The 72,089-nt window shown below is 43.3% G+C and overlaps 2 protein-coding genes across 4 annotated transcripts in view; one reads left to right on the top strand and one right to left on the bottom strand.

Annotated features, from left to right (window-relative positions):
- NBAS (NBAS subunit of NRZ tethering complex) overlaps positions 1-19,279 on the bottom strand; it is a 655,156-nt gene extending 635,877 nt beyond the window's left edge. For both annotated transcript variants that reach the window (XM_075861089.1, XM_075861091.1), the window contains exons 1-5: positions 19,176-19,279; positions 14,994-15,048; positions 10,420-10,456; positions 1,490-1,567; positions 261-308 (exon numbers count right to left, since the gene is read on the bottom strand). In XM_075861089.1, coding sequence (XP_075717204.1) covers positions 261-308; positions 1,490-1,567; positions 10,420-10,456; positions 14,994-15,048; positions 19,176-19,277 — 320 coding nt within the window. In that variant the 5' untranslated portion in view covers positions 19,278-19,279. The remainder of the gene's footprint in view (positions 1-260; positions 309-1,489; positions 1,568-10,419; positions 10,457-14,993; positions 15,049-19,175) is intronic.
- Positions 19,280-34,657: 15,378 nt separating this feature from the next.
- Positions 34,658-66,934, top strand: DDX1 (DEAD-box helicase 1). 2 transcript variants are annotated; one of them, XM_075861088.1, is made up of 26 exons: positions 34,658-34,798; positions 38,185-38,236; positions 41,025-41,088; positions 41,333-41,362; positions 42,035-42,131; positions 42,704-42,751; positions 43,728-43,811; positions 46,189-46,272; positions 47,371-47,447; positions 49,053-49,125; positions 49,224-49,300; positions 49,511-49,625; positions 52,600-52,738; positions 52,829-52,889; positions 54,424-54,522; positions 55,564-55,653; positions 55,842-56,030; positions 56,839-56,890; positions 56,975-57,121; positions 59,908-59,999; positions 60,539-60,611; positions 60,695-60,767; positions 61,603-61,645; positions 62,891-62,986; positions 65,480-65,600; positions 66,564-66,934. In XM_075861088.1, the coding sequence occupies exons 2-26, from the start codon at positions 38,187-38,189 to the stop codon at positions 66,692-66,694; spliced, it is 2,205 nt and encodes a 734-aa protein (XP_075717203.1). In that variant the 5' UTR covers positions 34,658-34,798; positions 38,185-38,186; the 3' UTR covers positions 66,695-66,934. The 2 variants fall into 2 exon arrangements, with proteins under 2 accessions (XP_075717203.1, XP_075717202.1); XM_075861087.1 differs by lacking the exon at positions 34,658-34,798 and adding an exon at positions 35,372-35,488.
- Positions 66,935-72,089: the final 5,155 nt, after the last annotated feature.

The following is a 72,089-nucleotide window of genomic DNA, read 5'->3' as shown; positions in this document are numbered from 1 at the left end:
CGAGTAACGGCTGCAGGCCACAAGATTGCATGCGACTCAATGTATTCATTTGGTCTGCAGCGGTCACTCAACAGTTAAAATCAGAAGCTCTACAAAAAAAGTCTAGGTGCAGTCCCGGCCTTAATCCTTAAAGCAGTTTGTTCAAATCCAGCCCCTCCAGGCCTTATGGCCATCTAAACCCCCCCCCCCCCCCCTCTCTATGCCCCGGTCAGAAACGTGTGAAGGGCTCGACCTGCCCATAAATCCAATTAGTAACTCACCGAATTTCAATGCATTGGTCCTGAACTGCTGCTAAAAGCTTGCCGTTACTGGGAGAAAAACGAGAAGAGGAACATGGAAATGATTATAGTGCTACTAAGTTATGAGCTGCTGCAATTATGGAAATGTATTCTGTCTAGTGGCACTTCATCTCCCCAACATTACTCATCACCCTGATCACCGAATAGGTTTCAATACACTCATCATCATCATCATCATCATCTGCAGGGTCTCTTAAAATAACCTCAAAGGTCCCATTCATTGTTTACATAGGCACAGCGGATGTCCCAGGTCAGTCCCATTCAAGTTGGGGGTCTGACCCCCACCGATGAAATATGGATGACCCGTCCTTTGAATAGACCATTAATATTTAAGTCACCAAAAACCACTTTAAAAAAAAAAAAAAAAAAAAAACTGCAATTGGCCCCAAAAAAATCTAATCGTAATCTCAGTTCTATTTCTCCTCCTTTACATTTTCAGTAAACCCAAAACAGGACCAGCTGAAAACAATCTAATGCTTATGGGCATGTTCACACAGAGTTTTTTGCAGGCAGAAAATTCTGCCTGGAAAAATCAGCTCCAGGTTTGTTTTTTTTTAAGTGGTTTTGCACCACGCACGTTTTTTGGCATAATATTTGATGCAGGTTTTTTTAGGCTTTTTTTTTTTTACCTATCTCTTCAACAGAAAGATAGAATAACCGCGAGCGTATTTTGACGTTTTATTTCCGTCTCCCATTGATTTCAATGAGGTTTTTGAGGCGGAAAACAGCTCAAGATAGGACATGTCGCTTATTTTTCCCCGCGAGCGTTTTGTCAATTTCGGCTATTTTTTGCGGCAAAAAAACCTCATTGTGAACAGGGCCTTACACATCAACCTTGACAGACCCAGAATTGTAATCTGATGAGATCTGATCTATGAAATCTAGAAATACCAAGCCGAGTGTGCAGAAGGACAGACTCGGATGCTCTGAAACGCCTACAACAGTTGAAGCCTATTGAAATGCAATGTGACCATATGTTACCCTCCACCCACTGAGGGGCCTCCGTCCATGGGTCAAACCAGACGTGAGACATGAGACCACAAATTGCACAACATTTAATCAGTTCAGTGTTTCTTATATCTGTACCTGCACAAGAATCGCTCAATGCAAAAAACTAAGCAGCTACATCTCATTTATGGCATATCCAAAGAATATGCCATAAAGGGTGAAGAACCCCGCTCAGTCCTTACCTTGTCAGTACCAATTGCCAGTTGATTTGCTTGTTGACCAAGCGGACAAGACCGGGTGGAAGACCGAATTTAGCTGGACTGTGAATGGGGGGAAAAAAAACTATAAATTTCACGCTATTTGACTCAAAACACAAAACATAAATATAAAATATAAATTAAGAACAAAAGTCATGAAAACTACAGTAGACGACTTGCATCACATATTTATCAGGAGCTGACAGGTTTTCTATCAAGAGGTTCTCCCCTAAATTGTAATTTATTAATGCTGCAATCTGAGATGGGGGATGGCCTGGCGAGATTGGTGCCCCCTACTCTGCTGTCAGCACAGACATAAGGCGGAGTTCATACGTCACAGATTTTGTTTCGGATTTGACTCAATCTCACTTTTTTATATTGCAAAGGGAAAATCTGCAAGGTGTGAACACAGCCTAAGGCCTAGTTCACACGGAGTATTTTGCAGGCAGAGAAAATCTGCCTCAAAAAAATTGACCCGATGTTGACATGCCTGTGCTTTTTTGGCGCAGTGTTGCTCGCCCGTGGCAATCGATGACCGCAGTCACAAAACAGAGCGAAAAATACTTATTCTGCCTCCCATTGATTTAAAAAGGGAGGCCGCAGTCAGAGCCACGGCTAAAAGCCACCGGGTAAAGAAACTCCAAAATCAGCGCCAAAAAACTGAGCGTGAACTTGGCCTAACAGTTGAGTGATGCTTGACAGTCTAACAACGAACACAAACGACAGGAGATTATTATTTTGCCTTATTTTAGCGATTTAAAAAAAAGTTGCAGAGGAGAACATGCCGTTTTGTAAAAATAATCTTTGTTGGCTTAAAGAGGCTCTGTCATCACATAAGTTCCCTACGTTCTACATAATGTGATTGGCGCTGTAATGCAGGTAACAGCAAGCAGTGTTTTTTTATTTTCATAAACAATCAATTTTGAGCAAGTTATGAGCAATTTTAGATTTATGCTGATTAATTTCTTAATAGACAACTGGGCGTGTTTTTACTTTTGACCAAGTAGGCGTTGTGGACAGAAGTGTATGACGCTGACCAATCAGTGACCAATCAGCGTCATACACTTCTCTCCATTTGTACTCAGCACAGCGTGATCTCGCGAGATCGCGCTTTACTGTCACATACTCACACATTAACTTTACTGAAGTGTCTTGAGAGTGAATATACATCACCTCCAGCCAGGACGCCATGTCTATTCACACTCCTGACACTTCGGTAAAGTTTCTGTGGGACTTACTCACAGAACAGCGTGATCTCGCTGTTCTGTCATGCATAGCGTGATCTCGCGAGTTCACGGTGTGCAGCTATTAAGTCCCACACAAACTTTACCGAAGTGTCGGGAGTGTGAATAGACATCGCGTCCTGACTGGAGTATGTGACAGCACAGTGTGATCTCGCTAGATCACACTGTGTGGAGTACAAATGGACATGAATGGAGAGAAGTGTATGACACTGATTGGTCAGCGTCATACACTCCTCTGTACACCGCCCACTTGGTCAATAGTCAAAAAACGTCCAGTTGGTCATTAAGAAATTAGCATAAATCTAAAATTGCTCATAACTTGGTCAAAAATGATCGTTTTTCAAAATAAAAACCACTGCTGTAATCTACATTATAGCGCCGATCAGATTAGGTAGGAGATAGGGCACTTATAATCTGGTGACAGAGTCTCTTTAAAGACAGCCATTGCTGTAAGGGTGGGTTCGGAACTGAAATCCGAATGAATGTTTATGCTGTAAATTTTCACCAATTTTCACAATTCCACCACGTCTAAACTCACCAAGGCCAGATTCTCACATCCGAGTTGCCCCCGTGCGTGCCACGTTTTCACGGATCCCCATAGACTTGAGTCTATGGAGGGATCTGTGAAAACGGAAGAAAATAGGACGTTTTCTTTTTTAACAGACCCTTCACACGGTCCGTTGAAACAATGGCCGAGTGAACGGCCCCATTGAAATACATGCGTCCGTGTGACGGCTGTTTGAACGGCCGTCACATGGACTTATACAACGGTCGTCTGAATTCGGCCTGAGTTTGCACTCGTTCGTGTGAATCTGGCCTAATGTGTTCTAGTGACCCATCATTGCCTCTTCAGAGTAAAGCCCGGAGAGGCTGAAGGTGCAGCCCTATGAAAGTCTGTCTAATCCTTGTGTTTTCAAGATATGCAGTATAATATAGGTGTCTGGAGATTACTTATCCTTACCCCTCCCACGAAAACGACTTGCTTGTAGATGAGTGGGAGGGGGGTAGCTGTCAGATTTGTCATGTTTATGGCCAGCTTTGGGCTTGTTTGAATCACCTTCTACCTTTTAAACAGGGTTAAGTATTTTTAACCCCCTCATTAAAAGGGGTTTTCGCACAACGATCATTAACGTCTGAACGATGGGGGTCCGACCGCTTCCGAAAATGAGGGTCCCGGAGAGTCCTGTGAATGGAGCAGGACTGCACATGCTCAGCTACCACTCCATTCATTTTTATGGGTTGGACGAAGATAGTGCTCGGCAGCCAAACAGAAATGAATGGACCTGTTGCTGAGAATGCGCTGTACCGCTCCATTCATATGGGGCTCACAGGGGCGACAAGGTAAGGCCGTTCTCTGGATCAGCGGGGGGTCCCAGTGGTCAGACCCCTACGGATCAGATATTTATCACCTATCCACAGGATAGGTGATAAATATTGATCATGGTAAAAATAATATATATTTCCTAAGTGATCAATATCCGTCCTAGAGAGAGATGACCTTTAAACATAATTTGCTATAATGCAAATCCAAGAGGAAAAAAAAAAACACAAAAATTCTCCTAATAAATGTTGCACCCTACTGAAACATTGATCCTTTTTCCATGAAAATGTTAATATCTGAAGCCAAAGAAAGGACGTGGTGAATGCCGGCCGCTTAATCCGAGGCTAAAAGCCTTCACCGTTGTGTCTGGGACACCTCATTCACGGCTCCATAATGGACATGATGAATCTAGCCGACATCTTTATGCTGAGATTGAGAGTTTTGTGTTCATAGATAATAGGACAATAAAAAGTTTCACAAAGAGGACATTTTAATATTTCAATGCTGCAATTGTTTTTTAAACAGCTTTTATATTACACTTGGTGTTTATCTCGTAAAGGCGAAGACTGGGTCGTCTTGCATCAATTATTACTGAAACAGATCTGGCTGGTGGTAAAAGAGCGAGCACATCTAGAGCGTCTGCGGAAGGCGTAAAGTCCGAATGGGTGCCCTAAAATAATACCATGCAATAAACGTCTTCTATTTCCCATTTCTCGTGCTGATCGGCGGCCGCAGTCACAGCCGTGTTCGTGCACAGCTGCATCATTATACGTTCAGTTATTAAAAAATACAAATGATGTGATCCACAGTACAGACATTGCAACGGAAAAGCAAAAACAATCTTGCAGCACTGATGTTGTAAGCTCAAATCTGAAGCAGGGCAGCAGTCGCATTAAAGAGGGTGTACACTTTGGACAATCTTTTTTTGTTAAAAGGGACCCACGATGATGAGTCGATGACCCGGTGTGCTGCTGTAAGCGTCAATCTGTCGGGGAACTTGGCAGGAATGAGCATGCGCACGCCGCTCCATTCACTGCCTATGAGAATGACGGAGACAACCGAGCGCTGTACTCTGCTGTTTCAGTCACTCTCAGACAGTGAATGGAGTGTCAGAGCACGTTGCCCGACCACTGCGCCATTCAATGTCCTCCTCACTGCGGTTGAGCGGTAAGGCGGAACAGGGGGTTCGTGACAGCCATTTTCACAATCGGTGGGGAGCCCGAAGGGTGGGGCCCCCAGCTATCAGAAATGTAATACATATTCTGTGGATAGGTGATCATTTTTATATTCTGCTATTAGGCCTTTAAAGGAAAGAGTGCTGTTGTCCATTCGGTGGAAATACTAGGCCATACATTTTAAAGAACTGGAAAACCCTTTTAACAACAGGCAATATGGGCCTAAGGCGGTCTGTCCATTCATAGCATGTCTGGTGATTGCCGTTAGAGTTGGCGTATGGCTATAAATGACGGCCTTATGAGCAAGCGGCAGCACTAGCGTCACAACGCACAGCCCCTCCTCTCACAGCCAGGCAAAACCTAATCAGCTTTCTATAAATGTGGCCTAAAGATACTGTCTCACCAAGTTTCTAGTCCATTTTGGCTGCTGTGGTCATTTAGGCTCTGTTCACACCACGTTCTTGCATTCTGTTGCAAGGTATGGTTATATTTTTTGGTTAACTTTTTCATTATAAGAAGATGCAACAGGGACACAAAAATGATGCAGGTTCCTGTCACATCCAGTTTTAAAGGGTAACTAAATGTTCAAACAACTTCTGACATGTCAGAAGTTTTGGTTGATGGTGGTCCGAGCACTGAGACCCCCACCAATCGCTAAAACGAAGTGACAGAAGCGCTCGTGTGAGTGCTGAGCCGCTTCGCGTCTTTTCGGCTTTTTCCAGAAATCAATGTATCGGAGGACGGGCTCAATAGAAAGTCTATGAGCCCGTACTCGGATACATCGGCTTTCCGGAAAAAGCCGAACAAAAACAAAGCGGCTCAGCACTCACACGAGGGCTTCTGTCACTTCGTTTTAGCCATTGGTGGGGGTCTCAGTGCTCGGACCACCATCAACCAAAACTTCTGATATGTCACTATGACACTTTAGAAGCTTGTTGAACATTTAGTTACCCTTTAAAAGGTATATTTTATTGCAATCCTGAAGAAAAAAAAAAAACAGTGCCCTCCAACAGGATGCAGAAAGGTGGTGTGAATCAATGATTTTCTTTTTTTATCTATTGCAGTTTTATCATGGATTTGCCAAGCTTTTTAACCACTGGCTTAAACGGGGAATACTTCATGTGCATTGTGATGCAGTGCTTTGTTACTAAATGTGGGGACACTGATAGGAGGCTCCATTCCTGCTTTTAGCTACAAAAACATTGGAAAAAAAAAGGGTGAACTACATGCAGTGTCCCAATACATTTTCCGTTACATCCTCTGCTTCTGCTGTCTGCCGTGTATGCGCAGGTTCTGCGCGACCCAGCATAGAAGCTGGTTTGTAGGGGGAAAGCCGGCGCCATCTTGATGAAGACCGGCCACACTGCAGGTAAGGGGTGTTTGTGTGCGTGTTTGTGTGTGGGGGGGGGGGGGGGTTGTATGTGGCACGGTTGCAAGTTTGGGGGGCTGTGTGTGGGGGGCACTTGACGGAGCAGCAGTGCTCGCCGCTGTTCGTTCAAAACAGCTGATTGGTGGCTATGAAGAATCAGCGGCGAGCACCGTCGTTTCTTGCTCCTACTGTGAATCGCCCTTTAGCGATGGTTCACAGTACTACAGCCTTACAGGGGGTTGTGTGGTAGTATGTGGCGGTGTGTGGGGGGGTGCAGGGTGCTTGTGGGGGTTGCGTGCAGGGTGCTTGTTTTGGACTTTTTTTTTTTTGTTTGTTCTTAAATAAAATATAGTTAAAGAGGCTCTGTCACCAGATTATAAGTTTTTATTTTGAAAAACGATAATTTTTGAGCACGTTATGAGATGTTTAGATTTATTCTAATGAGTTTTTCAATGGACAACTGGGCGTGTTTTTACTTTTTACCACCTGGGTGTTGTACAGAGGAGTGTATGACGCTGACCAATCAGTGACCAATCAGTGACTAATCAGCCTCATACACTTCTCATTGTTCCAGCCCAGCATGATCCACAGTACAGTGTGATTGTGCAGTGAAAGAAGTAAACACGCCCAGATGTTACAAACACAATACACGCCCAGTTGGAAATAAGAGAAAACACGCCCAGTTGTCCATTAGAATGGTTAATTTGCATAAATATAAAATTGCTCATAACTTGGCCAAAAATGATCGTTTTTCAAAAAAAAACAAAAACAAAACGTTACTGTAATCTACATTGCAGCGCCGATCACATGCAATAGGAGATAGGGGTTTGATAATCTGGTGACAGAGCCTCTTTAATGTGTCTAGTGAGGGAGTTTTTATTTAGATAAAAATATTTTCTTATGGCTGTGTTTTTTTATACTTTATTAGCACCCTAGTAATGGCAGTTGTCTGTTTGACGATATCCATTACCAAGGCGGGTCTTCGTGTTAGACAGTAAAAAGCTGCAACTAGCCCCCCCATTATTACCCAGACACCCACCGCCACCAGGGGTGCTGGGAAGAGCCGGGTATTATCCAGTACCCAACCATCTGTAGCGATGGTCAGGTACCGGGGCAGCCGCAAGCTGGTATTATTAGGCTGGAAAGGGCCAAAAACCGTGGCCCTTCCCACCCTGGTAATGCTAGGCTACTGCTGCTACGTTATATCTGGCTGGTTATAAAAACAGGGGTGGGGGGGGGCACACGTCGTTTTTTTTTTTAAATAAAAAAAATGACATGTGGTCCCCCGCATTTTCATAACCAGCCAGATACAATAAAACAGCTGCAGCCTAACATTACCAGGGTGGGAAGGTCCTTCCCAGCCTAATAATACCAGCCTGCGCCGCCCCAGTACCCGCCCATCACTACAGATGGTCAGGTACTGGATCGTACCTGGCTCTTCCCGATACTCCTGGTGGCGGAGGGTACCGGGATAAGAACAGGGGTCAGAGATAGTTTTTTTTTACTGGCTAACACTAAGCCCTGCCTTAAAGAGGCTCTGTCACCAGATTCTCAAACCCCTATCTCCTATTACATGTGATCGGCGCTGCAATGTAGATAACCGTAACGTGTTTTTTTTTGTTTTTTTTAAACGTTCATTTTTGGCCAAGTTATGAGCAATTTTATATATATGCAAATGAGCCTTTCTAATGGACAACTGGGCGTGTCTTTTTTCGTATGTCCAAATGGGCGTGTATTGTGTTTTTAACTGGGCGTTGTGAATAGAAGTGTATGATGCTGACGAATCAGTGACCAATCAGCATCATGCACTCCATTCATTTACACAGCAGCATTGCGTTCTTACTAGAACCAGCGCCGATCACATAGGAGATAGGGATTTGAGAATCTGGTGACAGAGCCTCTTTAATATTATGGACGTCGTCAAACAGAGAGCGGCCATTACTAGGGCGCTAATAAAGTATTAAAAAAACAGACATAAGAAAATATTTCTATTGAAATAAAAACTCCCCCTGAAGACCCTCGATAACCATTTTATTTAAAAAAAAAAAAAAAAGTAGATCACAGTAGTCCACCAAATCTACGACGTAGTCAAATAGGTCCAGCGGAACCTGCAAAAAAATAAAGTTCGGCCTCAAGCACACTTCAGTGGAATGCTTCAGGGTGCGATCTGTTTAACGGATAGCACAAGGATCCATTCATTTCTATGGGGCCATGCACACTTCGGTTTGTTTTTTTTGCGGTTTTTGTGTGCGCTTTTTGCAAGTACTGGGGTGCATAGTTAGGACTCCCACTGACTCTAGGAACACTTGGTGCATTTTATGCACCAAAGAATTGATCCAACTCTTGTTTTTTACGCAACACGTTTTTTAAAATTGCGTAAAAAACTAACAGCTCGCTTTCCCATTGATGTAAATGGGAAGCTCAATCAAGCGTTTGAAGCTTTTGTTACACATTTTGTATGAGCTTTTTGCACGTTTTTTGTGCCTAATTAGGACTCCCAATGACTATTGGAACATTTGGCGTGTTTTAGGTGCAAAAGAATTGGCTCCTTTATTTACACAACGTGTTTTTTAAAACCGCATGTGTGTAAAAAAGCGCGTTGTATGTACAAACAGTGCGCCTTCTCATTTATGTAAATGAAAAAGTACAATTAAGCGGTTTTTAATGTGGTTTTCGGCACATAAAATGCACAAAAAAAATGTGTCAAATACACGCCGTGTGAACCTATCAACTGAAAAGTCATTCACCACAGGGCCTGCCTTTTGACCGTCATCATTCCTGGGGCTTGTCCACACGTAGCTGAATTGCTGCGTATTTTCCGTCCGGAATAGTGGACGGAAAATGCGCAGCAGACTACAGTAGCAGCAAAGTGGGTGAGATTAAACAAATCTCATCCACATGCTGCGTAAAAATTCCGAGCAGCATTTGACCTGCGGTGCCCAATTTTCGGACCGCAGTATGTGAATTCCTGCTGCGGAAATGTCACCACCTCCCAGCATTGTGAAAAACGCCGCAAAATACGCTCCATTTTCTGCAGTAAAAAAAAAAACGCTGGAAATGGTACGTTTTTTCCTCAGCTGAATTTCTGCTACTTTCAACGGAATTGCTGCAGAAATTTTCTGCAGCAATTCCGTTACGTGCGGACAAGCGCTTAACCTTTTGGCGTGTCCTATAGCTTCTACCCGTTACCATTTGTACAATTCTCTTCAAAAATGGGAGCTGGACAATGCTTAGCAATTTGAAGACACCTTTTCCTGGCTTGTAGCCAAAAATAGGGAGAGGGGGTGAGTCTCCCTCCCACATCTACAGCAGCTGAGAGTCAGGCTGCTTTGCCTGATTCACCTTGCTGTAATTCTGGGAAGTGCTCCCTCTGGTGGCCAACATAGGAAAACAGGTCAAATTATTATTTAATTTTTAATACTTCCCACTTGTGGAAGAAAAATGAAAAAAAATACACCAAAAAAAAAAAAAAAAAAAAAAAGAAAAAAACATAATACAAATAAGTAACTTACTTTAAAAAATTAAATTCACGACACATTCCCTTTAAGCAGAGAATGTTAATCCAAATAGCTTGTAGGCCAAGATCACACACATAGATTTGATGCAGTTTTTGGCTCAGCTTTTTGGAGCTAAAACCAGAAGTGGATTAAAAAGACAGAAAAAAAAAAAAAAGGATGCTTCAGTGTTTGGCTCAAATTTTTTTGCCTAAAACTGCACCAAAATCATGTGTGATCCTGGCCTAAAGATTATAGAAAAACACAATACGAAACACTGCATTACTTTTATGGTATTGGAAGACTACATACCTGTACCAGAGGAGCTGCTGGAAGTAATATGCCGGAGCTGGAATCAATAGATGACATTTTATTAAACCAGTGCAATGTAAAGGATTAAATATATGTCATATGAGCCAGGATATGCAAGAAAGAGACAGTAATCATCACATATTAAAAAAATAAAACGTCACATTATACGGTAATTGATGTAGGAGGATTATATAAAGACAATTATTAGAACTTATGTATTTTCGGTACCTGGATAAACATCTGTAACAGCAGTTCGGCCTCATGCACACCTCCGCTGGCCGTCGCAGGGCCGCTAACGACAAGTCCGTGAAGAACGTACCGCACGCAGATGGCTTTGGCTTCCGTGCACGGTCCGTTGTTTCAACAGAGCAAATTAACGAAATGGCCGAGACTGGTCCGTGAAAAACGTCCTGGAGTAAGACCTGTCCTATTTTTGACGGAACTGCCACACGGTTCCGTTAAAACAACGGATGTGTGCGTGGTCCCATACAAATGGATGGGTCAGGGTGCTATACGCTTAAAAAAAAAAAAAAAAAGGATAGCACAATGAAGAAAACAACTGTAGTGGGCCTGAGGCCTTAATGCAATGTTAGGATCAGCTGCGTGGTGGAATTTGAAAAAAACGGATTCCTCCAGTGTTATTTGGAATCCATTGTTACGTCGTTCGTGATGCGGTAAAAACAACATGTCGACTTTATTCTGCGGGTCAATAGGATTATGGCAATACCAGATTCATATAGGTGTTTTTCTACAGTGCCCACCAAAAGTTCCGGTACACACGCCTAACTCTTGAACGGCTCGAGGTAGAGGGTTAAAATTTGGTGAGATTTAATGGGGTCATAAAATCTACCAGGTAACGCCCGAAAAAATAAAACACCCCCATCCCCTTGGGGGCATCAAAATCTTAAATGGAACGGGGGGGGGGGGGGTCACTTGAAAGCTCTTTTCAATACAAAAACGATGCCGCAAACTATTTTGAGATAGGATTTTTTTGCGCTGAGATATTTAAACTTTAAAGTGATCATCTTCATTATCGGCTACTGCTGGTGTTAGAATTACCCAGAATGTACCGCACGGGTAAAAACATAAATGTGTGTGGACGCGTGTGCGTGAGCTTGGGAATGTCGCATCAAGGTGACTTTAAATTACGTATTATTACAATTGGCCTCGGCGATACAAAATAGACCTGGTCTACGATTGTCACATGATTTCATGCGTACACATTTCGGTAGTCGCTTGTGAATTTCAGAGAGCGCTAATTCGGAGAGTAATTTTACATTTTTGTACATTTCTATTGTCATATCACAAAATGCATTTGACCGAAACGGAAATGGTAGTTGTTATTGGTACCATTTTGGGGTACATGAGACTTTATCCCTTTTTACTCTATTTTTTGGGATAAGCGATGTGACCAAAACACAGCAATTCTGAGATAGTGATTTTTTTTATTTTTCATACAGCGTATATCCGGCCTGCTAAATAATGGTATATTGTAATAGTTTGGACCTTCACGGACACGGAGATAGCAATTATGTTTATTTATTTTTTACATTATGTTTGTAGTGAAAATGGGTAAAGTTTTTATTTTATTTTAATATTTTACATTCTTTCTACATTATTAAAAATTGTATTAAACTATCTTTTAATATATTTTTTTAGTCCCCACTTAGGGACTTGAACAAACGATCATTTGTTTGCTGGTACAATACACTACAATATCTGTGTATTGCAGTGCATTGTGATATTAAAGAGGCTCTGTCACCAGATTTTGCAACCCCTATCTGCTATTGCAGTAGATAGGCGCTGCAATGTAGATTACAGTAACATTTTTATTTTTTAAAAACGAGCATTTTTGGCCAAGTTATGACCATTTTTGTATTTATGCAAATGAGGCTTGCAAAAGTCCAAGTGGGCGTGTATTATGTGCGTACATCGGGGCGTGTTTACTACTTTTACTAGCTGGGCGTTCTGACGAGAAGTATCATCCACTTCTCTTCAGAACGCCCAGCTTCTGGCAGTGCAGACACAGCGTGTTCTCGAGAGATCACGCTGTGTCGTCACTCACAGGTCCTGCATCGTGTCAGACGAGCGAGGACACATCGGCACCAGAGGCTACAGTTGATTCTGCAGCAGCATCAGCGTTTGCAGGTAAGTAGCTACATCGACTTACCTGCAAACGCCGATGCTGCTGCAGAATCAACTGTAGCCTCTGGTGCCGATGTGTCCTCGCTCGTCCGACACGATGCAGGACCTGGGGCAGGAAGTGAGTGACGACACAGCGTGATCTCTCGAGCACGCTGTGTCTGCACTGCCAGAAGCTGGGCGTTGTGTAGAGAAGTGGATGATACTTCTCGTCAGAACGCCCAGCTAGTAAAAGAAGTAAACACGCCCCGATGTACGCACATAATACACGCCCAGTTGTACTTTTGCAAGCCTCATTTGCATAAATACAAAAATGGTCATAACTTGGCCAAAAATGCTCGTTTTTTAAAAATAAAAACGTTACTGTAATCTACATTGCAGCGCCGATCTGCTGCAATAGCAGATAGGGGTTGCAAAATCTGGTGACAGAGCCTCTTTAAGGGTCAGTTCACAAGTTGCGTAAATACTGCGGATAAAACAAATCTCATCCACACGCTGCATAAATACAGAGCGGGAAAAACGCTCAGAAATTGACCTGCGGTGCAGAATTTTATTCCGCAGCATGTCAATTTTATTTGTGTGAACGCTGCTTATTTGTTGCGGGTTTGTCCCATTTAATTCAATGGGGAGGTAAAACCCGCAACAAATAGCAGTTGTTGCGTTTTTTTGTGGCGGGTTTGCAGCGTTTCCGCTGCAAAAAACGCAACTCAGAAAAAAAAAAAGTTATACTTACCCAGGAGTCTGTGTTTCTTCCTCAAGGCCGGCCTCCTGGGATGACGTTTCATCTCATGTGCCCGCCGCTGCAGCCAATCTCCTGGGATGAAACGTCAGCTAGCAGGCCGGCTGAATGCTGCAGTTTTCTACAGCAACATAGCGGACAAAAAAGTACTGCGGCGCACAGGGCGGATACGCAGCATATCCACGCTGTGTGAACTCAGCCTTACCGGCTTCTTTTGAACCCTGCATCTGGCAGGGCTTAATAGGAGAAGAAAGATAGAAGACCTGAGGGTCTTCATAAGGCCTCATGGGGGCCATGAAAACTATTAGGACCCCGTGATCGAGTCGTGGGGAGGGGTATGACAGGCTGATGAAGGGGATGGCCCTCTTTCTAACAGCTTAGATGCTGCAGTCACTATAAACCGAGGCATCTAATTGGTTAAATGGCCGGAATAGACCTGATCTCTGATCCAGCCATTGCAGTGAGGTTTTGGCTGTAACTTACAACCGACACCCGCTGAGTATGGATTGGGCTTAGCCCGTGAACCTGCTCCATACTCCCCCTTGGAGTTATGGGTATATTCATACGTTGCGGTCATCTCGTGGTTTTTTTCCCACTAAAATCTGGGCGAAACAGTGGTCCACCACTAGACTCAGTGGTAACGCGATTTACAAACTGGCATCCCCACTACAGCAGTAATGCATCACCGCTGCAGTGACATAACAGGGACTGGTGGTGGACCACTGGACTATCAGCAGTGGAGCAGCTGGGGATTAAAACGCCAAGTGTGGACTTGTTATTTTAGCCCATATGCCAGTAAGGCCTTATTCACACGAGCGTATCTCACGTCCGTGTTGCGCGAGTTAAAACAACGGATGTCGCATCGACCTGTCCTATTCTTGTGCATCACGCACCCATTGCAGTCAATGGGTGCGTGAAAATCACGGACAGCACGCGGACGCACATCCGTGTGCTGTCCGTGATTCACGCAACAGTTGCTGAAGAAATGATAAAAAGAAAAACACCTCCTTCAGTTTTTTTTGCCGACGTAAAAAACGTGTGAAATACGGTTGACATACGCGCGGAAAACCACAGACGCGTGCCGTACACGGATGTCACACGGAGCTACAAGGCAGGAAAAACGCTGCATTTTTTACGCGCGCAAAACGGACACATTCGTGTGAATAAGGCCTTAGGCTCTGTTCACATTTGCATTCCATCAAATTTGACTGGAAAAAGCCCTCCGTGCAGCACGATTTTTCCCGTCCAAATGTCAGACACCCCTCCGATCCTATGGTAAGTCAGTGGGGTCCCTCGGGTGCCTGGTCTACACGTCATACGACGGATCCAAGCGATTGTTGCCTCTTTTGTTATGAACGGAAGACATAACGCAAGCGAGAAGTTATCATTAGTTATCAGCAGCCCCCAAGACCTGAAAGCTGCACTGGTTGTGGGTTTACAGCCTCGAAGGATAGAGGGCGAGGATAATAGAATACATCATCCTAAATAATGAGCTGAGGAGTTACAACTCTCATCATCCCGATCCCACTGCTCAGTAATATTAGGACAGCGGAACAAGAAGTGCGGAGACTGGTGTAGACATGTATCGTGGTCTTCTGCCGTGGTGAGACTATAAGAGTATATAGCGCAGCGGCAGTATACACGAGGGATGGTGGCCTGCTCCATGGCTAGATAATGTAACAGCCCCGGATACCTGTAATAGCCTTCGTGAGGACAAACGATGCTCCATGTTCACGACCACCTCGAGGCTGCAAATAAAAAGCAGGACAATTACACAGCAGGAAGCGACGCCGGGTCACAAATCTTTCATGTAATACTGGAAGCGCCAGCTACATCGCCAAGTGCGGAGCTCGGCTACGAGTCCTGGTAATAGGTTTGCCTTCATAAGCCGCTCACAATTTGACATTACGCTCAGTGGTTTTATACACTGCACAGAATTTTTAAAGGATTATATTTTCAGCACTGGAATTTTCAGTTTTGTCAGTCGTACCCCAATTGTACAGCGCTGGGGAATATGTTGGCTCTACAGTAAAACAAAATGCTGCAATCTCTGCGGCAGTATTGGGACAGGAATCAAATTAGAAAGTTGACGCCCAACCAAATTGCAGCCCGCTATAGATCCCATAGATCGGCCAGGGCTACACAGACCTTTTGTAGTGCAACTAATCGACACTATCGAGTGCAGTCCACAAGATTTCATGCAACTCCTTGTATTCTTGTGGACTGCAGCGGTCACTCAGTAGTTACATTCAATCAGTAGCGCTACAAGAAGTCTCTGGTAGACCAGGTCTCAGGCCGAGGATACACCTAGACTTTTTTTTAGCGCTAATGATTGATTTTAACTATGAGCTACAGCTGCAGTCCAAACAAATACATTGAGTTGCGTGCAATCTTGTGGACTGCAGCTGTCACTCAAGAGCTAAAATCAATCAGTAGAGCTACAAAAAGTCTCTGTGTAGCTCTGGGCTTAATCTAAAACATTCAAATTTTCTCCTCATCAAGGCAACCCTGCAATCAGCTGATCAGCCCGTCAGGCACAGAAACCCCCATTGGGCACAGCAGGAGAGATATAGTTCAACATGCCAAGCCGTTCAAACAAATGGCCGATCATTTAACACATAGACAGGCCTGGTGTTTGTTAGTGGCTCTCCGCTCTGGCTGATAGAGGGTAGCCCTGAGCTGGGGACCCTCTATGGGGTATATAGAAAGGGGTTGTCTACATCAGTGACCCCCAAGCACCGGCCCGTGGACCAATACCGGGCTGCGGATCATTTGGTACCGGGACGCGGTATCTGCCCCGATTGCCACAGGGAATTTCGGGCTGACGGACATTTATATACAGCCGGGAAACGGTTAATACGTTTTCTGCCACGAATCGTGTTAAAACGACATCATTTTGCCGCAATTTTACCAAAATACAAAAAGGAATTTTAACCATGATGTGAAATCCCAGTCTTAGGCCTCATGCACACGAACGTAAAAACGCCCGTAATTACGGGCCCATGGACTTCTATTGGCCACGGGTACCTTCCTGTATGCTTACGGGAAGGTGCCAGTGCCGTTGAAAAATATGGAACATGTCCTATTTCAGGCCATAACAACAGCACGGGCAGGCCCATAGAAGTCAATGGGGCTCCTGTAATTATGGGTGGCTACGTGTGTGCACCCGTAATTACGGGAGCGTTGCTAGGCGTCGTCAGGGGATAGTCACTGTCCAGGGTGCTGAGTTAACTGATCGGCAGTAACTCTTTCAGCACCCGGGACAGTGACTAACGCTGGACTTAATAGTATTAAAAGTTAACTTACCTGCTTCTTCCTCCAGTCCGGCCTCCCAAGATGACGTTTCATCCCATGTGACCGCTGCAGCCAATCACAGGCCAATCACAGGCTGCAGCGGTCACATGGGCTGCCACATCATCCAGGGAGGTCGGACTGGATGTCAAAAGAGGGACGCGTCACCAAGACAACGGTACGTATGAACTTTTTACTTTCAATGGCTGCGGAAACTCTGCCCAAAAGGGCTGCCCCTTCTCTCTTTCCAGCACTGATAGAGAGAAGGGGCTGACGATTATTGCAGAGAAAGTGGGGACGTAAATACGGGTCGAATCCGTGTGACAAAGGACCCGTATTTACGGGAGGAAAAAAATACGTTTGTGTGCATGAGGCCTTAGAGCATATGGATGTAGTAAAAGGGGGCACCTCGCTAGACTCCACTCTATTAGCCTGATATAACGAGTAGATAGATGGCCCCTTTGATAAAAATTGTACGCCATGTAACACTTTCTATCGCAGCAGGGGAAACTTTAATACAAATATCAGTTTTGGGCTGGAGTCTACAGCCAACCTATGAGCAAGCAATAATTCACTAAATTCAGCCGAAACGTCAACTCTCTATTCCAGGTCATACAGATCTGGATTACAGTCATTTACACAGAGCGGCTCGCTGCCGAAACTGCTGAACTATGTTATTCCCGCAAGATATAGCTATCACCCCAGGGCGACGATACATTTCTATCACATGGTTTGGCAAATATCATCTCATGAGTAGCAGGACACGAGGATCCTTAATTATGGACTTCCAGGGAAATAATACCTGTTGTGGTCATGTGTATATGTAGATTATAAAAATCATTAAACAAAAATTAACCTTTACCCTGTTGCGTGTATTTGACGTGTATTTTGGCATGTTTTACGCAGTGAAATATGCGTCAAAAAAACGGCTTCATTAAGCTTCCCATTCAAATCGATGGAAAAGTGAACAGTTGGCGCATGTAATGAGTTTTTACAAAAAACACGGCATGTAAAAAAGCAGCGTCAGGTCAATTCTTTGATGCGTAAAACGCGTCGCTCTGGCCGGGGGCTACGGCCCTAGGCTAACTCTCTGATGTAACTATGACAAATGCAATATAGTAGCATCCGTCACCCATAAGCTCTCATTTTAAAAAAAAAGTATACTACGCAATATACGTTTTTATGCGGGATTCCTCAGGATGGAATAACGTAATCTACAACATTATTCCCTCCTTCAAAAAAGTACGCAGTTCAAAAATGTGATTTTCCCACCATTACAAATACTGATTTAAAGGGGTTTCCCCAGAATCATTAATCATCAACTATCCGCAGTATAGAAGATCATTTTCTAATCGCTGGGGGCCACCAACGCTGCGACCCCCACCGATTGCGAGAAGGGGGTCCCAAACCCCCCGTTTCTTCTCAAGGCTTGACTGCAATGATAAGAACATTAACTGGAGCGGCGGGAGAACATGCATGCGATCAATGTCCATAAGAATGATGGAAATAGCCAAGAGCAGCGCTCAGCTGTTTTCGTTATTTTCATAGACAGTGAATAGAGTGGCAGGAGGACGCTCGACCGCTGCTCCATCCAGGCTCCTCCTCACAACGGACGAGCTGTGAGAAGGGTCTTGGGTTTGGGACCCCCCCGTTCTCACAATTGGTTGGGGTCCCAGCGATCAAAAATTATCAGCAATCCTGTGCATAGGTGATAAATTTATGATTCTGGTATAACCCCTTTAAAAAGTGCACTTCTACATTAAAGCGAAACTCCAGTAAATTCAGAGCGGGGAAGCCTCGCTGTGCTCCGATATCCAACAAGAAACAAGTATTATTGATTTCTGCATGCTGGAACTTCGACCTGCCGGCCTGATGAAGACGCTAGTTCAGCATTGAAACGCGTAGCCTCAATACATTACTAATATAAGACTATTATATGCAACACTTCTACCTCAATTTTTCCCCAACTACATCAGCAGCGCCTCTCCAAGGTCCAATTTTTCAACCCAAATATTGCGTTATCGTCACTGCGGTAACTGCTTGTGTTCGCGGCTGGGACCTGGCTGCGGCAGATTTTCTGGAGGGGCGTTCGCCGGCAGGCACGGTACGTGGAGGGGCGTGCTCTGACTCCAAGTGCGCAGATGTGACTAAGATGTACGTAATGGGCGGGCTTAAGAGCAAAAAGTTTGCGACCTACATTTAAAATTTCCAAAAAGTTGACCACTATGGTTCTGAACGACACAAGCTGCAACATTGTGCCCAGCAGCAGGTGTGCCAGTCACAGTACACCCTGGGCACAGCAATACTCTCCTATAGACTCCAGCACTGCAGAATGCCACAGTGCACAGGTAGGAGAATTGAGGTTATCCTGCTGTGGAACTACAACTCCCAGCTAGCAATGATTTTACTGATAAGTCTATTAGTAATAATCCCTATAATCTGACTAACAAGCAGGTACATTGTAACGCCAGCCTCCCCTCTCGTCAGCAATCCTCCCCCAGCAGCAGTGTTACGTGTCCTGTGAATACTATCACCCCAGGAACAGCTGCTTATTTCTAATAACCCTCCGCTGACAGCCCCTCACCTGGACATCGGGCTCCGGCGGCCACTCAGTGTTTATTAACAGATCATACAGAATGTTTTCTTCACTATTCCGGCTGACAGACGTGTCTATAGGCGCCGCCATCTTTACTACTGGAAAAAGAGCAGGTACGTACGGCGGCCCGGGAGGGACAAAGAGCGCGCTGCGCGTTCCTGATATAAGAGGCGTGCTGTGTATGATGAGGGCGGATGACTTGGCTTCTTCGCTGTTTACAAGAAAGGCTTCTTTGTGGCAATGACGTCACTGCTTTATAATGATTATTTGGTTATTTACTATTCAGTAGAAACATTGTAAAAATTGTTAGATAAAAATAAAAAACATTTTCTTTTCATTGATATGGAATGTAATGGATTTCTGTCCCTCTAATCCCTTCCCTCCGCAGCCATTTTTCGGTTTTTAATTCTGTTTTTCCTCCCCCATCTTCCAAATACTGTAACGTTATTATTTTTCCGTCGATACAGCCGTATGAGGGTTAGTTTATTGCGGGACGGGTTTTCATTGCACCAATTATTGTACCATATACTGAGGAACTGGAAAAAAAATCTTTGTGGGCTGGAATAGGAAAAAAACTGCGATTTCTCCATTGTTTATTGGGTTTCGTTTTTACGGCGTACACCGTGTGGTAAAAACGAAATGTTAACTTTATTCTGTGGGTCAATAAGAATACGACGATACAAAATTTCTATAGTTATTTTATGTTTTACTACTTTTACATGATAAAAAATATTTATTAAAAATAACATTTGTTTTGCGCTGTCATTCTGAGAGTCATAACGTTTTTATTTTTCCGTTGATTGAGCAGTATGAGGGCTTATTTTTTGCGGGACGAGCTGTAGTTTTTACTGCTTTCGTTTTGGACTAGATGTGACTTTTTGATCACTTTTTATTCCATGTTTTGTAGAAGATGAAGTGACCAAAAAACAGCGATTCTGTCGGTTTACTTTTTTTTTTTTACTGCGTTCACCATGCGGGTTGTAATGATATAATATAATAGTTTGGACTTTTGCGGATGTGGCAATAGCAGTTATGTGTAAAAAAAAAAATGACATAGCTTTTTGGGGAAAATGTAAAAAAAGTATTTTTTTTAACTTTTTATATTTGGATTTTTTTTATATTTTTTAAAACTTTAACTGTGTTTTACTTTGTTTTTTTTCGGTCTTACTAGGGGGCTTGAACCAGCGATTGTTGGATCGCTTGCACCAAATGCTGAATTTTTGTGGCGGAATCGCTGCGATCCGCTGCAGAAGTCGCAACACTTGGCTGTTTGTTGCGGGTTTTGCATCTCCTCAGCGCAATGCACACAGTGGTAGGTATAGAATAGTTCTTACATTGCACGGTACCTTCTCAGGTCTCAGTCGCTATTTTCATTACGGTAATCCTCTCCAGCCAATCAGTTGTAGCTACCACCTTGCGACTCCCGTTTAGGATCGGAGCATTCAGCACCGTCTGTCTGTCTCTCAGGTCAAGCGGCTGTAACGTTTATGGCCGAGGGCCAGCATTCAGACTTACCCTCTGACGACCCCGGCCATGGACGTCTGTGTTCTCGGCGGCATCTTCCTCCTGGGAGATGCTGGCACTCACTTCCGGGTTCTGAGACTGTTTCCCGCAGGGCACACGCGCCCTTAAAGGTCAGTTGTCTTTAATCAGTAATTAGCCCAGAATGCTGCTGGACTATATAAAGGGCTCTGCCCTCTTGATCCTTGCCTGAGCGTTGTTGTCTACCTAAAGTTTGTCTTGCAAATGGTCTCCGAGTGTTTTCCAGTTCCCAGTGTTATCCGTTCCTGCTGCCTGTACCCTGTATCCCGTGCTACCGTGCCTCTGTGCCATCTTCAGTGAAAGTCAAGTTGTGTCTTCCGCTGCATCTTCTGTGCCATCTACAGTAAAGTCTAGTCGTGTCTTCCGCTGCGTCTACTGTGCCATCTACAGTAAAGTCTAGTCATGTCTTCCGCTGCATCTTCTGTGCCATCTACAGTGAAAGTCAAGTTGTGTCTCCGCTACTGTCTACATTGCCTCAAGTACCCTTTCTGGACTATAAACTTTATTTTGTACCTAGTTGGCCAGCTGCTATCCCGCTACGCGGTATGGCCCAGTGGGGTCCCAAGTGTCTCGACCGCTGTCTGGTGCATGTCCATCCGCCTCAGTCTCCTCCGCATCAGTCATTGGCAGGGTTGCCTCCTTGTTACTCTCTGTTCTCAGATGTCTTCAAAAAGAAGGAAGCAGAGACATTTCCACCACATCAAGCGTATGATTGCCCTATCGACTTGGTTCCTGATTCATCCCCTCCTCACGGTAGAGTATACCCTCTCTCCTTGCCTGAGACCCAGTCTATGTCAGGCGTAATCCTACATAAATCCTCATCCCCGGCAGGAGCCGGGTATTTTTTTGTCAAGAAGAAAGATGGATCCCTCTGACCCTGCATTGACTACCGAGGCCTCAACCAGATCACGGTGAAGAACAGGTACCCATTGCCTTTGATTTCGGAACTGTTTGATCGCATACGGGGGGGCAAAAAAATTTCTAAGCTAGACCTGCGAGGGGTTTACAATCGAATCCAGATTCATCAGGGTGACGGGTGGAAAACTGCATTTAATACATGTGATGGACACTACGAATATCTCGTCATGCCCTTCGGCCTGTGTAACGCCCCTGCAGTGTTTCAAGAATTTGTCAATGACATTTTTCGTGATCTCCTCTATATCTGTGTTGTGGTGTATCACGATGACATTTAGATTTTTCCCCCAGATCTTGTGATTCATCAGGGCCATGTCCGCCAGGTGTTGCTTCGATTAAGGGAGAATCATCTTTATGCCAAGCTGGAGAAGTGCGTGTCTGAAAATTAGTCTCTTCCCTTCCTGTGCTATATCATCTCCGATCAGGGTCTCAAAATGGACCCTGAGAAGGTAAAGGCTGTCCTGGAGTTGCCACGCCCCCAAGGCTTGAGGGCCATACAACGCTTACTGGGATTTGCCAACTTCTACGAGCTGTTCATTCCCAACTTCTCTTCATTGACAGCTCCCATCTCCACCCTCACTAAAAAGTGCATGAATGCCAAGGTGTGGACTCCAGAAGCAGAAGTCGCATTTAAAACCTTAAAAAAGGCCTTCACGTCAGCCTCTATTCTTCACCACCCTGATGTATCCCTACAGTTTTCATTAGAGGTGGGTGCTTCTTCTGTTGGTGCTGGTGCAGTGCACTTTTGTTCCAGAGGGGTTCGAAAGGCAAGACTGTGGTATGTGGCTACTATTCTAAGCTGTTTTCTCCCGCAGATCGCAACTACTCGATTGGGGATCGGGAGTTACTGGCCATCAAACTGGCCCTGCAGGAGTGGAGACACCTACTGGAAGGCATAGCTCATCCTATCCTGGTCTTCACGGACCACAAGAACCTGACCTATCTACAGACGGCTCAACGGCTGAATCCTCGTCAAGCCAGAGGGTCGTTGTTCTTTGCTCGGTTCCAGTTCGAACTCCACTACCGACCTGCCGACAAGAATGTGAGGGCCGATGCCTTGTCTAGGTCGTTTGAAACAGAGGACACTGTGGAGTCCCCATAGAATATTATCGACCCTTCCTGCATCTATTTTGTTAACCCTCTGCAAGTTAGAGACCTTCCGCCGGGAAGGACTTTTGTACGTCTGGCAGACAGAGGAAGAATCCTTCGCTGGGGTCACAGTTCCAAACTGGCAGGTCATGCGGGTGCCCGTAAGACCCAAGACCTAATTGCCCATCAGTTCTGGTGGCCCACGCTGCCCAAAGATGTGATAGACTTTGTCTCCTCCTGTACGGTGTGCGCAGCAAATTTGCCCACTCCAGACCAGCTGGTCTGCTCCAACCACTGCCTGTGCCTGACGCCCCCTGGCGGCATGTTGCTATGGACTTTGTCACAGATCTGCCTCTTTCTGCTGGATGCAGTGTGATATGGGTGGTGGTGGATTGATTTTCTAAAATAGCTCACTCTGTTCCCCTGACTGGCTTGCCTTCTGCTGCTTGACTGGCCGACCTCTTCGTTCAACACATCTTCTGCCTGCACGGCTTGCCTCTGCATATTGTCTCGGATGGAGGGGTCCAGTTCACCTTGAGGTTCTGGAGAGCACTCTGCGCCCTCCTCGGTGTAAAGTTGGACTTCTCCTCAGCTTATCATCCTCAGTCCAATAGACAAGTCGAAAGGGTTATCCAGATTATGGAGCACGATCTGCGTTCCCAGTGTTACCTGTTCCTGCTGCCTGTACCCGTGCTATCGTGCCTCCTACAGTAAAAGTCAGGTCGTGTCTTCCGCTGCATCTACTGTGCCTACAGTAAAGTCAAGTTGTGTCTTCCGCTGCATCTACTGTGCCAACTACAGTAAAGTCTAGTCGTGTCTTCCGCTGCATCTTCCCGTGCCATCTACAGTGAAAGTCAAGTCGTGTTTTCCGCTGCATGTACTGTACCATCTACAGTGAAAGTCAAGTTGTGTCTCCGCTACTGTCTACAGTGCCTCAGGTACCCTTCCTGGACTATAGACATTGTTTTGTACCTAGTTGGCCAGCTGCTATCCCGCTACGCAGAACAGCCCTTTGGGTCCACACCCCGCGTCGTGACAGCGGCACTCCTTACACAACCGCTCAGACTCGTTCACGTCACAATGCCTCTGGCCCACTCTTGGCCTGCTCCGCTTTACTGCTTCAACACTTGCGAATCTGTAACTGACAGGTACCATATTCCCTCTCAATCATACGGCTAACGGCATTTGGCACCAAAGGCACTAACTTTAGTAAACTCTTGTTGACTCCACCTCTTGAACGTACATGCGTGGCGATCCCATGCCTCCAGGTTCCATAAACTGCAAAGTTCAACTTCAAGGGACCTGCCACCTTAGTACTGGTGTTCAGGGCCACACCTCCACATCACCAAGGGAGAACTACCACAGCTTGTCAACAATATCTTCAGTATAACACTAACATGAGAACCTCACATCCTGGTCATGTGACCACAGGTCCTATCTATATAACCCACAACAGCACAATGATAATACCATTGTAGTTTGGCCACTAGGTGGTAACAACGCACAAAAGAACAGAACTGCTACTAGGACCAACATTTACAGAAATGAAATAAATAAATCACATTTGGTACCCTGGGCACACCATACATCTCTTCCCGTGTTAAACTGATGCCATCCTCAGCATCATACTTGAACCGAAAACAAAAACATTTGTTACTTGGTAACATGGTAGATGACTAGTCACTTATTTATTTATTTTTTAAATGTATGCATTATCACAATAAAAATAAATTAGTTGCAAAGGTAAGCACACCCTTTACATATATTAACTGAAATATCTTTACTGCTGGTTCCCCTTTCCACGAAGTCTCTATGAAATGAGTATTTATAGAGTATATGTTTAACCCCTTAAGGACGCAGCCTAGTTTTGGCCTTAAGGCTCAGAGCCCATTTTTCAAATCTGACATATTTCACTTTATGTGGTAATAACGTCGGAATGCTTAAACCTATCCAAGCGATTCTGAGATTGTTTTCTCGTGACACATTGGGCTTCATGTTCGTGGTAAAATTTGGTCGATATATTCAGTGTTTATTGGTGAAAAATTGCAAAATTTAGTGAAAATTTGGAAAAAATAGCATTTTTCAGAATTTTAATGCATCTGCTTGTAAAACAGACGGTTATACCACCCAAAATAGTTACTATTTCACACTTCCCATATGTCTACTTTAGATTGGCATCGTTTTTTGAACATTCTTTTATTTTTCTTGGACGTTACAAGGCTTAGAACCTAAACAGCAATTTCTCATATTTTTTAGAAAATGTCAAAATCCTTTTTTTTAAGGTACCTCTTGAGTTCTGAAGAGGATTTGAGGGGCCTATGTATTAGAAACCCTGATAAAACACCCCATTTTAAAAACTAGACCCCTTAAAGTATTCAAAACAGCATTTAGAAAGTTTTTTAACCCTTCAGGCATTTCACAGGAATTAAAGCAAAGTGGAGGTGAAATTTGCAAATTTCATTTTTCTTGCTGAATTTCAATTTTATTAATTTTTTTCTGTAACACAGAAGGTTTTACCAGAGAAACACTACTAAATATGTATTGTCCAGATTCTGCAGTTTTTAGAAATGTCCCACATGTGGTTCTACTGCGCTCGTGGACTAAAACACAAGCCCTAGAAGCAAAGAAGCACCTAGTGCATTTTGAGTCCTCTTTTTTTATTAGAATATATTTTAGGCAGCATGCCAGGTTTGAAGAGGTGTTGAGGTGCCAAAACATGTTGCATTTGCAGAGCCCCAGAGGTATCAAAGCAATGGAAACCCACAGAAGTGACCCCATTTTGGAAACTACACCCCTCAAGGAATTCAAATATGGTTGTTGTTACAATTTTGTCCGCACAATTTTTTCACAGCACCTATTTGAATTGGGCTGTGAAATGAAAAAAATTAAATTTTTTCCAATAAGATGTCATTTTTTATCAAAATTTCTTATTTTCACAGGGAACAAAATACCCCATTTTGTTGCCCAATTTCTCCTGAGTGCAGCAATACCCCATTTGTGGCGATAAACTGCAGTTTGGGCCCATGGGAGGCCTCAGAAGTGAAGTAGCGCTGTGTGTTCTTTGGAGTGCAGATTTTGCTGGTTTGGTTTTCGGGTGCCATCTCGCATTTGCAGAGCCCCAGAGGTATCAAAGCAATGGAAACCCACTATAACTGACCCCATTTTGGAAACTACACCCCTCAAGGAATTCATTTATGGGTGTTGTGACCATTTAGACCCCATAGTTTCTTCACAGAACTTATTTGAATTGGGCTGGGAATTAAAAAAAATTATATTTTTTCCAATAATATGTCGTTTTAGCTCAAAAATTCTTATTGTCTCCATAAATAAAATACTACATTTTGTTGCCCAATTTGTCCTGAGTGCGGCAATACCCCATTTGTGACGATAAACTGCTGTTTGGGCCCATGGGAGGGCTCAGAAGGAAAGGAGCGCTATGTGTTTGTTGGAGTACAGATTTTGCTGGTTTGGTTTTCGGGTGCCATGTCGCATTTGCAGAGCCCCATAGGTATCAAAGCAATGGAAACCCACCAGAAGTGACCCCATTTTGGAAACTACACCCCTCAAGGAATTCATTTATGGGTGTTGTGACCATTTTGACCCCATAGTTTTTTCACAGAACTTATTTGAATTGGGCTTGGAATTAAAACAAAATTAATTTTTTCCAATAATATGTAGTTTTGGCTGAAAATTTCTTATTTTCACAAGAAATAAAATACCCCATTCTGTTGCGCAATTTGTCCTGAGTGCAGCAATACCCCATTTGTGGTGATAAACTGCCGTTTGGGCCCATGGGAGGGCTCAGAACGAAAGGACCACCATTTGGCCTACTGGGGATTTTCTAGTGCGAAGTCATGTATGCAGAAGCCCCTGAGATACCAGTACAGTTGAAACCCGCAAGAAGTGACCCCGTTTTAAAAACTACACCCTTAAGGCATTCATCTAGAGGTGTAGTGAGCATTTTGACCGGAGAGATACACCCCATAAACTGTAATGTGGGTTCTCCCGGGTATGGCAATACCCTCAATGTGGTTGTTATCAGCTGCTTGGGCACACAGCAGGGCTCAGAAGGGAAAGATAAGGGGGGATAAGCTGTGCGGAGTGCATCAGGGTAAGTAGAATTGGGGTAAATTATAAAACAAGGGATGTATGATAAATGTTAAAACACTTTTTCATAGAGAGCTCTGGTTTTTCGGGACACGCGTTACATTGATATATTGTGTCCTCCCTTATACCCCTCTTATAGCAGACTTTGCACCTCTTTTGACTTTTTCCCTTCTTGCCAGTTTGGGGAACTTCTCCTGGAAAGTGTTGCCCCGGTACGATGCGTGTGGCCTCGCTTCCAGAAGTACTGGGTGCCCCCCCCCCCCCCGTTCCTGGTCCCTAAAGATTAGGTTCTTGATAATCACCTCTTGAAATTCCAGGAAAGTTCCCCTCTGGCCTGTACATCGACGTAGCACGTACACATTGTACAATGCCATCTGTATGATGTGCCCGGCCAGCTTCTTATACCACAGCGCATGGCGCTGTAGGGCTTCGGGACTTGATCTGACAAGTCCACCCCTCCCATGTACCTATTGTAGTACAGGATGCAGTCTGGTTTAGGGGTCGCTGTACTGGTACCTCGTACAGGTACATGGGTACTGTTGTGACATCTCTCTTGTCCTTGTACTTGACACACAATATGTTGCTGCTAGAATGTGCCCTGCGCTCACCCCTTCTTGTTTGCCCTGCAGAGTCTTAGGGAGGCCTCTCAGATTTCTTCTAGCAGTGCCGCATGCCACAGGACTGGAAGCGAGGCAGTTGAAGAGTGGGACGCCGGTATAAAAATTATCCAGGTAGAGGTGGTAACCCTGGTCCAGCAGTGGGTGTACCAAATCCCACACAATTTTTGCATTAACTCCCAGTAAGCGGGGGCATTCTGGGGGCTGAGCACTGGTGTCCTTCCCTTCATATATCCTAAACCTGTATGTATACCCTGATGCACTCTCGCACAGCTCATACATCTTCACGCCATACCTTGCCCTCTTACCCGGCAGGTACTCGCGGAATTGAACCCTCCCTTTAAAATCCACCAAGGACTCATCAATAGAAATACACTTCTTGGGGGTGTATGCTTGGGAAAACCGGGCACTGAAACGGTCTAATAGGGGTCTCCGTTTATACAAACGGTCAAAACTGGGGTCATCTCGGGGTGGGCACGGCTCATTATCAGTATGATGTAAGAAGCCAAGTATTGCCTGATTTTTTATTTTTTTTTAGGTTACAGTTCAGTTTTGAAGTTGCTTTGATGGACCTATATATTAGAAACCCCTATCAAACACCCCATTTTAGAAACTAGACCCCTCAAAGTATTCACAACAGCATTTAGAAAGTTTATGAACCCTTTAGGTGTTTCACAGGAATTTAGAGCAAAGTAGAGGTGAAATAAAAAAACATTTTTTGTCAGAAAATCCTCTTTATACCATTTTTTTTTATAACACAAAAGGTTTTACCAGAGAAACGCAACTTAATACGTATCGCCCAGATTCTGCAGTTTTTAGAAATATCCCACATGTGGCCCTCGGGCGGTAATGGACTGAAGCGCCGGCCTCCGAAGCAAAGGAGCGCCTAGTGGATTTTGAGGCATCCTTTTTATTAGGCACCATGTCCGGTTTGAAGAGGTCTTGTGGTGCCAAAACAGTGGAAACCCCCCAAAAGTGACCCCATTTTGAAAACTAGACCCCTTGAGGAATCCATTGTAGTTTTCTTGGGGTGCATGCGGCTTTTTGATCAGTTTTTATTCTATTTTTAGGTGGCGTGGTGACTAAAAAACAGCAATCCTACTATTGTTTTTTTAATCTATTTTTTTTACAGCGTGCACCGTGCACTATAAATGACATATGCACTTTATTCTGCGGGGCGATACGATTACGGCGATACCAGATGTTTATAGTTTTTTTTATGTCTTATGGCGTTTGCACAATAAAATACATTTTGTAAACAATCATTCACTTTTTGTGTTACCTTATTCTAAGAGCCAGAACGGTTTTATTTTTCCATCAATAAAGCCGTGCGAGGACTTATTTTTTGCGTAACGAACTGTAGTTTCGAACAGTACCATTTTTAGGGACATGCGACTTTTTGATCTCTTTTTATTCCATTTTTTGGGAGGTGAAGTGACCAAAGAATTGTGATTGTGGTACGGTTTATTATTATTTTCTTTTACGGCGTTCACCGCGCGGGATAAATAACGAAATAATTTTGTAGTTCAGGCCGTTACGGACGCGGCGATACCAATTATGTATAGTTTATTTGTTTGTTTATATATTTTTATTAATAATAAAGGACTGATAAGGGAAAAGGGGGGATTTTTACTTTTAATACTTTTAAAACTTTTATTTTCTTATTTTTACACATCTTTTTTTAACTTTTTTTTAACTTTATTACTTTGTCCCACTAGGGGACTTGAGGGCAGGAGGCCCTGATCGCTATTCTAATACACTGCACTACATGCGTAGTGCAGTGTATTAGAACTGTCAGCTACTCACTGACAGCAAGCATAGTGGGTCCTGACGTTGTCAGGACCCACTAGGCTTCCGTCGATGGCAGAGCCGGACGCCATTGTTTGGTGTCCGGTTGCCATAGCCACCATCGCCAGCCGCTATCGCGTAGCAGACTGGCGATTGTAGCTTAACCCCTAAAAAGCCGTGATCACTATTGAACACAGCTTTTAAGGGGTTAATCAGCGGGGACACAGCGATCGGTCCCCGCTGTAGGAGCTGTGACAGCTGCTGTACGAGACAGCAGCTGTCACAGCTCCTGCATGTGTCGGGAGGACGGCCGAAATGGCCGTTATCCCCGCGACGTAATAATCCGTCGCTGAGCGCTAACGATACAGTTAGCGCGACGGATTATTACGTCGCTGAGCGCGAAGGGGTTAATCAAACACATCGCCAAGTATTAAAGCAAAACCCAATGTTCACCTAAATTATAATCAATGTATAGAAATATAAAACTGCAATGGGAATAAATATTTTATACAGAAATGCAATTTAGTTTACACAATGATAAATGTTCTCTGTATAATTTATTTAGCGTCGTGAAACGTATTTTCCAGAATTCCAGGGGAGATAAATTTCCTTCTTAATAGGTGCTATTCATCACGGCAGCACTTACACTATTGTTGCTTCTATAAGGGATATATTTGCTCCTCATAAATGAGCCCCGAGCTCTTTATAATCATCAGAGCAATAAAATAATGTCAGCTAATAAAACCGGTTTCCGTATTTCCCCGCCGGCTGGAGCTCCCATGGTGCGGCTTGATCTGCCTACATGAGATTACCTTTATTTTATTTATTGCCCTTTTTACCTGAAACATAGCAGGAAAATAGTCTCCTGATGTAAACTATAGGTACATTTACTCAGTAGAAGATACTTGCATTTTCAGAAATATATAGCGGGTTCTATCATAATACTGTCAATGATCTACAATGATTTCCAACAGAGATGACTGAATCAGGGACAATTTCCCTTGTCAACGTTTCACCTATGGTAGAATTTTCTATTATAGAGCTATATATATATATATATATATATATATATATATATATATATATATACACACACACACACACACACAATAAAGCAGCCACAGCCTAGCATTACCAGGGTGGGAAGGTCCATGGTTTTTGTCCCTTGCCAGCCTGATAATACCAGTCTGTGGTCGCCCTAGTAGCCGACCATCACTGCGGATGGTCTGGTACTGGATCGTACTCGGCTCTTCCCAATACCCCTGGTGGCGGTGGTTGCCAGGGTAATAATGGGGGTTAGTGCTAGCCAAAAACCGTAGCCCTTCCCACCCTAGTAATGCTAGGCTGCTGCTGCTATTTTATATCTGGCTGGTTATAAAAACAGATGGGGGGGGCACACGTCGTTTTTTTTAAAAATAAAAAAAATGACATGTGGTCCCCCCCCATTTTCATAACCAGCCAGATACAATAAAACAGCTACAGCCTAACATTACCAAGGTGGGAAGGGTGACTGTTTTTGGTCCTTCCCAGCCTAATAATACCAGCCTGCGGCCGCCCCAGTGCCCGCCCATCACTACAGATGGTCAGGTACTGGATCGTACCTGGCTCTTCCCGATACTCCTGGTGGCAGTGGGTACCGGGATAAGAACGGGGGTCAGAGCTAGTTTTTTTTACTGGCTAACTCTAAGCCCTGCCTTAGTGATGGACGTCGTCAGAGAGACAACTGCCATTACTAAGGTGGTAATAAAGTACTAAAAAACAGAGAGGCATAAGATTTTTTTTTATTGAAATAAAAACTCCCCGACACAACACTTTTTGACCTTTTATTTTTTTTAAATAAAGCGTAAATCATTGAAGTAGTCCAACGAATCTTCGACATAGTCCAAACGGTACAGCGAAAACTACAAAGCAAAAATGAGCAATATGAAAAATAAAAAAAAATTATACTCACCCACAGCAGATTTCTGTCTTCTTTCTTCTCCTCTGTGCCGCAATAGAAACTAGACGTCAATGAACTCTAATGTCTATTGTGGCGCACAAGAGCTAGAGATGCACCAGAAATATTAATAATTCTGGCGCATCTGGGAGGTCCTGTGCGCCAGAAAAAGATAACGCAGGGACTCCTAATAAAAATGATAACACATTTCCTTTAAAGGGTAACTAAACTTTATAAAAACTTCTGAGATGTCATAGTGACATCAGAAGTTTTGGTCGGTGGGGGTCTGAGCACTGAGACTCCCACTGATCGCTAAAACGAAGCTGCAGAAGTGCTCGGGTAAGCGCTGAGCGGTTTCGTTTCTGATTGGCTTTTCTCGGAGCGGTGTACAAGCTCAATAGAAAGTCTATGAGTCCGTACACCACTTGCCCGGCTTTCCGAGAAAAGCCTATCAGAAACTAAGTAGCACAGTGTTGTCCTGTTGTAGGATGAAATTGGCTCCAATCAAGAGCTGTCCACAGGGTATGGCATGGCGTTGCAAAATGGAGTGATAGCCTTCCTTATTCAAAATCCCTTTTATCTTGTACAAATCTCCCACTTTACCAGCACCAAAGCAACCCCAGACCATCACATTACCTCCACCATGCTTGACAGATGGCGTCAGGCACTCTTCCAGCATCTTTTCAGTTGTTCTGCGTCTCACAAATGTTCTTCTGTGTGATCCAAACACCTCAAACTTCGATTCGTCTGTCCATAATACTTTTTTCCAATCTTCCACTGTCCAATGTCTGTGTGCTTTTGCCCATATTAATCTTTTCCTTTTATTAGCCAGTCTCAGATATGGCCTTTTCTTTGCCACTCTGCCCTGAAGGCCAGCATCCCGGAGTCGCCTCTTCACTGTAGACGTTGACACTGGCGTTTTGCGGGTACTATTTAATGAAGCTGCCAGTTGAGGACCTGTGAGGCGTCTATTTCTAAAACTTTAATGTACTTGTCTTGTTGCTCAGTTGTACAGTGGGGCCTCCCACTTCTCTTTCTACTCTGGTTAGAGCCTGTGTGTGCTGTCCTCTGAAGGGAGTAGTACACACCGTTGTAGGAAATCTTCAGTTTCTTGGCAATTTCTCGCATGGAATAGCCTTCATTTCTAAGAACAAGAATAGACTGTCGAGTTTCACATGAAAGCTCTTTTTTTCTAGCCATTTTGAGAGTTTAATCGAACCCACAAATGTAATGCTCCAGATTCTCAGCTAGCTCAAAGGAAGGTCAGTTTTATAGCTCCTCTAAACAGCAAAACTGTTTACAGCGGTGCTAACATAATTGCACAAGGGTTTTCAAGTGTTTTCTAATCATCCATTAGCCTTCTAACACAGTTAGCAAACACAATGTACCATTACAACACTGGACTGATGGTTGCTGGAAATGGGCCTCTATACACCTATGTAGATATTGCATTAAAAACCAGACGTTTGCAGCTAGAATAGTCATTTAGCACATTAACAATGTATAGAGTGTATTTCTGATTAATTTAATGTTATCTTCATTGAAAAAAAACTGTGCTTTTCTTTCAAAAATAAGGAAATTTCTAAGTGACCCTAAACTTTTGAACGGTAGTGTAACATACATAAAAATGATCATTCTAGTTTGTGTGATTGCAACATGTAAATGCCCATCCTCTGAATCGTCCTTACAATGGTGTAATGGTGCTACCATTCCATATAAATACAAAATTGTTCCTAATACATACAAAAGTTATAATGGACTAAACATCCATCTAATGCTGGTAAGGATTCCTCCGACCACAGTATGGACCAGTTGGCATTCTGTGTGTCGCCATTTTCTGTTCTAAAAATGATACTACTAGAGGCAAATATCTCTGTAATATGGCATCCACTTAAACATGACATCCATGTGAACATATCGGTATGTTCAGACGCAGTGTTTTCAGGCATATTTTGGGGCGTAAACACCTCAAAATATGCCTTGAAAAACGCTACTGATACGCCGACAAAAGCCTTCCCATTGTAATGAATAGAAAAAATGGTGTTTAGTTCAGACGTGGCGGTATTTTCACCACTGTTATAAAAAACGGCGCGTAAAAAAAACGCTGCGTAAAAAGATGGAGCAAGTCACTTCTTCAGACATTTTTGGAGCTGTTTTTCATAGGGTCAATTGAAAAACAGCTCCAAAAATGGCTTTAAAAAAGCCTCAAAAGTCGACTTCTGATTCAAAAACGTCTGTAAATCAAAGACTGTTTTCCCTTGAAAACAGCTCCGTAATTTTCCAGCTGTTTTTACTTGTTTGTGTGAACATACCCTAATACTAACAGAACCAAGCTTACTGCATTGTTAAGGTACTAAATCCAAGCCTAAAGCATTAATACTAACAGAGCCGAGCTTACTGCATAGATACGCAAAAGAAAAACGAGCCTAAAGCAACTAGCAATTGTCGCAAGGTCGCACCATTCCTTGTTTGCAGTAAAAAAATCTAGACATCTGCATTAGGGTTTTCGTGGGCAAACCAAGAACCATCTATGCGCAGACCTATATATAGTATAGGGCCAAAAGCAGGCTATGGATGTCATATTCGGGGATCCATGTGATACAGATCCCAAATACGGCCTTGTACATGATGCCTAAGGAGAAAAAGAAAAGGAAACAAGATGTATATTAAAAAGTGCCATTATTTCACATTTAAAATATATTCAGCTGTTTCAAAGGAATATGGTTATCTTTTTTTATTATTATATGAACATGTGCATATTAATATACACTACACTAATTTATGCTCTTTATACACTAAAAGAAAAGGAGCGTGAACGAAGACAAGGAATATGTCAGAGTAACAGACTGAATTGAAAGGGTTTTCCCACCATAGAAAGCTCCAGGAGTAGCCACTGACATCACTCTCCAAATATAGCGACTCCAGGGGCGGAATCCCCGGCCAGAGCGTCGGTAAATTCGGGATTCCGCTCCATGAGGAGCCCCTGACGTCACTGTCCATATATGGATAGTAATGTCAGGGGCTCCCTCAAGGAGCGGAATACCCGGTCAGAGTGTCGTCAATTCCCTGGTCTGGAATTCCGCTCCTGGAGAAGCCTCTGACGTCACTGTCCATATATGGACAGTTATGTCAGGGGCTCCCTCTAAGAACAGAATCCCCAGCCACTCGGGACACATTACGGTGATGGCCGTGTAGACTTCTATGAGAGCCGGGTGGGCGGGTAAACGGCCGAAAATATGGCATGTCCCTTTTTTTTGACAGCCAGGTTTCCCGGGCTGTCAAAAAATCAGTCGTGTGAATAGCCCCATCACTCACCATCAGAAGAAGGCAGGAGTCTTGGAGCGGTGTTCTCACTGGTGTCGATGCCAGCCCGGGAGTGAACCAGTCCAGTCACCTGACCGGTGAGGTCAGGTGACAGGTCAGGTGACTGGACTGGTCCACTTATGGGCCGGCATCGATCCCAGTGAGAACACCGCCGCAAGACTCCTGCCTTCTTCTGATTGCTGCTGCAGTCAGCAGCGATCAGCTGTTCTGATGCAGCACCTAGCGGGACATTTACAGACCACCCGAGTGGTGAGAAACCGGGACTGTCCCGCCGGATCTGGGACGGTTGGGAGGTATTTATCAGTACCACAGACTTTGAATGGAGCGGCAGGGCATAGGCTAGACCACCAGCTTGGGGGAGCACGGGACGTGGGACCTCTATGCTAGCAATAGATCCAGTTGATAAGTGATAACTTGTCATAACCGGTAATCCCCGGTTTACCCCGATTTCTTTCCATGTATCTCAGTATCAGAAATGTCACAAGGCTCTGATTAGAGAAAGATATTTATGTCTATGCCCACACTTACTTAATCTGCAGGCACATAAAGTGTCATAGTCCCATTACATAAGGAAATATATACACATTTACATTCCTTATCTAAAAACTACAATCACTTTCAGGGACAATTTACAGTAAAAATAAACTGGAACATATTCCCAATACAAACATGGCCGTCAGATCATCCCTCGGACCTGTTACGCATGTCCGCTAATGACGACCATTTACGGTTTATAAACACTAGAGGTAAAACCTACAGAAGTCCTAAAATGTGTCCTATGAACGTTCTGTATGGCGCTGCATCCGCCATTATTTTGAAGACCAATCTACCTTCCAGTAACTTTTGGACGACAGAAAAATGTCTCCGCAGCGTAGACCAAAAATTCACCATTCATGTGAATGACATGATGTTTCCGGCTCTATGACTAGTTCCTTCTGTGTTCTGTCTGCGCTGGCAACCGGTAGACATGGCGGCGTTTTCAGGTGAGGCACATCGATTATAGATTTATATAGAAAGGAGGGAGTTAAAGATTTGATATTGTAGTGTAGTGAATGTCGTGCTTCTTACACTCAGTCAGGACCATGTCAGTGTGTATTCAGACTGCGGCATAGTGTAGTAAAGCATGCCCAGCGGTGGAGGCCTATAAGTACCAGCATGCCCAGCGGTGGAGGACTATGAGTACCAGCATGCCCTGTCATGTGATTTAAAGGGTTATCTAGGCAGGACAACCCCTTTCCAAATTCAATCCCCTGACAATCAGCTGTTATTAATAGGGAAGCTACAGGTGACATGTAGTGTTACATATTTAAAGGGGTATTCCCGTCTCAGACGTTCATGGCATATCGGGGCAACCCAGCTGTTGTTAAACTACAACGCCCAGCATGCCCTGGCAGCCAAAGGCTTTATTATTTCAGCTGAAGGCTGCCAGGGCATGCTGGGAATTGAAGTTTCACAACAGCTGGAGTGCGGAAGGTTGCTTGCCCCTGCGTGCCATACATTTCTGATAGGTCTCTATGATGTCCACATGTCCTAATAGGGTGTATGGAAAGGATTAGTCCTGTGCAGACAACCCCCTTTAGAGCACAGTGTATTAACTACTTCATTGCCACAGTGTTTATTCCTTTTCATTACCAAGATTATTTTTGGCGACTTTTTCAGTTTTTGCATCGCCGCGTTCCAGAGAGCCAATACTTTTTTTTTTACTTTTCCATTGATTAAGCAGTATGAGGGCTTTTTTTTTGCGGGATTAGTTATATTTTTTTAATGTAAACTATTGATTCTTTTTTTTTATGGGGAAAATGGGGAAAAAAAAAGCAATTTTACTATAGTTCTTTTTGCATTATTTTTTTTTTCTTTACATCATTCACCGTGCGGGTTAAATAACATGTTAACTTTATTACGTGGTCGGTTGTGATTGCAGAAAAACTATGTATGTGTTCATTTATTATGGAAAAATATGTTTTCTCTTTTTTTTTATTACTTTTTTGTAATAAACTTTATTAAACCCAATTTTGTTAATTAAGTCCCTATAGATGACTTCATAATGTTTTGGTATACTCCATATACCAAATAATTAATGCCTGTCAGTGATAAACTGGCAATCTATGATGACATGCATTTAGCACGGCCTAATAGGCGTATAGCCATGGCAGGCCTGGGGGCCTTTATTAGACCTCCGGCTACCTTTTCAACCCACCGGCAACCTGCGATCGCATTGCGGGGGTGACGGAGGGAGCCACTGCCTCTTTCTAACCCTTTAGATGCTGTGGCTGCTATTAACCGGGGCATCTAAGGGGTTGACGGGGTAACACTCCTCCACAGTCTTCCCTGTGACGGCTGCTGTATATTAACCGCGTGGTCACTGGGATCTGCACTTCCACAGTGGCTCACAGTTCACTTCCTACCACTGCTATGTATGAAGTTGCTCAGCGGTTGGCAAGTGGTTAAAGGGAAATAGCATTGAATAGTATGTTTACAATGAAGCTCCACCTATAGAAAATCTTTAGTATATGAGGTAATTGCATTATGCCTAATGTATTATCGAAATCACTCCAGTATGACCAGTCTACGATCCGTCACTATAGGAGGAATGATATTCATTGTAGCACTTCCCAGAGATGTCAGTAGAATAGCGGCGTTGACCTGATGACCTCCAGGTCGCTGCGACCGCTCCTCTTCTCCCTCCTTTCAATCGATACAGGCGCCATAAACCCTGAAGAGCGTTCTGCTCCTCTACAGTCCGAGGCCTCATGCACACGACCATGGTTTTTGTCCATGTTCTGTCCACAGTTTTGTGGATAGCACACAGACCCATTCATTTATATGGCACCATGCACGCCACCATGATCACGGATCCATGTGGGGGCGGTAAATTCGGGCTTCAAAAACTTGTTATTTTATGGACCGTATTTGCAGCACAGACTTGTCTATCGCGCATGACTGACACTGCAATTTTTTTGGGGGGCGGATCTGTGAATATTGATGACACACAGATGCGTTACGGAAGGTTTTTATGTGGACCACAACGGATCCGTGGGTTTGCGGTCCGCAGAATCACCACGTTTGTGTGCATTAGCGCTAACACGAGCCTACTTGTGAAGTCTGCAATTTTGGTTAACAGGCGTATCGTAAGCAATGGTTCATTAATGAAGTTGAGTAAATTACTTGTGAACGTTCACTACTCATAGATGTCACCTGTGAGCTACACTGTGAACCGAGCCCCGGAGATTAATCGCTGGCAGCGAAATCTTTCAGAACCTGTTATATAATCCATCCATCTAGATTTCTGCCTGTAAGTGATCGATATAGCGCATCTAGCTTGATTTACACAGAGTATGTATGTACTGTAAGGGGACTAAGGAGAGAGTTCGTCCCCGGATCATTGTCGTCCGCACTCCCACTGTTTACACGGGAAGATCTGCTGCTGACCACAATGATTTGTACTGCCGCATAACAGATATGACAGACTAACATTTGTCAGCTGACGGCAGGGCTGCTTTACACAGGTCGGTGATCGGGAATGAGCGCTCCGCCCGTTCCTCCATCATTGTCCTGTATAAATGAGTCTTTCGTTGACGTCAACGCTCCAGTAAGTGGTAGAGATCCTCCTGAACCCATCATCATCCTGTCAACATCAAATAAATCACACTATATTAATGACCATACTTTTATATTACAGAAATGGGTGTGATGCCGGAGATTGCTCAGGCCGTGGAGGAGATGGATTGGCTGTGAGTACAAACTTCGTATAATATATGTGTGTGTGTGTGTGTATGTATATATGTATATATATATATATAAATTAGTTTCACAAGAGCATAATACGAGTGCGTTTCTGCGCCCATATTACGGACACAAATTTCAGCCAGACCACAGCGCTAATGACCTGAAATAGCAGCGGCATCACGATCTGTGAAACTGTTACTTTGGATCATTAGACCAGGACTTGCGGTTGTAAGTGTATATTCACATGGTGCAGTATTTTAAGCCGCAACCAGGATTGGATTTAAAAAAAAAAAAAAAAAGTTGCATTTTTTTCTTTATACTTCTCACTCCTGGTTGTGGCATAAAAATTTGCACCAAAACTGCACTGTGAGAATAAGACCTAAGTCCCTGCGTAGAGGACGTAACTTGAAGGACAGACTGGTCCAGAGCCACTTGAAACCGGGGACTCATTTAACATGGCTCTCTAAGCCCCCGATGGGTACCTACGGTTGTGGTGCCTGTAGGTCAATCTCAGTGAGTAAATCGTATATGAGTTCTACATCAGGTCGTTGTTACAGAAATCATGATTTCATGGACTGCAGGACCCAAGGTGGGGTGTACCTGATGACATGTAGTTGTGGTATCCAGTATGTGGGTAAAACTATTCGTGAGATTCGCAGATGAATTAGGGACCACGTTAACGATACTGAAAAGCGAGCTGATACCCCAATTTAATGCCACATTTGGGGGGGAAGATCATGGTGATACTGATCGGTTGAGATTCCAAGGCATTGAGAGGATACGTCCCCATCCCAGAGGTGGTGATTGGGATAAACGTGTTCTCCTAGGGGAAGCACGATGGATATTATTGCTACAGACTCTTAAACCTGGGGGAAAACATTTCTTCTACATGCTTTCTATGCGAGAGTTGCTTTTATGTTTTGGACCAGTCTGCCTTGTTTTCTAATAATACTCTCTCCCCTGGTTGGTGGCTTTTTATGACCTCAATGGCTTTGTAAACGACATATGATCTATTTATGGTGGTTGAGTATGTGCAGCTGACTATTTTTTTTCAATGCTTTATCCTCCTATGACCTCTTATTAATGTCAGTATACATTGCTTCCTGTTTTATATAGTACGCCGCTATGTGGGTTTTCGGCCGCTTCGAGGTTCCCATGGTAACGTGACTCTAGGCGTCGTTGAATATCCTCAGGGAGGATAGATCTGGACGAGCTCCTGAGAGGACGGGGCACTTTCTGATTGGGGTCATGATTCAGTAGTCCAGCCTCCGGATGGGCAGGGCTTAGTGGTTAAATAGCCGGCGTTCCGTCGCACGCGTTTCGGTCAAATACCAGAGCCATGCTGTTAGAGTAAAGTTATAGCAGACACAGGGCGGCTTGAAAACTGCACGAAAAATGATGTGCTAATCTGCTCTGTTTCACTATACACCTCTAAAGAAGCATCCTATACAAACTAAGGACGCAGAAACGCGTCAGGTGTTTAATCTTGTCCTGGTGTGAATGCACACTCTTGTCGTAGCAGCTAAATCCCTGTCACTATTGCTATAGGTGCTGCGCTGTGTGAACGCACGCTACTTCTATGTGCTGGTGCTCAATTCAGTATGCATACACACGGTGTCCGGTGTTGCTTTGACCCTATTCAGTGTGAATGAACACTTTGCTATTAGTCCAGGTAGGGATAGTTTACATATTTTGAGCTGGGATTATGTGGCATTACTACAATAGTTGAACTTTATGTGAATATGACTCACTATTTGTACCCTTATCTAGCTTTTACCTACCTGGTTAGCCTGGTATCTTCAGGAATATATTGGCTAGTCCAGCCCAAATTTGAAAGCATTTAATATGAAAATTATCTTTTAAGCGTTCTCCTCCAGGCGGATTTTTCTATTTTTAGTAACCTGAATGCAAAATCTCTAACCTTATATCCTCATAAATCTAAGTCCCTGCCGTGCATCGCGTGTAATCAAAGCCAATGTGGCCGTGTTGCGACCCACAAGATCAGACAGTTGCAAGAAATCCAGCAGGTTTGGACTTCTTGCGACCATAGGGTTGCGGCAACCCACGTGTCACAACAGGTTACCGTATAGCTCCAGCCTAATACTGACCCACCGAGAGAGATTTATGTAAACCGGTATAAAGGAGAAGTGCAGGAAATTTTTCAGTGGGACCTGTCAAATGTTAGAACTGGAATCTGGTTGTGATAGGAAACCTCTCCAATAATCGTCCCCTGGAGTTAGAGGGCGCTGCATGGCGCAGGGGTTCTCTCTTTACTGTGCCATTTGTCACCAGACGTAACTCAGCGTATCAGTTTTGCGCAAAGTGCTTTATTTTTTTAAATTTTTTTTCTATTCTTTTTTTGGGAGTTTTTCTTATTGATGTCACCTATACATGATATAAACCCTCCCTGCTAGAAGTTTCTCAGTGTCCCTAAAGCGCCAAATTCATAGTGAAAACGTTTTGAGGACTTTTTTTCTGCTGCGAAATCTGCCTGTTAAATGCAGATTTTGCCGAAGATTTCCACCCGAAGCGCTGCAAAGGGTAAAATCCACAATGAAAATCCTGCGCTGATTTGATGGGTTTTTAAAACTTCATCCACGTGGACTGTACTGTAAGTTGTTGAGGATTTTTGGTGCAGAACCTGTTCTGAAACTGTAGTGTGTGAACTCCACCCTATGGTGAATGATCAGCATTCTATTCTGGTTCCTCTTTTGGGGTGTGACCTCTTTACATTTGCTTTTTTGACTATGGGAGTTCAGCGACAGTAAACATGTCTACTTTATTACCATTTAGTCTGCCCACTGACATCCAGGCGGAGTCCATACCCTTGATCCTGGGCGGAGGCGACGTGCTCATGGTGAGTGAATCTTCTCGTGTCCTGTACCTTGCTTTCTATTATAATTTACTGAGATTTGCACAGTCCTAATTACAGTAAATTCTATGATGTGTGATAAAGAGACAGGGAAACGCTTCTCTATCAGTGATCTGGCATATTGTACGTATGATCTCCAGCCGGAATAGAGTCCGCGTGATGCACTAGAATTCATAACTTCACGTTATTTTTGTTGTGTAATAACCCATGTGGATGTTTTTCTTTTTAGGCTGCAGAGACCGGAAGTGGGAAAACTGGGGTAAGTCTAGCGGTGCAGGGCAAACCTGTAGGAGCAAAAGGATAAACTGTAGAGTTTCTCTAATTCTAGATGCTGTTGGCTGCAGTTATTCAGTTAACTACACGTTCATCAAACTTTTGATATGTCATAGAGACATATCAAAAGTTTAGATTGGTGGGGTTCCGGGTACTGGGACCCCCAGCGTTGCTGAAACAAAGCAGCAGAAGCGCTCGGGTGAGTGCTTTGCATCTTCGACTGTGATCAGCGCTCATTGTCAAACTGAAAATGGCTCTCGTAGAACGTCTTTGTGGGCCGTCTGCAGCTTGACAAGAAGCGCCGAAGATGCTAAGCGCTTCTGCAGCTTAGTTACAGCAACGGTGGCGGTCTCAGTACCCGGACCCCCACCAATCCAAACTTTTGATCTGTATCTGACATATCAAAAGTTTGAAAGTGCAGGAACTTTGTTTTGCTGTTTTTGTAAAAAGTAGACCCCCTTACCCAACCACTTGGAAATATTGGGCTTCCAGCTGCTGGGACCCCACTGCTATTATCACCCAGGGAACAGGCTGGTGGGTGTTTTGGTACTTCCATATGCACATGACCAGACAACCCCTTGATAAGACTAACCAATTTATTATTCCTCAGTTGTGTATGTTGGTGTACTTATTAAAAACATTTTTTTTTTTTTTTAAGGCTTTCTGTATACCGGTCATCCAAATTGTGTATGAAACTTTGAAGGATCAACAAGAAGGCAAGAAAGGCAAAACCTCAATAAAGACTGGAAGCTCAGGTATCTCTCCCATGCACCCAAATCTCACGGTCTATTAGTAAATATGTGCATTATATGATGGACACGTATTACATAAAGATAGATGGAGATAAACATACATAGAGAGCACATACACATATATGTGATATACCATGGGGTTCAATATCGCTTTTTTTAAAGGTGTTTTTCATGTTCTGATAACTGTATATGATTGGTGCGGGTCCGATCAGCTGCTGCGGCTGCCTCCGGGCATCGGACATTATTACCGGAAGCAGGGGGCTCCGGTCAAAGAATAGCGGCTGTGATGCAGTACTGCAGCTCTGCCCCGAATTCAAGTGAATAGGAGCAGAGCCGCAGTTCTGCTAAACGGCCACTATGCAGTGGTCGGAGCAATCTACTTCTGGCTCCAACTACTGCATACCAATCAAAACATCCGATGCCCGGAGTTGATTGGTGCAGGTTCCGGGTATCGGACCTGCACCGATCAAAAACTGATGACCTATCCGGTGGATAGATCATGAGTGGTCAGAATGTGGAAAACTCCTTTAATCGTACAGTGCATTTGTAAGAATGTTTTCTTTTTCCTTTGGTAGTGCTAAATAAATGGCAGATGAATCCGTATGACAGAGGATCAGCCTTTGGTAAGTGTTTTATGTATTTCACCTGACATGACTATACCTTATTTTTTTACACTCTGCTAAAATGAGTCTGGACTAACTCAAGGGCTTTAATCCGTACGCTGTGGAACAGATTTATTAATACATCTAGGTCGACCTAATAAAACTAGAATAGACAAGTTAAAACTTGGCTAAATGTATCAGCATGGTGCGCACAGAATAATATATTTGGCACAACTGACTAGATAAGTTAGACACATTTCTCTCCCTTCCGTCACCACGTGGCTGGCTTATTTTGCGTAAATAAATTGCCGTGCATCATTAATACATTTGGAGCTTTTTGTGACGAGTCTTGGCAACACTTTTTTTTTTTTTCTTCCTAGGTCTCTTTTCAAAGGGGGTTTTCCCAAAATCCTTATTTATCACCTATGGGCTCACCTTGCCATTCCTGGGAGCCCCATAGGAATGGAGCGGTAGTGCTCATGCTCTGACTCCGCGCCATTCATTTCTATGGGGCTGCCGAGCGCTACCTTCGGTTGCTCCATAGAAATGAATGGAGCGGTGGGCGTTCATCAGCAGTACCATTTCATTCATATGGGGTTCCCAGGAAAGAGTTAAGTGATAAATATTAATTATAGGGAAACCCCTTTAAAATGTCGAGGATGGGGGGGAAAAAATAATCTAAGACACATAATAAATTTGGCGTACACCAAGTATACCACTTTTTTTTTTGTCAGGTGAAGCGCGGGAGGGGGGGAATCTGTCCCTAGAGATTACTGGTGCCAGCGTAGCTATCTGGTTGCCGCTTATCCCTTGCTATTTTGAGATCACATTTAGGTCAAGAGTCAATGTTTGCAATTCTGCAATCCATTTGTGATTAATTGTACAATGAATGTTTACGTGAAGTTTTTGATGCAATTTCTTTATAGACTTGATCGCAGACGGCTGTTGGCAGACCATTAATTGAATATGACATGTTTTTACTTTTAATTACATTCAGCTATTGGATCTGACGGCCTTTGTTGTCAGAGCAGAGAGGTGAAGGAATGGCACGGTTGCAGGTCAACCCGAGGAGTCAATAAAGGTAAACCATGCTGGTGAATATCCTTGTATATGATTCTCTATGGATATATTGTTACATTATTAAAGGGGGTTGTTTTATTGAAGACAACCTCTTCTAGAAAGGAGCCACGGCTGCCATCAGCTGACCGCTGGAAATCTAACTCCCGCCCCCTCCGGCAAACAGCTAATTTTCCTGAAAGAAGAACATGACGGCCATGGCGAATGACCATCTGGGTAATATATGGAAGACTCAAGTCTGCCAGAACGGGAAGTGCTCTTACAGAGCGTTTCTCCTTTCTGGCTCAGAGAGGGGTGCCCCGAGTAAGGGGAACTCTACTCTGACCTCCATATGCCCCATTAGACCTTCATGAGACAACTCCTTTAAATGTACGTTGTTCATGTCCTTTAGACCACATTTTTCTATCACTCACATCAGTCCCTGTCCACAGTGGGGCCAACAATAAAATGTCCTCATTTTAAACGCATACACACACACACACATATTAAAGATTAACGATCATTTAAATTTTTCCCCATAAATCAATAGTACAAGCGAAGATGAGAAACTTTGTAATATACCGTATTTTTCGGACTATAAGACGCAGTTTTTAGAAAGAATAAATCTTGCTAAATAGTCACTGTGTCCTATAGTTCACAGTCAAGGGACCCGGCAGCGCCAGGCACCCTGACCGCTCCTTACTTAACCCCATTCCCGACCCATGACGTGCTGGCACATAATGGAGCGGGGAGGGGATGATGTTTGGAGCGGCCTCACGCCCTGAGCCCACTCCATACACTGCAGGTGTCAGCTTCTAACACGCTGCTCTAACATCCAGGAACAGCGATCACACTGTTCCTGGTCGTTCAATAGCGACCGCGGCATTTATAGTGGTTTTCCCATGAAGGACATTTATGACATATCCAAAGGATATGTCATAAATGTCAGATAGATGCAGGTCCCACCTCTGGGACGCTGATCTCTAGAACGGGGCCCCCTAAACCCGGTTCTATCTTATCCGGCTCCGCTGTCTTCCGGCCACTTCCTGGTTACATGGTCGAGTTATGCAAACCGCGTAACTCGCTGAGCTACGCAGTTTCCGTAACTCCCATACAACTGAATAGTAGTTACGGAAACAGCGTAGCATGCTACGCTGCTTCTGTAACTGCCATTCACTACTATGGGAGTTACAGAAACAGCGTAGCTCAGTGAGTTACGCTGTTTCCGTAACTCATCCATGTATTGCAGTGTATTGTATCAGCGATCTAATGATCGCTGGTTCAAGTCCCCTAGGGGAACTAATAAAATGTGTAAAAAAGAAAAAGTTAGATACATTTTCAAGAGTATAAAAAAAAGCTTAAGTTAAAAAAAAATAAAAAATAAATTTTTTTTCCCCAAGCACAATGTAAAAATAGAAAAATTGGTATGGCTGCGTCCGTAGAAGTCTGAAACTATTACAATATAGCATTATTTAACTCACACAGTGAATGGCGTAAAAAAATAATAATTTAAAACCCCAGAATTGTCTTTTGGTCACCATAGCGCTAAAAAGAATGAAAAGAAAAGTCATAAGAAAAATCATATGTACCAAAAAAATACTAATAATGCTAATCAAAACTACAGCTCGTCCCTTAAAAAATAAGCCCTCACACTGCTCAAACTGTGGAAAAATATACGTTATGGCTCTCAGAATGTAGCGCAACTGAACAAATTATTTTTTTTAACCAATAGTTTTTTCTTTGTAAAATTTGAAATGTTTTCCTATTTTCTGTTGTCTAAAACCTGGGTGCGTCTTATAGTCCGAAAAATACAGTATGTTATTTCAGAAAATTGCCTCTTTACTTAGCAGACTCCTTTCCTTCACGCCTCCTGCACTGATCATTCATTCTAAATTTATTGCTAAAATCTATACACAGGAGTACACTGAGAGATCAGGTTACAGCTGCTGCCCATAGAAGTCAATGGGGAGGGGAGAAGGAGGAAGGAGCAGCAGCAAAGGGAAAGACACACAGAGATGCTGCTGGAGCTTCTACTAAGCGTTCTACTGTTTCACCCCAGTGCTGGATTCACAGCTACACTGCTCAGTACTGCTGTATAATGTCCTTCATGCTGATTCTGAGGGCGTGCTATAAATATAGGTGAGCAGGATATCCTCTCCTTTGTGTGCTGTGTATGGGAGCCATCATAGCAGCTAGTCTCCTCAGCCACTATGTAGCTGAGCGTAGTTTTCAGCTATAATTTTCATCAATTTCTGGCACAATGGCTTATTCTGAAATTTCACCTGAAACGATAGGTACTCTGAGGCAAATTTCATAGAAAGCACAATACAAATGCCTTGTGTGACACCCAGTGCTGCAAAGATAATCATTTAATATACAAAATAACTTTTGGCTTTTAACAGGAAAATATTACTACGAGGTGTCCTGCCATGACCAGGGATTGTGTAGAGTGGGTTGGTCTTCTCTTCAGGCCTCCTTAGATCTTGGTGAGTTGAGATCAGTAGCATTCTTGTCCCTGTGTCGTCCAGTTTTGTGGAATTCCTATTGGATAGATTCACACATCGCATATTTGGTTGCAGATTTTGATGCAGAGTTTCGAGCCAAAGTGGTTTCTAAAGGAATGTGAAATATAAATGAAGAACTGATCCTTCTTCCTCCTGCAGCCACTTCTGTCTTTGGCTCAAAAATCAGCATCAAATACGCGATGTGTGAATCCAGCCTTATATTGCTGCTCTGTGCTGGATCATCAGATTTTCTAAATGAAAGGAATTTCACTGTACTTGGCTTCTTATGTTATGCATGCTCTCCGCACCCTATTCACATAAATCATCCCTAACTTTTTGTAAACGCTGTGTATTAGGCTAAATTTCTGAGTAGGGGGAAAAAAAGAGCAAATTGCACCAAATTAATCAAAATTGAGTATGTGGTATATTTGGTGCAACACGCTAGCCATATTAAAAGTGTTTTACCATAATCCATATCCACAGGATAGGTGATGAATATCTGATCGGTGGGGGTCTGACCGCTGGGACGTTCACCAATCACGAGAATGGGCTTACCTTGCCGTTCCTGGAAGACCCATAGGAATGGAGTGGTACTGCGCGTGCTCGACCACCATTCATTTCTATGGATCTGCCAAAGATAGCGCTAGGCAGTCCTATAGGAATGAATGGAGCGGTGGCCGAGAATGCGCACTACCACACCATTCATATGGGGCTCACAGGGACAGCCTGGTAAGCTTGTTCTCTGGATCGGTGGGCGCAGCGGTCAGACCTCTACTGATCAATATTTATGACCTATCCACACGATAGGTGATAAATATCTGATTATGGGAAAACCCCTTCAAGGTGGCCATATACATTGGATTGTCGGCTGAACCTGCCACTATTGGGATTTGTAGTCCCCTGCTCGTTGCCTTTTCCAATTCTACTTTGATCCTCATTTTCCCATTCAGCATTGCTCATCTGTGTGTAATCTTTGAGTTTTGTTTCTAAAACTTCCTTCTAGTGACTGAATTATTGTGTTTATTTTTATCCCCCAAATTTGTAAGCACTTTTTCTTTATTTTTATTTTTTTCCCTTTAGGAACAGACAAGTTTGGCTTTGGTTTTGGAGGAACTGGGAAGAAATCCCACAACAAGCAGTTTGATAATTATGGAGAGGTAATGCCTGTCCCTGTAGACTTTAGGTTTTCTTCACACACATGTTTTTCAGCATTTTTGACCGCTTGTAAAAACACAGCATCAATTTCAAGTCTTCCTCATGGCGGATTTTATTACAAGCGTTTTTGGTGGCGTTTAAAAATGTTCTACAGAAAACACCACTAAAAATGCTTGTAAAAAAACAAACCGCCATAGGGAAAGCTTGAAATTGATGCTGTATTTTTTATTTATTTTTTCCAAGCGTTTTTGGTAACGTTTATTTATTTTATGAAAGATTTTAGCATGCCTTTTATAAGTCCTATAGAGAGGACTATGATAAAACGCCATACCCAGAGCATGCTGCGGTTTGAAAAAATGCCTCTGACCCAAAAAAACATCACAAAAAGGCCACGAGCCAAAACCATTTGAGTGTAGTTTTTGTTTTTATATTTCACTATAGCCCTTAAATAGGAAAACGCCAACGATAATGCCACGAAAAGCACAGCAACACTTTGTGTGTGAATCCAGACCTGTGTTCACGTCTGAGTTGTTTGTTTTTGTTCTGTTCCGTCAAAAGAGCAGAACAACGAAAATGATGGCCGTGATGGATCCGCCGCATGATGGGGTCCGTCAGGTTTCCATCACGGTGTCCGTCATTTTACCAGACAAAATAGTGCTGTTTTGTCCGGCATTTTCTTTTTCTTACGGAATCTGCGACGGAGCCTCCAGTGCAGATGTGAACACAGCCTTACTTATTATCATCCTGTTCGTTATTCCTACTATTTATGCAGACCTATAATTGTGGTTTCTGTGACCCTATATATATATATAGTGTATTCAATTATTTTATTTTTTTTGCTGTGTACAAAGCACAATGAGGAGGTTTATCAAACCAGTGCAAAGGACAAGTGGAGCAGTTGCACATAATATTTTATCCAGACAGATTCGAGCTTCCATTATTCAGCCTTTTAAAATTGAAAGAAGCCACCTGACTGCTATGGACTGTCCTCGTGGCTGCCGGAGTATGTGAGCCACACTCTGGTGTGTGCACATAAATGTCTCCTGATGTGTCCGTGGAATGCACTACAGGAAAACCACGGAGACCATCTAAGTGTTTTTTCGATTTCCGTGAATTATAGAACATGTCCTCCCCTTGTCCATTTTTCCGGGCTCCTGCTGCTATTCATGTCTATGCGTCCGCAAAAATAACGGACAGCGCACGGAAACCATTCGCGTGCTGTCCGCATTTTGCGGATACGTTGCTAGGAAATGTTTGGGAAATCCGATCACGTGACCTTCATGTAAGTGCGGACTGTGAAATAAACGTGGCCGTAATATCCGTACATATAGAATGGTTGCGGAAGAATTACAGACCCAAATACGGACACTAGGATACGTCGTCTGCGGCCCAATCAATGGCAACGGGCGTGTGCATGAGGCCTGACCACCTTCACGGTTTGTGGCAATGGACTCTCGTTCTATTTTAAAGTTTATAATCCAGTTTTAACATTTACCAGAGCAGATCGATATTCCACTTTTCCTTTGTACTGATTTTGAGAAATTTCCACAAAAGCAACTAAAACAGATTAATCGTTCATATTTTGCACACGATTGGTTATGTTACAGGAATATACAATGCATGACACGATCGGCTGTTATGTGGACATAGACAACGCTCGTGTGAAATATTCTAAAAATGGTGAGTGGTGTTTACATTTTCCGATCATTCACTTTTTATTTTTTTTTCTTCTTCTTTCCTCCCTTTGTTATTTATGCCTTTTTATTCTATATTTTTAGGCAAGGACCTTGGACATGCGTTTGACATCCCTTCTCATTTAAAGAACCAGGCATTGTTTGTATCGTGTGTTTTGAAGGTAAAGTGCAGAGATAGTTTATTGTATATTATGTCTTTAGAATTGGGCGGCATTCACCGCGGGTTAGGAGAGTCGATAAGCGCATTCTGATGGTTTTACATTATGTTTTATGTTCCTATTCTACATATCCTGGTAATGTGTTGGATTCAGACTTTCTCATGATCACGTTGAAGCACGGCTGATATCTCCAATGTTTTTATTCCCCCTCAGAATGCTGAACTGAAGTTTAACTTTGGAGAGGAGGAGTTTAAGTTTCCTCCTAAGGACGAGTTTGTCGCTCTATGCAAGGCCTCAGACGGCCACGTGGTGAAGTCACAAAACACTGGTATGTGTACAAGCTGTTCTATTGTCTATATATATATATATATATATATATACACACACACGCACACAGTATGAAGTCCAAAGAGAGCAGCACTATAATGTCGAATGATCGGGTGCACGCCTCACACCCAAACTTCCTTGATGTCACTGGCCTCATTCAGCAGGATAATGCCACACTGCAAACCTTGTTCAGAAATGGTTTGGGGAACATGAGAGTTCAAGGTGTGGACTTGGCCTCCAAATTCCCCAGATCTTAATCCTATCGAGCATCTGTGAGATGTGCTCAAAAAACAAGTCCGATCCATGGACGTCGCACCTCACAACTTACAGGTCTTAAAGAGGCTCTGTCACCAGATTTTGCAACCCCTATCTGCTATTGCAGCAGATAGGCGCTGCAATGTAGATTACAGTAACGTTTTTATTTTTAAAAAACGAGCATTTTTGGCCAAGTTATGACCATTTTTGTAATTATGCAAATGAGGCTTGCAAAAGTCCAAGTGGGTGTGTTTAAAAGTACAAGTCCAAGTGGGTGTGTATTATGTGCGTACATCGGGGCGTTTTTAATACTTTCACTAGCTGGGCGCTCTGATGAGAAGTAACATCCTCTTCTCTTCAGAACGCCCAGCTTGTGACAGTGCAGATCTGTGACGTCACTCACAGGTCCTGCATCGTGACGGCCACATCGGCAGCAGAGGCTACAGTTGATTCTGCAGCAGCATCAGCGTTTGCAGGTAAGATCGACTTACCTGCAAACGCTGATGCTGCTGCAGAATCAACTGTAGCCTCTGCTGCCGATGTGGCCGTCACGATGCAGGACCTGTGAGTGACGTCACAGATCTGCACTGTCACAAGCTGGGCGTTCTGAAGAGAAGAGGATGTTACTTCTCATCAGAGCGCCCAGCTAGTGAAAGTATTAAAAACGCCCCGATGTACGCACATAATACACACCCACTTGGACTTTTGCAAGCCTCATTTGCATAACTACAAAAATGGTCATAACTTGGCCAAAAATGCTCGTTTTTTAAAAATAAAAACGTTACTGTAATCTACATTGCAGCGCCTATCTGCTGCAATAGCAGATAGGGGTTGCAAAATCTGGTGACAGAGCCTCTTTAAAGGATTTGCTGCTAACGTCTTGGTGCCAGATACCACAGGGCACCCTCAGTCTTTTCAAGTCCATGCCTCGAGGAGTCCGAGGTGTTTGGGTGACAGGAGGGACATCTACACAATATTAGGCGGGTGGTTTTAATTTTTTGGCTGAAGGGTCTAGACCACCACTGACCATAGACCTATTGGCAGATTCAGATTAAAATTGGGCAATGTTATGCCTATGTTTGTTCTTTCTGTTTTAGGCCAGGGCTTCACCTAGACTTGAGCTGCAGTCATTGGGTGGCATGAAAGTCAGTGGAGTCTTGTGAACTGCAGCTGTCGATAGTTAAAAATGGAAAATCTCACTATAAAAAAACCTACGTGTAGCCTTATATATTAGATCATTTATTTTTTTTAAGTCGTTTTATTGAACTCAAAGCTTGTACACGAGTATACACGTCACATAATAAATGTCATCAAACAAAAATTATAAAATATAAAAATTATACAAAGAAGGGTTTACATTGAAACAAAGCCACATATCCTGCCTGCCCTCCATCTCCATACGTTACAATGAACCATAAAAGGAGATAGAAACCCTTCACATATTACTGGTCCACTGGAAATCACTAAGTCATCTATAGAGGAACAAATGGAATTTACTGAGCTAAGAGTCAATGGCGAGGAGATCCACAAGCCCCAAATCTCATCAAACTTCCATATACATTTTCTATTCCGATACACTACTTTCTCATAGGGTATAATATTGTTAACTAAAGACTTCCATTGCTTCAAAGAGGGAGGCCCATCAGCCATCCAGCGTATGGCAACTGCTTTTCTTGCCAGAAATAAGGACTTTCTCAGAAAGAATCTGTCATAGTGGGACCACCGTTCCTCCCGTTATATTAGATCATTTAAAGGTTATGGACACCTTCTTTTTTTTTTTTTACAATGTATTTATTTTGAGGTAAAAAAACTTCACCATTTCACTTCTGCAGCTTCTATGTTTTACAGTACATTGAAGCTGCAGAATCCCGTTCACAGGTGGATCCACTTTGACTTGATCAGAACTAAGCTTAGAAGATCGCTCAGGAGAAGGCAGGAGCTGTAGTAGAATGAACCCACAGATCAGCACTCTGTCAGATTCGGCAGTGGAAAGGATTCTGCTGCTTCTATGTACTATGTGATGCAATAGAAGCTGCAGAAGTAAAATGGTGACGTTTTTTTATAAGAGTAAATTACAAAACTTAGTTTTATCTCAAAATAAATGCATTTCATTAAAGATCTAGCCTTTGATTTTATTCTTATTGACGCTGATGATGACAGACCGCTCAAATAAGGGTCCTTTTACATGGGCTGTGAAAACGAGCACAGAACAACGAGATTACTCATTGATCGACGCTCATTTGCACCTTACACAAAGAGCAATGATTGATTAGGTATGGGGACAAACGATCGTTACTACAATTGTTCATCCCCATACATTTCCATTTATTAGGCAGCATATTCCCATATTTACACGGGGATGTGCTGCCGACTAGCGACCGTTTTTTAGCTGCATAAACGAGCCAGATAGCTGATGAACAAGCCTGTGCTCATTCATCACCTTATCGTTGACCTGATTACACAGGGCAATGATTAGGAACCAGCGTTCATATGAATGCTCGTTAGCACGTATAAAAGGGCCCTAACGCTGAGCCCATCAGATAAGGGATTTATGGTCTTCTATGGCTCGTATGAGCACAGCATTTCACCCAGTTTGATTGACTTGCATACACTCACCCAGGTCCTGGTCCTCACCACTCATCCTTATTACTTATTTTTCTCTTTATTTTTATTTTAACTTTTTTTGACCCTATTATTTAAACTTTTTTTTTTTTTTTTAGGAAGTGCGCAGGTGGCACAAACCAAGAATGCACCAAATGCCCCAAAATCTCTTATTATTGAACCATCCAGAGAGTTGGCAGAACAGACTCTGAACAATGTGAAACAGTTCAAAAAATATGTGGATAATCCAAAGCTAAGGTGACCGCCGCGTCCTGTAATTGTCAGACCGTATGTGGGTCTTTCGTCTCGCACCTCAAAGATCGTTCTTGTTTTTTTTCCTATATACAGGGAACTGCTCATCATTGGTGGAGTAGCTGCAAAGGACCAGCTCGCTGTTCTAGAGACTGGAGTAAGTACTTAAATCCTAGGAGTGATTCACCTGCCAAGTGTTTTACGTCACCAAGGACGCCATAATGTTGAAAAGTACTTAAAATGTAGCTCCTGCGTTAACCCCAAATTCTATACACCATCTAAATGGCAACGTAGAGTCTTGTGCTCAGATCTGGGCAGGATTTGGGGTGAGAGAATTAATTCACCTGTTGCGCGCTTGGTTGATTTGCTGCTCCGCGGATTACCATGTTTTTCTCATACATTCTCCAAAAGCAAATCTCAAACCTGGTGAATTAATTCTCCAATGCCTTAGAATGGGTGATCAATCAGCGGCAGTCAAATCAGGCAAAAAATTGGCTCATCACCAACTAGGAGCAGCAGAGCTCTCCCCTGTGTTTACATGTGGTTCACTCGGGAGGGGGCTTTGATTTGTCAACCTTTCTACGCTAGTGTTCTGGCATAGAAAACTCGCTTTTTACGCTGCCTTCGATACTCTTCTGGAAAGGGGCGTGACTTCCTGAAAGAGGGTTGGGCCACAGTGGTTTAACAAATGCATTCCAATTTACGCCAACTCTTCTACGCGCGCGCCTCTTAATAAATCTGTCGCATCTTACTGCAGCGGAGCGGATGTCACTTTGTAAGCCAAAACCAGGAGCGGAACGAAAAAAAAAGAAAGGGGGAATTTATCAACCTTTCTACGCCAGTTTTCTGGCATAGAAAAGTTGCAAAAGGGCCCAAAAATTTGCACCGACCATTGTGGTATTTGGGCGTTTTTATGCTGCCCTTGCCACTTTTTTGGGGATGTGACTTCCAAAACGGGGGCACAGTGTCCCGACAAATTGTATTTTAATTGACACCAGAAAATGGCATAAACTTTTGCAGAAATCTACCGCTTGTCCTAGATGGCGTAGATTTCATTCCGTGGGGCATAGCAAGGTAAAGGCCGTGACGGGCCCCATAGCGTGCCACCCCTGATAAGACTTCCTTCCTCTCCATCATACAATTAAAAAAAAAAGAATGCTCACTTCACAGCTCCTCTTCTCCCCTCCTGGACCCCACAAGCTCCCTCAGCATGCATACATGGTACTGATGTCGGGACGCATCAGGACGTTGTATGTGACGCAGCAATCAGGACTTTGAGGCTGCTCGCCATCAAGACTTTGGATAAGTTGAGGGACCCCGAGGGGAGAAACGAAGAGCCGTGAGGTGATTAGACTTATTGTTATTTTGTGTCCGATGGGAAGGGGTCAGTGGATAGTGTAAGTCCACGGTTGTTACGACACAATTTTTGGCGCACAGCCAGCCCAAGGATGTTCACTCAGTTTTTTAGGACATTTTATATAAACCGGATTCAAAGCTGAACATTCACTGTCAAGGACAAATCAACTGTGACATGTTTTTTTCGCTTTCATTGTTTGCAGGAATTTTGCTTTTATCCTTGAAATTGCAAAACTGTTCCTCTTATTGATACTTGTGAATGAATATATTAACCTTTTTGTTGGAGTTCTGCTCGTTCACCGCTTGTCTGAGACTGAAGACCTCTTTCTTTGCAGGTTGATATAGTGGTGGGGACACCGGGCAGAATTGATGACCTTATTTCAACAGGGAAACTAAGTCTGTCACAAGTGCGGTTCCTGGTACTAGATGAAGCTGTAAGTTGGGACGACACAGTAGTCCGGTTTCTATTGTCCACCTTTGGAAGATGTTTCTGGGTTTATTTCTTATATTTACTGCTTTACTTTTGCTGGTGTATATATAATGATTTTTGGGCTCCATTTACGGGCTAATTCAAACAAAGATTTTTCCAAGTCTAATCCACTGCAATACGATTTGTACCCTGACCCTATAGCAATAAATGGTTGTATTCACTTGAACGATTTCATGCACTGAGACGCGCAAACTCAGATGCCGTAAAAATAAAAAAGCAGCATGCATCATCGGGTGCCGATTTACGGCCGAGAAATCCCTATAGAGATCCAAAATATTTGAGTCTGTAATATGGATCTGAAAAACCACCCGCATCAGATCTGCATTACGGTTACGACAGTAGAGGATTGTGTTTTTCAGGATTTCTAAGAATAGGAACGTATGGAATAACCGGACCCAACACGGATCCAATACGGCCATCCCCTCTAGATTTATCGATTTGCTTTTCTTAATATGTTTTTGACGGCAAAAAATAACAACCCAAAAGAACCATATTGTACAAAGTTTTATTATAGGCACTTTAGGCACTGTCTTGTGCATGATCTGTATACCTCATCTTTAGCTTTTATTTTATTTTTAAATTTCCCCGGTACATCTAAAGTAAAAACGTATAAAACTTTGCTCTTGATCTTAAATGTAAAAATGTCCTGTAATTGTGTGTGTCTACAGTTCCCACGAAGACCTATGCATCTCCGTGGTTACCGATTACAAACAAACTTTGGTAGTATGACTGCTGGTTCTGACTACACAGTTTGTTGTCTGTTTCCATGGAAACACATAGTTTTGCAAAGGCGTCAAAGAAACAAAATGATAGGAAATGTTTAATCAAAACTATTAGCAAAGTTGCTTCAGTTTTCATTTTGGATGAACTGGGACAATTTAAGAGGATAAAATAAAAATTAGTTTTTCCGGACGGAAATTTTGCAGCATTTCCGTCCCGGATGCTTTACTGACATACAGACTTCTCGCTCGCCATGTGTTTTCAGGATGGACTGCTGACCCAGGGATATTCAGACTTCATCAATAGAATTCATCAGCAAATCCCACAGGTCACCTCGGATGGGAAACGATTACAGGTGGGGACTCGTATACTTTACATTTTAAATTTTGGATTTTCATGTACACTTTTAATGTGATTTTCTTGTTTTTTCCGTTACCATGTGATGTTTTAGATCAGTCATTACATCAGAGTACCATGTATTCTGAGGTTTTACATTCATGTTACTTACAGACCGCGACCTAAATGTGTTTGTTTGTTTTTTAGGTGATTGTGTGTTCAGCCACCCTTCATTCCTTTGATGTGAAGAAGCTGTCAGAGAAGATTATGCACTTTCCTACATGGGTGGACTTGAAAGGAGAAGATTCAGTCCCTGAAACTGTACATCATGTGGTTGTCACCGTAAACCCCAAGAAAGATAAACAGTGGGAGCGACTTGGCAAAAACCATATTCGAGTAAGGACGAGGCAGAGCTGAGAGAGAGAGAGAGCTCTGTTTGGTAGAACTGATCTATAGGGTGATCGAAGTTGGCAGCAAGTGCTCTATAGTTGATCTCTCCAGGTCAATGCTAGTACCAGTGGTTGACTAGAGTGCAGTCTGCTACCCGATCTGCTGTAAAGTGTCAGAGATATTTCTCATGCGCTGTGACGGCAACAGTACACCGGGAAGAATCCAGGCCAGAGCTCCCTGCCGGAGAGCTGAACAGAGCAAAAAGCCACTATTGGTCCTCCGTTAGGATGTTCTGATATTGCGGCAGATCAGGTATCAAGCTGCGCATGCGCTGTTTAGAATGAGGGTGGCGCATGCGTGAGACTTCAGTGAGTATGATAGTGACAAGGTCATCGCGTGCGGACGTCATTTTTGAGCAAGCCTAAAATTGAGTGTTTTTGGGCCATCCATAACATAGTGTTGCGCTGACAATAATATTCTACCCGCCACTGTTCTCTTTCCAGTAAGGGTTAAAGCGACTGTTCAGTCCACTGATTGGACGTTCTTTTATCACTGGTGGAGGCATATACTGAATTAAATGCTTGCCTCTCCTCCATTCCCCTTATGGATCCATCTCAATGTAAGGAGCGTCCCTCCATATTGCCAGTAAAAAGAAGTGGTAGTTTAAAGTCACGGCGACATTGGTTACTACGACTAGCGTTGGGCTCGTGTTAGGAGCTGAAGGCCCTACCTCGAGCCTAATGAGGCAAGAATGTCAGTCCTGACTTATCCAAAGTGACTTATATAAATGTGTAATACGTGTTTCTTTCCCCAGACAGATGGTGTACACGATAAAGATAACACTAGGCCCGGTGGGAGCTCTGCAGGTAATCTCGCCACATCATAAATCTGAATATCATGTAACCGAGAGCTGTAGTTCTGTGTGACTTGTAATCGCTTTTACGTTTCAGAAACCATGTCAGAAGCTATAAAAGTCCTGAAGGGCGAGTACATTCTGCACGCCATCAAGGAGCACAACATGGATCAAGCCATTATATTCTGCCGGACTAAGCTGGACTGTGATAATCTGGAGCAATACTTTATACAGCATGGGGGAGGTAATAACTACAGCCACTTCATAGCTATGACTGAAGGGAAAGGATATTAGGAGACAGAGAAGCATGGTTATGGGCACGGCAGTCCTGACTGGGACAATGGGCTGTATTTCTCCCACAGGCCTTAGAATGGGGATCAATCATACCGTCCATTCTTCATTTCAAACATGGGACAAAATGTGTATTTATGCAGTAATACAAGACTAGCTTTAGGGGGAGGCAATTGCCGAGGGCCCCCAAGGACTTTACCCTAGGCCCCCAAGGACTTTAACCCTGGAAGTAACCTTAGAGGGGACCATTTGAACCTTTAAAGGGGTTGTCCAGGCATGGGGCAGTTTTTCATACTGATGACTCATCAAGAGGATAGGCCATTAGTATATGATCGGTGGGGGTGTGACACCCAGACCCTGCACAGATCAGCTGTTCCGTCTGCCTCCAGGTGCCGGAAGCAGAGGGCATTGACCACTGTATAGCAAACATGCTCGGTTACTGCAGCTCTTCTATTCACTTGAATAGGAGCAGAGATGCAGCATGGCCGCTATACAGTGACCAGAGCCATCTGCTTCTGGCACAGACCGCTGCCTGGCTTTTGTCGGAAAGAAAAAGGGATCAGTGTGGAGTCCGGGTGTCTGACCCCCATCTATCATATACTGATGACCTATCATGTGACTAGATCATCAGTATGGACAACCCCTTTAATTGCCTTAGTCCACCAGGGACCTCCTCGTTGACCCCTTCCCTATTTGGTATGGCAATATTATTTAGACACTAAGTGACAGTATTGTATGGGCATTGTATAGAAGTATAATGTGGCTTTGTATAGCAGTATCCAGGTATGAACATTCAGGTGAAAGTCATTGAGTATCCGTATGTCTACATGTAAACAGCAGCACATCTGGAAATCCACCTTAACTAATTATGCACTTGTGCCAGCTGGACACATCCATATGTAAAGAAGAATGTTCCTGTTCCCTGACACGGAGCAGAGATCTTAATATAAAGAAAACTGGAAAATAAAAACTTTAAGCCAGACTTCTCAGGTCCTCCTGACATGTCTGTTTTAGTAAAAACTTGTATTCCCCAGGAGCTTGTCTTCTTAGAACTCTGCCTTGTGCTGTTTTTTTTTTTTTCCCTTTGTGGAGCAAACATATGTATGTGTTGCAACAATGTACATCAAATTCAACAAGTCAGTTCTGCCATTTATTGAACTATACACAAGATTAAACAATTTATCAATTGCAACACAAGACATGTAGTATACCAAATAAACGACACACTCTATGATTTATCCTACGTCGGGTGCACAAGTCGCCCCCTTAAGGTCAGAATTAGACGAAAATCTTAATGGAGCCACTAGTCCTGAAGTCAGAAATCCTTCTAATGCATCTAGACATTTTCTTCATACGCATCAAGGGAACCTCAGCAGCTTCCAGTTTTCTGGAACTGGGAGGGTTAATAAACCAGTGTGAGGTGGTGATCTTATCATGAACTACTGATGCTTTGTATAAATGTTGTACTTTTTTGAGATCTTATAAAACATACAAAAATGTAAAAATATATAGATGTCATCCACTTTTTGATTATTGTATACACGTGATTAAAGTGGGTGATTTCCTTTCCTGGCTACTATTTCAGCCACACACATTCACTTCCTCCCCTATCTAGGAGTAATGGCTCTTGAGAGCTACAAACGCGTCAGAGGGGACGGACGCTTTATGTTATCTGTCCACTTCGTGTTGCTCCGTTTTATCCGCTGGCTATTCTAAATAAAGAAAATATATGTTTACATTCCACAAGGAGTGCTGATCCTTTCCTCCTGAATACTTCTTAGAACTCCGCCTTGTGCTGTTCCTCTGTAATGCCTCCTGAAAAGGTATAAATAAATTTACAAGATTTTTCCTTGTCAGTAGGGTGTGTCCTGACCCTGTCACCACTGATTGGACAATGTCAGTGTGTAAGTACACGCCCATTTAGCAAGGCTAATGGTAACAACCAGTTGTCAATTTATTCATACATTTCCAGGAGGTGTAACTGAGGAACATCTGAGAGTGTATTTCCTAAAACAGATATTTGGAGAGTGCTGACAGGTTCTCTTTAAGACCCCTTTCCAGTCAGACATTATTTGTACAGAGATACAATGATCATCAATTTGTAAATTAAGCCAAGAAATCCTCTCGTTATCTGCTTAGACATGTCTGCTATAGGACTATGGTTTCTGCTGTGTGGGGGAATTCGTTTGTGGGACAATTATCTGGGGTCAGCGAGGGTTTTTGTGGTACAGATGAGATGCAGATCATTTTGACATTGCCTCCTCTACTCACATCATCCAGAGTACTGCATGAAAAACGAGCTTATGTCTAGAGACTAAAGGGCCTTTTACACTGGTCGACACTCGGCTGGTGCAGCGAGCGCCGATCAGCGAGGCATCGTTGATCGGCACTCGTTTAATCCTGTGACACGGAGCTATGGATGGGACCGTGCAGTCGTTACTCTGATCGCTCGTCCCCATACATTATTATCATGTCGGCAGCGCGTCCCCCTGTTTACACAGAGAGATGTGCTCCCGACAACGATAATATTTCACTTTCTTAAAACTGTACAATCGGCAGATGATCAAGCGTTTGCTCGTTCATCTGCTGATCGCTGCCCTGTTTACACAGGGCAATTATCGGCAGCGCGCGTTCTATTCACTCTTGTCTGGCCGATAATCGCCCAGTGTAAAACCCCCTTTACACAATTTGTGCGTTGTTGAATACAAATAATCAGAAGAATTTTTCAATATTTTTCAGGACCTGACCGAAAAGGACATCAGTACTCGTGTGTCTGTCTTCACAGTGACCGGAAGCCGCATGAGAGAAAACAGAATCTGGAAAGATTTAAGGTACAAATAATATGTAGTTATGTAAATACAATGGCGCACATTAAATAAGACTATGGTAATTTGTCAGAGGCCAGTCAGGGTAGAGGAGATGGTCAGGGTGACTTGCGCCAATGTGCTTCCCAAAATGTTCCTTTGTTTGTAGCGTTGGAGCGACTTGCAGTTCTATACATGTGGATGGGGTTTTATAACTTCGACATGCTGCGGATTTGTCACAGATTTTCACCGTTTGCATTGCATGGGGCAAAATCTGTGCCAAAATGTGCATGTAAAGCCGTGCTCACCTGGTGAATAGCTTTATAGATATAAAGGACAACCAGAAAGGAGGATTTGTCAAAACGTCAAGCGTTCTCATCCTCGTTCTTGTTTTCTAACTACTTGGATTGTATATTTATGGCCTGATGAAGACGCATGTCCTGCGTCGAAACGCGTAGCCTGTTTCTCAATTCATTTATTAAACAAAATTAGTACATCAGCGCCTAGTATATTTTGTCCTATTTTTTCCTCTCTCTTTGACTACTTGTTGCATTGATTCTCTTTAGAAAAGCGATGTTCGGTTCTTGGTCTGTACCGATGTGGCTGCCAGAGGGATCGATATCCGTGGCGTCCCTTATGGTGAGCGCTTGTATTATTATACTTGTGTTTATAGAGTTGGTTGGGTTTACATGGATTCCATTTTGGTCTTTTCTTCCTTGCAGTTATTAATGTAACCCTTCCAGATGAGAAGCAGAACTACGTCCACCGCATTGGTAGAGTGGGCAGAGCTGAGAGGTACCGTATAATTATAATACGTCCAATGGGTCCGAGTGACTCTTATTAGTTAGGCCATCAAGATCTGATCGGTGGGGGCCCGACTCCTGGGACCCCCACCGATCAGCTGTTTTGAAGGGGCTGCAGTGCTCGTCCTTCTCACTTCATTCCTTATCTGCTTGTACTGTGAATCGCGGACACGCTTGTTGGGGCGGTTCACAGTATTACAGCCTTCTCCTATTCACTTCAATGGGAGAAGACTGCAATACTGAGAACCGCCACTACAAGTATGTCAGTGATTTACACTACGAGCAGATAAGGAATAACGTAGAAGCCGCTCTCGTAAGAGCTCTGCGGCCCCTTCAAAACAACTGATCGGTGGGGGTCAGACCCCGACCGATTTGGATATTGATGGCGTGTCCTGAGGATAGCCAATCCATTTTTAGGGACTGGACAACCCCTTTAAGGACCAAACCTATTTAATTAGTCAGTAGGAAACCATGTAAAAGGTTTGTATTAACCCTATGGTGACTTTGCTGTAAACTAACCGTAGAGGGAATGTGTAATAACATTGTTTGTAGAATTCAGGCTTATATTTAATATAATTTACTAGAAAAGTCCTTTACAATAGGACTATATTAGCAATACAAGATGGCCTTTGGATAACCGACTACTTAAGAGTGGCACTCACAGGGACAGGATCCGCTATACCTGGGCACGATGGGGCTGATTTTGAAGGATACAATTATCCCACTGGTTCAACTCTGGTACATTAACATTTTACTTTTGTTTGGCCTATAAAGGCTATTCAATGTTATGCCCTTTGGGGCACTAACCAAGTTCCTTATTTATTTAGAATGGGATTAGCAATTTCTCTGGTTGCAACGGAAAAAGAAAAGGTGAGGAATATAAAATTATTTAGCACGATTATACTGTTTGGATGTTTTGTAAGGTGTTAAATTATTTTAATCAAGTTTAGCAAAACTGTTCTTTTACTTCTGTACATTGGGATGAGAAGTAACCACAGGAATAAACAGTCACTGAAGACAGAGCGGATATTCGTGTATTACATTCTGAGAATGATCCTGTCAGAGCAGCGAGACCTCGGGAGTCCCCTGACAATGAGCTGATCACGCAGAAGCCCCTTTGATCAGCGGTTATTGTCAGGGCTACCAGATAGCGAGTCCTCATTTCCTCAACATCTACTGAAATAAGTCACATGGATGAGTCTGCTTCTCCGGAAGAAGAGCTGCTCTTTGTAGTGGATCCCTGCTCTGGGTAACAGAGGGGTCCTGAGCCGGGGACCCCTCTTTATTACATCCATATGACCTAATAGGTCAAAGCAAGCAGCCTCTTTTTTTTGTTCTTGCATCGCCGCATTCCAAAATCCATAACGTTTTTTTTTATTTTTCTGCCGCCATAACTGTATGAGGGCTTGTTTTTTGCAGCATAGGTTGCATTTCTCAATGGCACCATTTTTTTTAAGGCTGGAATAGCGTAGTAGACTACGCCATTCTATCCTGAGGAATCTCGTCCAAAAAATGTATAGCGCGCAGTATACGTTTTTTTTTTCTTTAATATGGAAGCCCATGGATGTTTAATGCCACTGTTAAGAATCTGTCATTAAATGTATATGTCGGGAGGCTGTAATGACGTAGCTGTCCATATATGTGACATTTATGGGATATGCCAGAACTGTCTGATAGGTGCAAAGCTGGCTTCCAAATCTATCTGCAGAACCAGAGTCACCCCCCCCCCCCCCCTCCAGCCTTGTGGAGTGGCCACCGCTTGCTTGGCTTTTTCTGTTACCGCTACAGAAATAAGTTGAAAAAGCGGCGCACATACACAGCCACCTCTTCATTCATTCTCCGCGGGATTGCGAAGCCGGGTGACCTCCCCCCTCCCGTTTTGGAGATAGATGCAGGTGCCGACTCTGGAGCCCGCACCTCTCAGACGTTTATTGCATATCCCGTGGATTTACCAAAAATGTTTAAGTTGGGCAATGTCATATAGAAGCGCACATTGTATGTAGGTCACTGGAATTATTGTCATTCGTGCAAATCAGAAATCAGCAGGACGAGAACTGGTTACAGGAACTGAATTCTTCATCATCTTAAATGAAGACGTTTCACCTTTTCTCGCAGGTTTGGTATCACGTTTGCAGCAGTCGTGGTAAAGGTTGTTACAACACCCGGCTGAAGGAGGATGGCGGCTGCACCATCTGGTACAATGAGTTGCAGGTAATTTTTCAGTCCACCTTTTAGTGACATTATAAATATTCTTCTTGTATGAAATAAAATGTTGCCGCAATTTGCGAAAGGCTTTGTAAAAGGGAAGCGTGTGTCTCCGCCATGATGTCTTTGGGTAGAAGCCCCTCCACCAGGCTTGACTTGGGTTGACTAACGGTTTACAGCGATCATTTTAGGGCCTGTTCACATCACCGTTCGCTTTCCGCTCCGGGGTTCCGTCGGAGGTTTCCGTCGGGTGAACCCCGCAACGGAAAGTGAAAGTGAAACCACAGCTTCCGTTTCAGTCCCCATTGAAATCAATGGTGACGGAAACATCGCTAATGGTTTCCATTCGTCACCATTCCGGCAGGTTTCCGTTTTAACGACGGAATCAATAGTGGAGTCGACTGCGCTATTGATTCAGTCGGAAAACCGGAAACCTGCCGGAATGGTGACGAATGGAAACATTTAGCGATGTTTCCGTCACCATTGATATCAATGGTGACTGAAACGAAAGCTGTGGTTTCACTTTCCGTTCCGGGGTTCACCCGACGGAAACCTCCGACGGAACCCTGGAACGGAAAGCCAACGGTGATGTGAACAGGCCCTTAACTGTGTCATGTCCTGTTTAACCCCTTAGTGACCAGCCTTTTTTAGGCCCTAATGACCCAGCAATATTTTTTGTTTTTCATCGTCGCATTCAAACAGCTAATTCATTTTGATTTTTTTTCGTCATCATGGCTGTCTGAGGACTTGTTTGTCGTGGGACAAGTTGTATTTTTCACCAAATTTGTATATTTTTTATGTGTTTTACCATTTTTGCACGATACAAACACTTTTTGTATTGTCATATTCTAAGAGCCATAACTTTTTTATTCTTCTGCTGATGTAGCTGTATGAGGGATTATTTTTTTGTGGTACGACATGTCGTTTTTATTGGTTCCGTTTTAGGGTACATACGAGTTTTACTATTCAGGCATTGTTCTGGCATCTTAAAGACCCTCTTGCAATTCACTGTGCGGGTTAAATAACATAATAATTGTATAGTTTTTTTTTGTTTTTTTTTATATATGGAATTTTTCATTTATTTATTAGTAACTTTCTGAAACAATTTTGTACTTTTTTTTTTTTTTTTTACTCCCACTATGGGACTTTACTATGCAATCATTTGATCGCTTTTATAATACTTCTGTACTGCAGTGTATTATGCCTTTGGCAGGGAATAATAGGGATTCACTAAAGGCAGTTCTTGGGGGCTTTTGTGAGGCCCCTGGCTGCCATAAAAATCATCCGCATCTTCCCTCTAAAACCATTTAGATGCCGCAGTTGCTATTGACCGCGGCATCTAAGGGGTTGGATCGATGCTAATTTGAATTAGCCCAGGTGCCCAGCTTTCTTTACACAGCCCGACACTTCGGCTGGGCTTATAGCACAGCGCTGCCTTTTCACAGCGCTGTGGCATAAGTACCCTTAAAGACCACCGTGAAAAAGGGTTTGGGTGGTCAATAATGGGTTAAAATATGTCCTGTTACTTTTAAAGAGGAACTATCTCCTGTCATGTCTGTTTTAGTGAAATAACAGTGCTGCAGCATCTTTTCTTAGAACTCTTCGTTCGGTTCCTCTGCTATTCCTCCTGGAAATGTTTGAATAAATTGACAACTGGTTGCTACCATACCTCTTGTCAATAGGATATGTCCCTACATAGTCTCGTACTATCCAATCACTGCCGACCCTGTCAGACTATGTAGGGGCATACCCTATTGACTAGGAGAATGGTAACAACAAGATGTCCATTTAACAGGAATGGATCCCAGCGTAGAGGAAAAAAACCTGAACTAAAGTGTGTTAAAATATCACTTTATACCAATAAAGAATCTGAAGTGATAGAGCAGAACAACACGAAGAATATAATTACATGTCTGTGGCGTTGCAGGGAGACTGATCTCGAAAATGATGATTTCAGTGACGGAAGTAAGTTGGAGAACTGCTGGATATGCCGTTTGCTGCTGTGCGAGCATAGATGTACCAAAGGGCAAGCGATTTAACCTTTGAATGCCACTTGCAATTCAGCGTTCCTTTTTTGCGGGGCCGGCGATCACTGGTCTTTAGGGGCTCACAGGTTGACGTGTGCACTTAGTTTTGATAACCAATAGTAACTCTGTTGGGAATTCTGTGAGCACCAAAGCGGTTGACGCGCACTTGGCTCTGCTACCTTTTACTTCCAGATTTCACAAGACGTCTAACAACGTCTCCCCTTATTATAGGATATTCGTTGTGTGCGGTTTGTTTTTAGCCTGATCTCTTCACCAGCAGGTCTGACAACTATTCCTACAGAAAATAAGAGATGTGACCATAGTAACCCTTCCATTGCTTCATCACATTTCCTAAATTGCAGGGCAAAACTGTGAGAACAGATCTGTTCGCTATTGGAAACCGCATCTGTTTCTTCCTTCATGCATACAGTTTCATTTTACTATGTTATGCTCCTGCAATTCCTTTCTTCAGCTGCTGTCAGAAATTGAGGAGCACTTGACCTGCACTATATCCCAAGTGGAGCCTGATATGAAGGTGGCCCAGGATGAGTTTGATGGAAAAGTGACCTATGGACAAAGGAGGGCTGCTGGGGGTATGTTCAATGTTGTTCCAACCACCTTTAGTGCTACACTTAAAGCAGATCTTAATATGCCGCCCTAGGTAAGGGTAATATATTACTGAGGCAGGTCCGTTCTCCTATTAGCAAAAATGTCACAAATAATGTGCAGTTTGGCTAATAGGAGCGATCAAAGAGTACACAGGACTCCTAGTTATAAGTCAGGTGTATTCATGAGGAGAGCACACCCCCACCTCTCCTCCCGCCCCCCTCAAAGTGACTGACTACTGACTTCTGTAAATCTGCATACACCGCAATGTATCGATCACTATGAGAAGGACGGGGCAGACTGGGAAAGCGATGTCCTCATAAATATACTGGTGTAATCTTAATCTCTCCTATTAGCCAAATGGCATACATATGTGCCGCTTAGGCTAATGGGAGAATGGACCTGTCCCTGTAATATGCTATTCTTACCTAGCGCACCATATCGAGGAGACAGATCCGCTTTAAAGAGTATGTTCACATTTAAGACCATGTAACCTCAAGACGTCTAAAATGAAAAATTAAACCGTTTTGTGTTTACAGCTTCAGCGCATACTTATGTGTCTCCATGGTTACAGACTGTAAACACAAACCCTGTGTATAGGGAATGTCTATACTGTGGAAACACTTCGGTCTGCATAGGAGCTGTAGACACAAAACGATAATTTTCTTTTTATTCGCGTCTACTTACAAAGCAGCTTCATTTTTTATTTTTTTCAAGTGCATTGGGCATTATAAATAAAAAATTGGTTACAAAAGTGGATATAGCCTTTAAGTATTAAAATATGTTCAATGTATATTTAATGTAGAAGGCAAATTGTTAGATCACTCTTTACTATTCGCCTGCTCCTATGACACGTTGCCTGGCAAAATGCCAACTGTCCCATGATTTAGCGGATTCCTCCAATAATTCTGTTCTTTTCCATTCTTTGACATGGTGTTCCGTTCTTGCAGGTGGGCTCTATAGAGGACATGTCGAAATCTTGGCACCCACTGTACAGGAATTGGCTTCTCTAGAGAAAGAAGCCCAGACGTCCTTCTTGCACCTGGGATATCTGCAGAACCAGCTCTTCAGAAGCTTCTAGGCGTCCGATGTGAGAGATGTTCAGCGTCCTGAGAAGCCCGGTGACCCGCGCTCCCATGTACTCACTGACCCGCACTTATCCAAATTGTAGAAATGGTAATCTATGTGGACATTGGAGTTTGCTCCTTTGTTTTCGGTCCATGTTAGACTTTAAGTTGAGAGAGATACATCTTGTAGTTCTGTTTGTTTAAGGTGTTTGGCGGCGCTCAGTGCAAATAATAATAAAGGCATCAAATGAAAATGTGCTCAGTATTTTTTTGATGTTTAGAAATATCTACTTCTTTTTTTTAAATTAATTTTTTTATGATTTATAAGAGAGATTAGTAATGGACAGGGGCCTAATTATAGGGGGAGGCACCCAGGCTTTGGAGTGTGAGGGGGCCCCAAGATCTCTTCTTCCCATATGATATGACTAGTTCTATAAATAAAGGCTAATAGTTGGGGGTCACATTACAGATTTAGCTTTGGGGCTCAGTACTGTGGTAATGGTTATAAAAAGCATTGTCTGCTAGACAGGCCCTTGTCATATGTGCTCTTTAGAGCATTTTTATTTGATGGAGGAGGTTCCTCACTTTGGAGTCCATTTTTTAGCTTCAAGAAGCACTCCGGCAGTTTTTTATTTTGTTTCTTTGCACATACCATGCTATCTTACCAGCAATATTGTAGCATTTGTACCCAGCTCCGTTGCATCCATGTATTTTAAACCCCTTTCATTGTGGGCTGCTGTGTCATGTGATCTCCGCCTGACCACCAGAATAGACCATGTTCTCATGTATAGACAGGAGGTCAGTCTCCCCTGTGTATATGACTTCCTGTGAAGTACAGGATTACGTCATCACCAATCAAATACCTCCTGGCAGCTCTGAGACCCCTCCCAACCCAGCTCCACCCTCCTTGTTCCTTGTGTTGCTGAAGAAATCACTGCAGGACTGCTAAAACTCCTCCGACTCACACTAACTGTCTATACTATCTGTAAATGCTGTGTGCAGAGAGTCCAGTATATTTCTATAACCTGCTGCTTTCCCCTGCCTCATGTGTAAAAGCTGATATGGAGAAACCTATCACAAACAGAAGACAGGCTGAAGCTTCATCACATAGGAATACACAGACTCTGCAGTGTGGGGACAGAAGTTCTATGTCACTGATCGATCACTTGCTGCTTTTAGCTAGAAAAGCTATATATATATTTTTTTTATATAAGTAAGTTAAACATTCTGTTCTAATATATCTCTATAGCCAGAGTCAGAGCTTTGTTTTTCAGATCGACTTACCTGCAAACGCTGATGCTGCTGCAGAATCAACTGTAGCCTCTGGTGCCGATGTGGCCGACACAATGCAGGACCTGTGAGTGACGTCACAGATCTGCACTGTCAGAAGCTGGGCGTTCTGAAGAGAAGAGGATGTTACTTCTCTTCAGAGCGCCCAGCTAGTGAAAGTATTAAAAACGCCCCGATGTACGCACATAATACACGCCCACTTGGACTTTTACTTTTCAACACACCCACTTGGACTTTTGCAAGCCTCATTTGCATAATTACAAAAATGGTCATAACTTGGCCAAAAATGCTCGTTTTTTAAAAATAAAAACGTTACTGTAATCTACATTGCAGCGCCTATCTGCTGCAATAGCAGATAGGGGTTGCACAATGTGGTGACAGAGCCTCTTTAACCTAAGACAACTGGTGAAGGGTGCAATAATTTATTATAAGAGTATTCAGGTATTACATGTTTGTAGCAGGAAATATATATTTTAATATTGTAAAAGTAGCAGCAGTGCTGTCCCTTACATATTCCTAAATGGCAAAATCAAGATATGTTATGTACGGTATATAGTAAAACGGTGCAGTAGCCAGAAGCATAGCCGCCCCTTACAGTTAGGACTGTTCATTTTGGGGGAAAAAAGGGAAAGTTCATAAATGGATTTTGGTAAATATAATTTAAAAGATCTTTTTTTTATAATTTCCTGTTAATATCGCACTATTCTATTCTGCAGCGGAGACCACAGACTATCATTACATTAATCCCTGTCCGTAGTGGGGCTCACACTCTAATCTCCCTATCTTTCACACACTAAGGCTATGTTCACACAGGCCGGTTAAGCTGCATAAATGCACACCGCGTAACCGCCCTGGTCGCCGCAGGGAATTCTTGATGAAAAACTGCACCAAATTGTGACTGGCGGTGCCGTATTATAACACAAATCTTTAATATACCCATGCGCATAAGCCCTAATGGTAGTAGGTTGATTTCATAGGAAGCCTGTCGGCATGTTTTTGTGACCTCAAAACCGGAGTACCCATGAAAACAAGGGGAGGGCATACTGACTCTTAAGATGTCCCTGGTGGGATTTAAAGCCGGGACCCCATCCATGTGCATAAATGTCTTACTATGTTTTATTTGCATTACTAAGTACTTATTTAATACTGTATGGGAAAAAAGTGTGCCCCATTTTGGGAACGAGTAATTGCCCGGGTGGCACTGAGCTTTCTGTAATACGTTTAAAGGGGTTGTCCGGTTTCAGGAAATTAATGATATTTTTTTGTATAATTAAAAGTTGTACAATTTTTCCAATATATTTCTCTATTAATTCCTCATGGTTTTCAAGATCTCTGCTTGTTATTTAGTAGGAACATTGATTGTTTACTTCCAGTGAATAAAATTCTGTCCATGATCATGTGATGGACACACAGGTGCTGGGATCGTTACATTGTCATGTGATGGACACACAGGTGCTGGGTTGCTTACATGATCATGTGATGGGGGCGTGGCCTGGCTGCTGAACTGGATGGAGGTGTGAGTACTTAGCTCCTGCTCCTGTTGCCCGATTTCAGCGGCTAATACTCAGCCGTGGACCTCGAGAGTGGTCCTGACTACAGGACTACTTACTGGAACATGCCCAGAAAGAAGAAACCGATGAAAAAAACGGAGAAACTTATGGATTTCTACCTTTCCTGCACTCCGGAGCATGGCCAAGATGGCGCCGATACACACTCGCCGGCTAGTTCCTCTGCCTCAGACATGCCGCCCAGATCAGTGGAGCGCATTTCCTTGGCGCTGCCACAGCGAAGGAGTATACCAGGATCTCCTCGGTCGCAAACACCTCTGCAGATGAGGAAGGACTCACCTCTTTCAGGCCAGCTATGCGACCAGGAAGTCCGAGGTCAGCGAACAAGATTTACTCTCTCGGATCCCACGAGGGAGTCACCTATATCACCACAGACGTCGTCGTCTCCTCAAAATCAGCAACTACCTCTGGCGAATGCATCTATGTCTGAGGTAAGAGATGATGTTATGTCTATCACCATACCCCCAGATCCCTCCTACTTATTTGAGGAGATGCCCACGTCTGATAAGACAGTGACTGACTCCATAATGAAAGAGATGTTAAAAGCCTTACGCCAATCCCTGCAAGCAGATATTGGGCGAATGATTAATCCTATAAACGCTGCGATTCAAGAAGTGGATCAGAGAGTGCATGTAGTGGAATCCAAAATGGGGGAATTTGCCCGCTCACATAACGATCTCATAGATGCACACTACGAAATGGAGTCTGAAATGCAATACCTCCGTACTAAAATGGCAGATATGGAGGATAGGTCGAGAAGGAACAACATAAAATTCAGGGGCATACCTGAAAGCATAACCCCCTCGGCTCTGGTGCCATATTTGCAGGCATTTATGAAGGCCATGATACCAACATCCACTGAGGCAGATCTGACCATTGATAGGGCTCACAGAGTTCCCCGCCCTAAACATTTGGCGGATACTGTACCGAGAGATGTGCTGGCGCGCATACATTTTTATCACATGAAAGAAAATCTAATGGAAACGACACGTAAAGCTGGTCAATTACCAGAACCGTATAATCACCTAGCACTATACACAGACCTGTCTGCAGCAACACTCCAACTAAGAAGGCAACTTAACCCTATAACTACTATCTTAAGGGAAAATAAGATTCTCTACATGATCATGTGATGGACACACAGGTGCTGGGTTGGTTACATGATCATGTGATGGACACAGGTGCACGGCTTGTTACATGGTCATGTGATGTACACACAGGTGCACGGCTAGTTACAGTATGTGTATCGGAGCTGTGTCTTCTAATCATTCCAGTACCTGTGTCTCCATCACATGACCATGTAACAAGCCGTGCACCTGTGTGTCCATCACATGACCATGTAACAAGCCGTGCACCTGTGTCCATCACGTGACCGTGTAACAAGCCGTGCACCTGTGTCCATCACATGGACACAGGTGCTGGGATCATTATATGGTCATGTGATGGACACAGGTGCACGGCTTGTTACATGGTCATGTGATGGACACAGGTGCTGGGATCATTATATGGTCATCACATGACCATGTAACAAGCCGTGCACCTGTGTCCATCACGTGACCGTGTATTGAGCCGTGCACCTGTGTGGCCATCACATGACCATAGACAGAATTGTGAACAATGAATGATCCTTCTGAACAACAACAAGCAGAGATCTTGAAAACCCTGAAGAATTAATACAGGAAGTCTATTTGAAAATTGTACAACTTAATTATACAAAAAATTACATTAATTTGCTGAAAGTGGACAACCCCTTCAAGACTGGAATTAATTTCTACAAGTCTGGGAACCCGCTGCTTGTAAACTCTGCATAAATCTTGTCCCTCCTTGAAGAATAGTACTTGTTTTTGTATACACAATAAATAAGAAAGAATATAGTGAAGAAAATACAAAATATCTATCTATCTATCTATCTATCTATCTATCTATCTATCTATCTATCTATCTATCTATCTATCTATCTATCTATCTATCTATCTATCTATCTATCTATCTATCTATCTATCTATCTATCTAATCTATCTATCTGTGGTACCCAGCGTAATGATGCAACCTGTGTGCAATATTTGGCTAGATGTCAGGGCGGTCACACGGCTGCCTCTTCTGTATGGATAAATGAGAGGAGATATTTGGCCTACTTTCTGAGCTCGGCTGATGTCGCCATGGTAACACGGCTTTGTTTATCCTAGAGGATTGTCAACAAGTAGCAATAAAGGGCCAATCCCATTACAGCCTTGTGACCCAGCCTCACAAATATACAGTATAATTGATGTGATGTAATGCTATATTTAGACACTGCTCCTCCATGCGTTTCTAGTCCTGACCACATGATGGCGATAGTGATTCATTCTTTTTCATCCAATTCCCTGTGTCTGTGTCTTTAAATGCTGCTGGCTGGAGACGGTCGGTTTTCCAGACGTCATTTTTGGTTCAGTTACTCGACATTAATGGCAGCGTGACCGTTGTATTCATACAATCTATTCGTTATATATGCATTATTTGTGTGTATGTATATTTATTACAATATTGATTATATATGCTTAAATAGCAATTA

The sequence above is a fragment of the Rhinoderma darwinii genome, chromosome 4, assembly GCF_050947455.1.
Source record: "Rhinoderma darwinii isolate aRhiDar2 chromosome 4, aRhiDar2.hap1, whole genome shotgun sequence".
In the NCBI taxonomy this organism is placed as follows: domain Eukaryota; kingdom Metazoa; phylum Chordata; class Amphibia; order Anura; family Rhinodermatidae; genus Rhinoderma; species Rhinoderma darwinii.
This window is presented reverse-complemented; position numbering and strand designations above follow the sequence as displayed.

Coding starts and splice junctions, on each gene's coding strand:
- DDX1 (XM_075861087.1), top strand. Junction 46,273..47,370: donor TCAGGCCTCCTTAGATCTTG/GTGAGTTGAGAT, acceptor TTTTCCCTTTAG/GAACAGACAAGTTTGGCTTT. Junction 60,612..60,694: donor TATCCGTGGCGTCCCTTATG/GTGAGCGCTTGT, acceptor TCTTCCTTGCAG/TTATTAATGTAACCCTTCCA.